This window comes from Xenopus laevis, chromosome 2S, assembly GCF_017654675.1.
Source record: "Xenopus laevis strain J_2021 chromosome 2S, Xenopus_laevis_v10.1, whole genome shotgun sequence".
Taxonomy (NCBI): Eukaryota; Metazoa; Chordata; class Amphibia; order Anura; family Pipidae; genus Xenopus; species Xenopus laevis.
The window spans coordinates 71,352,291-71,424,379 of NC_054374.1; the positions used below are offsets into that span (position 1 = coordinate 71,352,291).

The window sequence follows — 72,089 nt, forward strand, 5'->3', positions numbered from 1 at the left end:
ATTTGCAATTGACACTTGCCAATGTATGTATTCAAGTCAGTTATAGCATTCTGTGTAGGGCCTGGGTGCCCTCATTCAACTGTTAAACTTGAGAAGAAACATCTGTTTCATCAACCTGTAGGACACCGGATCTGACTGCAATTGAAACATCCCTATTTGTCTGTAGCTTATGCATAGAGATTGGCACTGCTCTGTTGCTGTGTGTAAACATCTATAATTCTGAAAAGTACAGTACCCCAGCTAACATTGAACTCCCAGAATCCCACAAAAATCCATGACCTTTCTTGGTTTCAAATAAAGCAAATTAAATTATATCAGCCCTTCTTAGCCCCAATCACTTCTATTCAAATGATTGTAAAGCACCACAAGTTGCTCTGCATCTGCTACTAATGTTCAAAAATGCCGGCTGAGAAGATTCATTTTGAACATTGAAATAAGTTGTGTATGCCGTTAACCCTTAGGATGTTTAAAACCATAATAGATGCTTGCCCTATGAAGTGCCTTCGCTTTAGAATTTGCTGCATCTGGCTTTAAGGGAGATGAAAGTGTCATGGGGGTTGGGTAGAACTTAAGAAAGGTGAATAATAGGGGAAGAAATTGAAGAATGGGTATGGCAGCTAGAAGACATGGGGGAAGGGACTAATTAGGAATGTGCATGTGGGAGGGATTTATCAGAAAGAGACAAGACTGAAGTATAGCGTGTAGGGATATTCTATTTCCCAAGAGAAAACTACCAAAGCAAGCCAAAGGTTGAGGGAATGGGTATCCCTTTACTTCTTGTGATATTGTGGGAGATGCTCGGCTGCCTGTGAAAGGGGGAGACCAATGTCACTCCTTCCTGTCTCTTTTCTGTGTTTTGTCTGCACACACAAGGAACATGGAAATGTGAAGAGCAATGACTAACTTGTCCACTAGCTCCATAGGGGGAAGTAAAAAAACAAGCAAAACTAATCACTCTTTCTCCGCATCTTTTAGCTTTCTTGGGGCGTGTGGGTTATTATACCTTAGTATGAATTCACTGCTTTGTCATTATTCTGAACAGATTTTGGCCATACACTTAGGGGGCTATTTATTAAAGTCCAAATGCCAAAAAAAACTCGAAAAATGTGTGTTTTTTTTTACTATGAAATCTAAATTTTTAAAGAAAAAAAAAGTCTGAATCAGAAAATCCGGCATCTCAGAACTGCCGCGGTTGCATGTAAGTCAATGAGAGAAGTTTCGAAGATGTGGATTTGGTTGGAGTCGTTTTCAGAAAATAATGAGATAAATTCGGACTTTGATAAATGGACCTCTCCGATTAGATCAGACAAAACAAAGTTTTATATGATTTTCTGTACATGTATTGTGGCTCACTAATCCAAGTGATACAATTTTCTTTATTATCTGTTAATTTACATAGTGGTGACACATCTGCACAGCACTACAGATATGATTTATATTATAGAATAAAAAGAAGCAGACTCTGCAGTCAAGGAGGGGGTCGGGAATCTGGGGTGTCCGGACTTGGGGTCTGCAGCACTAAAATTCTCCCTTCCTAACCACTCTCTAAAAGAATATTTAGAACATGCATGCCACACTTTTGCATATGATACTAAATTGTGCAGAACTATAGGTTCCATGCAGGATGCTGCCACTTTACAGACTGATTTGTCTAAGTTGGGAAACTGGGCAGCAAACTGGAAAATGAGGTTCAATGTTGATAAATGCAAGGTTATGTACTTTGGCAAAAATAATATAAATGCAAGTTATACACTAAATGGCAGTGTGTTGAGAGTTTCCTTAAATGAGAAAGATCTAGGGGTTTTTGTAGATAACAAGTTGTCTAATTCTGGGCAGTGTCATTCTGTGGCTACTAAAGCAGGTAAAACTTTGGCTCTAAATTCTGGAGCTGCTGTCACCTTTGTGTGCAACTATGTGTAGGTTCTAGGAGCGCCTTCCAACTCAAGGTCCTTTAATGAGTGTTTTTTTGTGTGCAATTGGCCAACTTGTGCAACTACACGTAGTGGTAGTAAATGAGCTCTTATACAGCATTCCCTCCCTGTTCCAATGGAGCTTACAGTCTATGGTCCCTGTAACATTTTTACACACTAGGTTCAATATTTTCAGGAGAGTGTTTGGAATTAAACTCAGGACCCCAATGCTGAAAGGCAGATGTGCAACCCATTAAGTCTCCATGCTGCTCATACTACTATGAATATTGGTTTGGGCAGGTTTAAAAAATATTATATCCCAATGCACCATGCCATGTTCAGCCCCTCATACACATTCTGTCTGTTCAGCCATAGAGCAGACATGATCAGCCTTTGTGTGTGGCTGACATTACTTGATACAAAATACAGAATCAAACATTAAGGGGCATATTTATCAAGGGTCGAATTTCGAATTTGAAAAACTTCGAAATTCAAAAAGACCAACCGAAATTAAGCCAAAGTTTATTTTTGGCCGAATAGGTCTGTATTCGGCCGAATTAGAATCGTATGAATCGAAGTAATAGCGCATTCAATTGAATTCGAATCAAAGTTTTCCCCAAAAAAACTTAGATTTTTCAAAGTACACCAATTGACTCCAAATAGGTTCTAGAAGGTCCCCCATGGGCTAGAACAGCAATTCGGCAGGTTTCGGATGGCGAATGGTCGAAATTTAATTTTTAAAGAGACAGAACATGATAAATTTCGATATTCAAATATTCAAATTTTTTTCAAATTAGAATCGAATTTGGACTATTCCCTAGTCGAAGTACACAAAAAATAGTTTGAAATTCTAATTTTTTGTAAGTTCGAAAATTCACCTTGACCTAATAAATCTGCCCCTAAATGTAAATGAATTGTAACAAATTCTCTGAAAATTCAGTTCCTTTAATACATTTAAAATCTGAATTGTTTAGCAGAATTGCACTTTTTTATGACAAAACACGCAATAAATTCTTGTGAATTCTTGCACAACAAAAGAAATCTCTCTATCCATCTATTCTGACAACTCCCCCACCCCTGTGGCTAATCTATAGATGTCGATGCTATAGGACCAAGGGGGGGCTTTTCACATGGAGAATTGCTGGGAGGACTTTCGTATATTATCCATCTGGACAAAAGCAGGGTTTCAGAATGACAGATCTACTATACAATAAACTCTGCATGTGGCAGTAGATGACCAATTTGTAGCAGTAGGAATTCTGAGCCCTGCCAAACCCTGCTCAGTTGGTTAGGGAAACCATCATTTGACTTGATTCAAATCCAGTTCAGATCCTGTTAATACATACATTTAGTTCACATCCTGGTATTACATCTCTTAATATCTGTGCATGATTCTTCTTTATTTCAGAAAGGCTTTTCTGTTTTTATCATTCACAGATTATTTTATTAGTATCATATGTTATCTGAAAAAACAAAAGTAAGGAATCAGTTGATTCCATAAATTGCATTTCTCCATTGGCAGTCCCTTAAGCAAAGGCTAAAAATTGAATCTATTCTATCTCTAGTTTCGGACAGCTCTCACTGCATTTATTGTAGTTTGGAGGACTTTTTGGCTCCTTTCAATCCCCAACTTAATCTAACCCCTCTAACCCCCTCGCAAGAAAATTTAGGAAAAACTAAGCACCGCATATGTTTTCCCACGAGTGATTTACATTATTGCCCACGGGGAAACATCTAAAGCAGATTAGCATTCGCCCTTGGTAGCAATGAATTCTCGTAACCAACTAATCTCATGGTGTGCCAGTAACCTTATTCTTGATAAAAGATCCTTTATTTTATGACTGGTAAGTGTCCCACCTGATTTCTCCTCCTGTGCAAAGGTGCAAAGTTTACAACCATTCTTATTGCCATACGGTAGCATTTACTGGCCAGCTGTTTAAAAGCAAACATCTTGCTATGGGTTACTACTGAACTGTACAAACTTTGTGCCTTTTATTACATATGGGACACAGTGCTCTAATGTAGCAGCAGAGTTGGTTTTTTAATTTACATTTTCTTCCACAGATACTTGGCTGATTTTGAGAGGCCTGGGTTTCATTTTGTGGTGACAACACTTGTGATCGTTTTTTGTGGCCTACAAATCAGGTGCCAAACTTAGCTTGTATGCTGTATAGAGAAGTGCATGTAAATTATCAGTATACAACACCCCATACAGCTAGTAGGACTATATAATAATAAACATAGTTATGTTGTTGGATTAATTTGGTATAGTAACTATTTTCCAACTACTTTCATTTGTTTGATAACTTTTTTGCGTCTGTAAACTAAGCAGAAAAAAATATTTTTATCCACAAGGTGGCATAGTAGCCCAAATTATTGTGTTTCTTGGCATTTTTAGAAAAATTGAACAATAGCATTCTAAGGGGCCTATTTATCATCCTGTGTAAAAATGAAGATCTTTGTTTTCTAACTTGTAGGTGGCTGTTGAAATCTAATTGCTGATTGGTTGCAATGGGCAAGGTCACTGGTCTCCAATTCTGATAAATAGGCCCCTCAGTGTAGTTTGATGCACCCTGGGGAGAAATTAGTAATGGGGTTAAAGGTAGGTGTACATCCACAGAGGACTTTTTTGTTTGCCAACTCATGACCCTAGCATAAGCTGATGGTAGCTCTTTAATAACATTTTAACTACCACACCATCCAACAACAAGGTGAATGAGAAGTGATAAAAAGGACTCTGGGTTTTTCTTACTTAAGCTATCATCTTGCTTTCAGTTTAATTTTGTTTCACTTTATTTAAAGTCACACCACCAAAACTCTTTTTTTTTTTTTTATAACTTGCAAGTTTATTGTGAAACAGCAAGAGTCAAAATGTACATACTTAGAAAGTATAAACAGGTCAGTGACGCAAATGACACAAGCTTCGAGTACCATCATAAGCAAATTAAACAATGAACAAGCAGAGTGAGAGGAAATAACAGAAAAGAGAAAACATAATAGAACAACAACAAAGAAAATAAAATGGATCGTACATGGTATACGGGGAGTTTCCCAGTGCATGAAGGAACAAAATGAGGACTACAAACAGTCACGATAGCAAATAGACATAAATGCATAATTCACAAACATCACTACTGGAGTTGTACAGAATGCCAATCATCCCAGATTTGTGCACATTTAGTTCTAGCTTCCGGTGACCCCGCTGCCAACCGCTCCATAGACTCTCTAGAATCTAGCTGTTGAAGCAGATGCTGAATGTTAGGAGTCTCTGATTGCTTCCAAGATTGTGCTATCAAGTTAGCTGCAGCATTGAATACATGAAACAGAAGCTTACGGTTCAATCCAGCAAGATGTGAAGGGTAAAGTTGAAGAAGGGCCACCTGGGGCTGATAAGGTAGCGTGTATCCCAGTCGAGTCGTCAGGAGACCAAAAACAGCAGTCCAAAAAGGTCTAATAACGGGGCAATGCCACCACATGTGCAAGAGCGTCCCAAGTTGCCCACATTTTCGCCAGCATTGTGGGGAATACTGTGGATTCATAGAGGCAATACGTTGTGGGGTAAGGTACCATCTGTGAGTAATTTTGGTGTGCGTTTCAACATGGTTGGTACAACTGGTAGCACCTCTGGTAGCAGCTAAAACCTTGCACCATTGTTGCGGAGAGATCTGAAGTTGGAGCTCATCCTCCCATTTCAGCATATATGAAAATTTAAAATCCTCAGGCAGCTGGAGTTGTTGCCGATAACAGTCCGAGATGATGCCCTTACCATTCCACTTTTTACCACACAGGTGTGTCATCCCAGTATTGTAGCTTGCAGCAGCAGCTTTCGAAGAATGGGATCTCAACAGATGAGATATTTGCAGGTATGTATAGTGCTGGGAGTGTGGCAGACCGAAACTTCCAACCAGATCCTCAAACCTCTTCATAGTAGAGGCAACGTACAACTGACCAACGTTATATATCCCACAAAGCTCCCAAGAACGGAGATTAACATTTGGAATAAGATATTTCAAAGCTGCAATAGGGGTCAAAGAAGACGGGAACGTTTTAATCCTGAGCTTGGTAGTCATAGTGTCCCAAACATGCAAGGAGAGCTGAGTAGTTGGCAGCAGGGTCAAAGTCGAAGGCCTATTGCGCCTAGGAAGCCAAAACAGCTGAACCAAATTTTTATCTACGGCAAAGCCGGCTTCCAAATCCACCCAATTTCGGAAACCAGGGGGGGAGTGTGCACGGACCACCGTTTCCAGTATGGTAGCTATATAGTACATTTTGATATTAGGAACGCCCAGTCCTCCAACATTTCTAGCATACTGGGAGCAACGAAAAGCTATACGCGGGGGCTTATTAGCCCAGATATATTTGTTAATGGTGCGTTGCAGAGCAGGGCTAAAATGTGGGGGAAGTGCTATGTGAAGGGTCCGGAACAGATAAAGTATTTTAGGGAGGATGTTCATCTTTATTGATACGATCCTACCTAGCCAAGACACAGATTCCCCCTTCCACCGAAGACATTCAGCTTCCACCAATCTAAGAAGCGGCTGATAATTCAATTTATAAATGTTAGCAGGGTCCCTGGGCAGTTTCAAGCCTAGATATTGCAAATAGGAATCCCTCCATTCAAAATCATACTCTTGTTGAAGCCGTTGCAGGGAAAGATGCGGGATGTTAAATGGAAGAGCCTGGGATTTAGACTGATTAATTTTAAACCAGGAAACCGATTGGAACTCCAGTATTTCCTTGAATACATTAGGAAGTGAAACCGGGATATTCCTAAGAGTGAGTAAAATATCGTCCGCGAATAGCCCAATTTTATGCTGTTCGGCAAGGGTGGATATTCCCATGATGTCTGGGTTGTCTCTAATTTTAGAAGCCAATGGTTCGACCATCAATGCAAATATGAGGGGGGACAAGGGACAACCCTGCCTCGTACCATTCGATATCTGGAAGGCGTTCGATAGGGCCCCTGCCGTGGAAACTCTAGCAGAGGGGTTGGTGTACAAAGGATGTACTGCTTTTAAGAACGTTGGACCTAATTGAAAATGTCTAAGAGTCTCGGCCATATAGTCCCAGTTGACCCTATCGAACGCCTTCTCCGCATCAAGCGATAAAACCAAGGCTGGGGTCTTCTGAGTTTTCAGTATGTGTATGATATTATGAAATCTACGGGTACTATCAGAGCCCTGTCTATTTAAGATAAAGCCAACCTGGTTAGGATTAATTAGCGACGGGAGAACCTGGTTTAGGCGAAGAGCTAAAATTTTGGCATAGAGCTTCAGATCTGTGTTCAGGAGAGCAATCGGGCGATAACTCTGACACAGGTCTTGAGGTTTCCCAGGTTTGGGGATCGTTACTATATTAGCTTGTAAGTATTCTGGAGCGATCGACCCAGTGTCCATAATGTTCTGGTAGACGTGGAGTAAAGATGGTGTGAGTATAGTCGAGAACAATTTATAATAAATGTTAGAAAAACCATCGGGGCCAGGGGATTTGTTGGTTTTAAGGTTCTTAATCGCCGCCGCAATCTCCTCCCCCGAAATCGGTGCGTTCAGGATGTCTATGTGCGATTGGGAGGGGGGAGGGAGTGTCAAATCCTTTAAATACGTTTTAATAACGTCCAGGGTGGGCTTCACCATGGCAGTATCTGTCCCTAAGTTATATAGGCCCGAATAATATTTAGCGAACTGATCAGCAATCGCTTTGGGGTCTGTTATATTGCCCTGGGCAGAAGCCAAGTGGCTAATTCTAGATTGGGCTTGCTGTTTTTTTAATTGTGCTGCAAGCAGTTTGTCCGCTTTATTGCCTTTAGTGTAGAATAACTTTTTAAGCAATTTCAGCCTATAGGAGGTTTTTGCAGACAGAATGTCGTTCAGTTTTTGTCTTGTTTCAGCTAATTCCGGCAGAGATGGGGAGATTTTACGTTGAAATACTAGTTTTTCAAGGTCTCTAAGCTTCGTTTCCAATTGCAATTGAGTCTCCTCCCTAGACTTTTTAAGAGTCTTCGCAAGAGAGATAAATTCCCCACGAAGGACTGCTTTATGAGCCAGCCAAACTGTTTGCGGGTTAACTTCCCCTCCGGAATTTTCGGCAAAATAATGGGTAATAGTCTGTTCTATATGCTTTTTGTGCTCTTCTCTAAGTAACAAGCCACCGTTCAAGCGCCACGGCAGTTTGTCCCCAAGAGAGGTGTAATTAGGGATCTCAAGACCTATGGGGGCGTGATCAGACCATGTCCGTAACCCTATCCAGGCTTTGGTAGTTTGAGTACAGGTTTGGGGATCTGCCAAAAACGCATCAATTCTCGTGTGGGTAAGGAAGCGGGGAGAAAAATATGTAAAATCTCTGGCTCCAGGATGTTTAGCCCTCCACACATCAATCAACCCTTGCGCGTGTAACAAACTAGTGAAGGCTTTAGAGTGACTGCTCTGCGACTTAGAGATAGGGCCCCTGTTACCCTTAAGACAATCTACAGTTGGGTCAGAGATCATGTTAAAATCTCCAACTACGACACATTTCCCAACTCTATACTGGAGAAGTTTGGACAAAACCTTATTCAGAAAAACAGTTTGACTGTCATTGGGGGCATAGATGTTAATCAGGGAAAATGTGGTGCCAGCAAGTTCACAAATTAACATCAAATATCTACCTGCAGGGTCAGCATGCATGCCCATGAAAACGAACGGTGTCCTGGACGAAATAAGAATCGAAACCCCTTTAGATTTATTGCTGGAATAGGCGTGGAAATTATGGGGGAATCTCTGATTATGGAATTTGGGAGGGGCCGACTTACAGAAATGCGTCTCCTGGCAAAACAGCACATCTGTGTTGGATTTGCAGGCATCGTGAAGGAGTTGGTTACGCTTGTTGGGGGAATTCAGCCCCCTGCAATTTAAAGAATAAAAACGTACCATTTGTATTCAGGGCATGCACACTCACCCAAAAGGGAAACAATACATATTAGCATATCAAGTTGACAATACCATGTACGTAAGAACAAAAATCGCAAAACAACTTCAACTAACAGTAAAGAAACAATAAGCAAATAATGCATAAGTAGAACAGAAAACCTATGAAATGTGGTTTTCAGTAGGTAACCACTGGACGACTCCTAAAGAGAAGTTCTGGAGCCTGTGGGGCAAGAGAACGATGATCAGACCTCGTCGTCAAAGGAATTAACACTTCCAGTAGAGCTAGACATCCATGAGAGAAAGCTCTAAAACTCAAGAAGAGCGTGACGCTTTGTGCCAATCCTGCTGCAATTTCCGCGGTGGCTGTGGGGATGACGGCTTCCGCGTAGGAGACCCAGGGTCGGCAGCCGGAGTAAGACCCCACCTCTCGAGAGCTTTCCTGGCGTCGCTCACTGTGGAGAGAGTGGTGGGCGTCCCATTTCGTTGTACGATCAACTTGACTGGGTATCCCCAGCGATACGGGATGTCATTGTGCCGCAGGAGTTTTGTAATATCCACGAAAGCCTTGCGCCGCACCAGGGTTGCAGGGGACAAGTCCATATAAATTTCAAGCTGTTGATATTGCGCAGGCCAATTTTCCTTCTTGCGTGCAAGAGAGAGCAATTTGTCCCTTGTTTGATAAAAGACAAACTTGGCGAGCACATCGCGGGGTACATTATCCGGCGCTGCCCTAGGTTTGGGGACTCTGTGTATACGGTCCATAGCCAATTCCAAAGTATGGAGGTCGGGCAGGGTCAATTTGAGCAAGTCAGTAACATGCTGCTCCAAGTCCCTGGGAAGAACGGACTCTGGTATGCCCCGAAAACGCAGGTTGTTCCTGCGGGACCTATCCTCCAAATCAATGACTTTATCCGAAAGGCGCTCTAGCTCAGCTTGGGCCTTGGTGTGTACGTCTGCCAGCTCATTGTGCGCTTCCGCAAACTCACCCATCCTGTCTTCCAGATGCGCCGTACGCTCACCTAGATCTCTGATATCTTTCTTGAGATCGTCGGTAAGTTGTTTAATGTCGCTCCGCAACGTCTGCTGCATGTCCTGGAGCATATCTTTGATCTGTGCAGCTGTAGCTGGAGAATGGTCCGCAGTGCCGTCTGCCATGCTCGCCGCTCGTGAAGCTTTGGAGGTGCGTGGCGGATCCAAGATGGCGCTGGAGTCCGCGTCCTCGCATGTGGCTTTGGGAGAGGCAGAAGTAAAAAAAGCAGTGACCGCTTTTTGGCTCTTCTTCTGAGCTTTCTTATTCCCCCTCATTTACTCGATGATTAGCTGTAGGTCTGAGGTCGCTGGGGGAAGCCGTTCTGTATTATTCCCTCATTCCGTTCTCCTCACAGACGGAACGCTCGCATCAAGCGTCCATCTTAGTTAGCAGGCAAACTCCGCCCCCCACCAAAACTCTTTTTTAACTGTTCTCCATATAAAATTTGGAACAACAACACCAAGGGGGCTATTTTTTAAAGGATTAGTAACATCAAAAAAAAAAAATTAAAATCGCAAAGTCTTTATTTAGAAATAACCTACCAAACCTCCGCTTGCGTTCCTCTTCAGAAAAGGCGACAGGGCGCCAATCCATCGCGCTGCGCTCAATTTCTCCTCTCTGGCTATCTCCTATAAGGAAGGCAGGGAGGAGAAATCGAGCGACGCACAGTGGATCACCCGATCGCCTTTTCTGAAGAGGAGCGCAAGCGGAGATTCGGGAAGTTATTTCTAAATAAAGACTTTGCGATTTTAAAGTTTAATATGTGTTTGTGTTTTTTTTTGTAGTATACAAACTCATTTTTTTTTTAAAAAAATTTTGATATTACTAGTCCTTTAAAGTCTGAATGCCAAAAACTCCAAAAATTTCTATATAACCTGAATTTTTATTTTAAAAAATGTATTATACCCCGAGGCTGCTAAAAGTCAGAATCTGAAAACACTCCATCTCCAAGCTGTCAGGTCCTGAAGAGGTCAGTGGCAAAGAGCCCATTGCAAATTTGAAGAAATCATTGTCTGCGCTGAGTTTCGGGCAAAAATCCAAAAACATTGTGGGTTTCGAGAGATGTCACAAAAAATTCTAGTGTTTCAGGCATAAATCCGAAAAAATTGGTTTTCTTTTGCAAAAGCCCGAATTTTTCAGAAAAATTTCTGAACCGATTTTATTGCGTTTTTTCTATGATAAATAAGGTCAACTCGTGGATTCTAGTTTTTTTTACTTAAAAATAATATAAACTCATTTTTCCCATCCTGGTAGGTCTGTGCCTAGGGCAGCAGGTTTGGGGGGGTAGTATATTGGAGATTAAATTCTTTCTCCAACCCCCAACTGTTTGCCTGCCACAGGTGACTTGGGTCAAAACTCAGCAGCTTCCCTACGGTTAGAAAAACACAATGAATACTTGTTTGTAACCAGCTACTAATGTCCCTGGCTGGCATAGTGACTCACACTCAAGAGAGTGTGACAAAGTATTGTGGCAAAATCTCCTGTTTTGTGAAACTTCTGTAAATTGAAGTTGTTTAAACATATGAGCTTGGTATTAGAACATATATCCGGATGTTTGTTCACCTAACGTCCAGCTGTTGAAATGTTGTGCGACTGGTGTGATATAAGCACTGGATATGCAAGAGGACATTTGTTGTGATTCATACCCTTGCATATTAGATCTCATCATTACCATCATTAAAATAATGCAGTTTATCCATCATTATTGCATAAGTAATCAGTTACTTAAAGTAGAAGGAAAGCTACTGAAGCACTTTATTGCCAATACATTAGCCACAATAGTGCCAGCTATAACACTATATTTAATCTTCAGAATGCTTTACCATACCCGAATAAACAGCTATTGAAACTCTCAGTTTGTTTAAGATAGCAGCTGACATATTAGCTTGGTGTGACATCACTTCCTGCCTGAGTCTCTCCCTGCTCAATCATAGCTCTGGACTCAGATTACAGCTTAGATAGAGGAACAAGGTAGATTCCGCACACCAGATCATCAATTAAAAATCACCATCTTTATTTAACCATGTTAAAACACACGCTGCTTAGATAGAGGAACAAACTGAGCATGCTCAGGCCCTAGCCCTGGAGGTTGAAGCTAAAAGAAGGAAGTCTGATGCAGAAGCCCATGGGGAAAATTCACTAAGATTCGTAGTTGCGCCAGGCGTAACTTCGCCGCACTTCGCCACACTTCGCCAGGTGTAGTTTCGCCAGCGCTCCGCAAATTCACAAAAATCCGAAGTCGCGCTCAGGGGTAGCGTAAGGTTGCGAAGTTGCGCTAGTGTTGATTCGCTAAGCGAAGTTACACTAGCGATGGTTAATTTGCATACGGCGCCAAATTCAAATTTCAATGGAGGAATACGTACAATCACTACAAATGCCTGGGAAACCTTCAAAACATCAAATAAAATTTTTATTTTGCCCTACACATGTGCCCACTGTAGAGTTAAGTTGCCATGAGTTAGGAAATGTAGGGGGGAAGGAGGAGAGCCCCAAAAATGTTTTCGATCTTTTTCAGCCTATCACCCATAATATAGAAAACTTTGGGACTTAGAAAAAATTTGAACTTTTTTTGAAGCAATCCCTATCTACTCTATTGCGCTTCGCCTGGTCTGAGGTGGCGAAGGAAGTCTAGCGTAAAAGGTATCGTTCAGTACAATACGCGCGTTAGTGAATTTGCGTAGTTACGTCCGTTGCGCAAATTCGCCAGGCGTAAGGGTCCGAAGTAACACTAGCGAATTTACGCCAGCGTTCGTTAGTGAATTTGCGAAGTAACGAAAATGACCAACGCTAGCGAATTGACGCTAGCATTAGGCGCTTCGGCGCTTAGTGAATTTGCCCCTAAGTGTACACAACAGAAAGAAAGAAATGCAGTGTTTCTTTTGACAGAGGACTCAGAGCAACATTACTTTGAGGGTTAACTGGTGTATTTATATAGACCTTTCTGATAAAGCTTACTTAGTTTTAACATTTCCTTCTCCTTTAACTGATTTTGCTGTTGGCTTTAATGTGTAGAATACTGTTCTTATTGCAAGGTGTCTACCCACAACTTACCTGATATGTCTTTTTAATTTAGTGATAAGTTTCCTGTTTTTTTTTCTTTTTATAAATCTAACCATATCCTGTTGGCACAGAAACGTAGTTGCCTCAGAGAAAAACCATACTGATTAGCTTCATTATGTGCTGTTGTAGAGGATAACAAATATATGTGTCACTAAGAGCAGCCCTGGGTTCTGTGCAAGATTTGTAATCAGCCAAGTAACGTATTCTAGTGTGATTCTGTAATTTAATACATTAAGTACTATGGGACATAGCCACAATTCAATAACACATCCATTTCTGGGCTGAGGTTTCTAAAGGAGTCAAGCAATTCTGTGGTAGTATGAGGGAAAGGTTTAACTGTGCAGCCATTGTATAGCTAATGGTACTTATTGCTCATGACTTCCTGTGCCACCCAATATAGACTGTACAGTCATATGAAAAAGGTTTGGAACCCCTCTCTGCCTGCATAATAATTTACTCCACTTTCAACAAAAAAGATAGTGGTATGTCTTTCATTTCCCAGGAACATTTGAGTACTGGGGTGTTTTCTGAACAAAGTGTTTTAGTGAAGCAGTATTCAGTTGAATGAAATTAAATCAAATGTGAAAAACTGGCTGTTCGAAAATGTGGGTACGCTTGTAATTTTGCTAATTTGAATGCATGTAACTGCTCAATACTGATTACTGGAAACACCAAATTGGTTGGATTAGCATGTTAAGCCTTGAACTTCATAGGCAGGTGTGTCCAACCATGAGAAAAGTATTTAAGGTGGCCAATTGCAAGTTGTGCTTCTGTTTGACTCTCCTCTGAAGAGTGACAGCATGGGATCCTCAAAGCAACTCTCAAAAGATCTGAAAACAAAGATTGTTCAGTATCATGGTTTAGGGGAAGGCTATCTCAGAGCTTTAAACTGTCAGTTTCAACTGTAAGGAATGTAATCAGGAAATGGAAGGCCATAGGCACGGTTGCTGTAAAACCCAGGTCTGGCAGGCCAAGAAAAATACAGGAGCGGCATATGCTGAGGATTGTGAGAATGGTTACAGACAACCTAAAGATCACCTCCAAAGACCTGCAAGAACATCTTGCTGCAGATGGTGTATCTGTACATTGTTCTACAATTCAGAGCAATTTGCACAAAGAACATCTGTATGACAGGGTGATGAGAAAGAAACCCTTTCTGCACTCACACCACAAACAGAGTCACTTGTTGTATGCAAAAGCTCATTTAGACAAGCCACAGTCATTTTGGAACAAAGTGCTTTGGACTAATGAGACAAAAAAAATAATTATTTGGTCATAACAAAAAGCACTTAGCATGGAGGAAGAAGAACACCTCATTCCAAGAAAAACACCTGCTACCTACTGTCAAATTTGGTGGAGGTTCCATTATGCTGTGGGGCTGTGTGGCTAGTTCAGAGACTGGGGTCCTTGTTAAAGTCGAGGGACCAACGAATTCAACCCAATATCAACAAATTCTTCAGTATAATGTTCAAGCATCAGTCACAAAGTTGAAGTTACGCAGGGGTTGGATATTTCAACAAGAGAATGACCCTAAACACACTTTGAAATCTACAAAGGCGTTTATCCAGAGGGAGAAGTACAATATTTTGGAATGGCTGTCACATTACCCCAACTTGAATATCATGGAAAATCTATGGAATGATTTGAAGCAGGCTGTCCATGCTCTGCAGCCATCACATTTAACTGAACTGAAGAGATTTTGTATGGACGAATGGTCAAAAATACCGCCATCCAGAATCCAGACACTCATCAAAGGCTATAGGAGGTGTCTAGAGGCTGTTAGATTTGCAAAATGAGGCAAGAAGCAAGTTGCTACTTTGAAAGCTCAGCCAATGACAACATTTGGCAAGTTTGAACACATTTCTGAGAGTTTGAGGGCCATGTATTATGTGTTATAACATTTTTGCTAAAGAAGTTAAAATCACCCTTTAAGCTGTGAATCACAGTTCTCCCAAGAGACCGCCTTATCTTAAATTGTTACAATTGTTTCTTTTCTTATCTTAAATTGTTACAAATGTGTTGAAGTGCAGCTGCTCAGTGTTCTGGGCTCTCTGCCAAAAAGCTTCTTATTTTAATTGCTTCAGAAACTTTGTATCTATTTCTGGCATCAGTGCAGGAGATCAAAGAGAACTCTGGGTATTTCAGTTAGAAACCTGGGACTGCGGGCTGAGCTGTCAAATTAGGACTGTCCCACAGAAAACGGGACAGTTGGGAGGTATGGTTTACACATTGACACATCAAGGACATGCTTACACAAAATACAGTAGAAAACCACTTGCATGGCTGACACATTTAGCTCTACTTATGTCTAAACCATAGCTCTATTGTCCATATATTAAGTAGGTACAATAAACATCTTTTATTTCTGAAATTAAACAAAATTTGCAAGACTGGTCATCAGAGTCACCCCAAATCATTGGCTTGACATGGGGGCTTCAAGCCAGTGAACTCCACAATTTGGCAGCCCCAGAATATATCCAAAGGGACTGGAAGGACCACAGAGAGCAATATAGGTTCACATATTAATATGCAATGGTCTTATACACAGTAAATGATCTGCAAAAGTAAGAATTCTTAAAATAGAATAATAGATGTACAGGATCGTATACTAGTGCAAGTACAATGTGCAAAGTGCAATTTTGGCCGCAAATTGTCATGTTTTTTCACCCACATAAATGCGAATGTAAGTTGATTATGCATCTGGTACAACTGTGGGCAATGTGGCAAAATGTTTCAGATGTCAGAATTTCTGGTGCTCATGGTCAAAAAACATGGGCACCCAATTCTCTAGACAAAGGTTAACTGTTTCAGCTGATATAGGCCATGCAACTATGTTCAACTATGTGCAACTATGTGAAAGGCTTTAGATGCAAGTACCTTTCAAGAATAGTGTCCACAACTGCTGAACCACAACTGCACTTGGGCTTTGTAAAGGAGGACTCTAAGGTTTGTCTTCATCTACTAACTAACCCATAACAACCAATCATGCTGACAGATAAATGCTGCTAACTGGTTGCAATGTATTACTAGATAACTAGAAAAGATGATATATTATATAACCACATTGTCTGCCTGTTTATCTATTGATTGATCGGTTGATCGATATCTATATATATAGATAAAATGTATGCTAATTTCCATAACTGGTGTGATAATGATGCAAAATGTTGTAATAAATAACCATGGTTTGGTACTCCTATCAGGGAATCAGTTAATTATAAAGTGTACAGAATCTAGATTTTAGGCAGTTACTTATACACAGTATAAGGCTTGGAGACAGATGACGTTGTGTAGTGTTAAAAGACCAAGGGGGGGGGGGCAGACAGTGGGAGGGTATATATACCAAATAGATAGTGAGAAACATTGGAGGTGAGAATATGAAACCAGCAGTTGGAATGATAAGGAGAAAGAAAAGAAATCTGGAGGAGGGGCTGACAAAGGCATTTTCTAACTACAATCAACAGCCAATGACAGGAACAGGCAGGCTTAGATGTAATATAGACTTTCTGTCTTTGACAAGAACACTGCACAATGAAAGAATGTAGTTCTGTGCAACTTTCCATATACATTCTTACACATTTTCTAGTGGTTTTAAAGTTATTTGTAAAACAAATATATTCTCTGATTCTAGGGTTGCCACCTTTTCTGGAAAAAAATACCGGCCTTCCTATATATTTACCTTTTTTCCCTATTAATAACATTGGGATCAACCATCATTTTTACCGGCCAGGCCGGTAAAATACCGGCCAGGTGGGAACCCTATCTGATTCTGACTCTTGAAACAATATAGCAGAAGTCAGTTCTTCTCCAAGTCTGTTAATTTGCTGGCTTCTACTCCATTGTTTGGGGAGTCATCACCAGTAATGTAGAGAAATGAAATAAAATAAAGGCTGCACTCCATTTGTGGGAAATAATACTATTTGGAAGAGAAAATTCTCCTAGCCGTGTTATGCAGCTCATACCAGGGGGAGCTCTTGGTGTGGACTGCCGTGATTGATCAGACACATGTGCATAATAAGCAAATCTGGGGATTCTATATTATATAATATTCACATGCTAGTCCCATAAAGAACCAAAATTACTTGCAAGTAGGATTTTTTTTCCAGCCCAAATACTATTGCTTCCTCCAACCACACTGCACTTTAGGTGGGGGAAGCAATGTTTCTATGATAGGTGCCTGTTAATCATCATCCACCTCGGTCCCTGCTGCAGTACATGTCACATTCACACACACACACTATGGTCAATTTTCTATCAAGAATCAATTAACCTGTCTGTATATTTTGGGAGGAAACCCATGCAAACATGTGGAGCACATGCTATTTGCATATGGTGTCCTGGCTGGATTGAAGTCTTGGACCCCAGACATGTTTGGACTGAACTTCAAAATAGGTCCTGGTATTTCCGTTGCACAGTGGCCCAAACAGCCATAAGAGTGCCTGACTATGGCATCTTACAGCAGTCCTCTGGCATTTGCCAGGATAAATGTGACCCCAAAGCTGCAAGGCAGCAGTACTAACCACTGCTTCACCATGTTACCATATTAGTGGATGTTTATATAAATCGGATACCCAATTGATGGGAAAAAAGGTCTGAACTTTCAGCTTATGGTCCAATAATAAGAAGGATGATCCTTGATAAAGGTCCCAAGCAGAAACGAACCATTATGGGTTACAGGTTAGGAGATTACAGGTAAATCTGAAAATATGTTTTGCATTGGCCACTGTGAAAATAGAGAAAATAGGCTATAAATATTAACTTCTGTTACATAGGCGTCTGCAGAAAATGTTCCAGGGGCGCCAAGGAAGAAAGCATATTACACTAATTACTTGTACCCATATTTTGGTTTTCACACAAACCTAACAACAGCATTTCTATAACTATATAAAGTAGTAACTGTTGCACATGTGTAGCATTGCCATTCTGTAAGTGACACAAACTACTTTACAAGGACAGAACTTAGTATTTTCTACTTTCTAAGCACAATTACTAGCCAGCGGTTTGTAGAAACGTCAAAGTCAACCTAAGGAAATCTAATGAATGAAATATTAATTGACCCCTTTCAACTAAGGATATAATTGAAAAGAATGACCCCTTTTCGCTGGTCACCTCACAGTATCAAATACTTAGGTGTTCATTTAACAGAACAGTAACACCAAAAAATGAAAGTGTTTTAAAGTGATTAAAATGTAATGTACTGGAAAAACTGGTGTGTTTGTTTCAGAAAGTCTACTTAAGTTTATATAACCAAGCTGCTGTGTAGCTGTGGGGCAGCCATTCAAAGTTGAAAAAGGGGAAAAGGTACAGGATACACAGCAGATAACAGATAAGCTCTGTAGAATACAATGAGATTCTTTATAGTTTACCATGTTCCATGTGCTTGAATAGCTGTCCCCATGGCTACACAACAGCTTATTTATATAAATTACTAACTGTTGCATTAGTTCAGAGGGGGTCAGTATAAGTCTGGGCACAGTGACATCTACAGGTCATTTGTATAAACACCACATATTCCCCCTATAGTACGAAAGCATTTGGGCAAATGTAATAAACAACAACAATGCATCTTAAAGCAATAATATACATTATTTACATCACATGGTCCTGGGTCCATGTAGGTAGTTTTTTGATTCTCTCAGTACGCCTTATAGGTTCACTTTCTTCAGGCCTATTGCAGTTGACATCAGGAGTAGGAAAATGTCCTTCATCAAATGGAGCTTCTCCAAAGTCATATCTAACAGGAGCAAGACGATTTGCATTCCATATGCGTCCATCAGACAGTTCATATGTGTATGGTCCTCGCTGGTGTCTCACTTCAAGTGGTGTAGTAAATTTGTGCTTGTTTCAGTATTCCTGGTTTCTTGATTCTGACTAAAGATCCAGGCTGAAAGTGTTCTTCTCTGGCACCACGTTTTCAGTATAAGCCTTGCATTTGGCTTGTTGACGTTTCACAAAGTCAGCAGTAGATGATTTTGTAGGCACAGTATTTTGTGGAAGTTTAATGTCTGCAACATGTAACTTAGTGCGCCTCTGTCTGCCATTTAATAATTCATCTGGAGATGAATGGGTTGTTGCATGGCGCGTTGCTCTGTAGTTATGTAGGAACTCTGTTGTAAATACTTTCCAAGATTTCCCAGTAAGATTTGCTGTCTGGACTTCTGTTGAATCGCTTGATTTCTCCATTTGATTGTGGATAATACACTGAAGATTTCCTATGCACAATATTCCTCTCTCTCAGAAAGAATTCAAACTCATATGAGACAAACTGTGGTCCGTTGTCTGATATTAACTCCTTTGGATTATCTTCTCTGCTGAAGACTGTAGACAGAAATGTTATTAATGTAGCTGATGATATATGAGAAACAAATGCAATTTCAGGCCATTTACTGTAATAGTCTATCAAGGTTATAGCAAATCTACAATCTATAGGAGCATCTGTAAAAGGACCGCCAATATCAATAGCAAGTTTTTCCCATGCTGAATCAGGGAATGGAAGTGGTTTTATATCTGGTGTCAACTTAGCTTTGTGTACAAAGTTCTTTGCACAACCCAGTGAAGTGTTGCTTTGTGGTGAAATTTTAGACACTGGCTGTGTGGCAGGCACTGGCACTGTAGTAATGAGACCATCAACTAATTGTAGGTTTAATGCAGCAAAGAGATCCCTTCCAAGTATAGCAGTTCCATTTTCACAATGTAAAAGTCACATTTTGCAGTATTTGATTCAAATTGTACAGTCACTGGCAACGAAGCACAGGGATTGGATCCTTTAAGTAACTGACCAGTTTCAGGGCAGGTGCAACAAGCGGATCTTTTGCAAAGTATTTCAAGAAAACATCCTTTGGTAGTATAGAAACAGCTGAACCTGTATCAAGCATCTGGTTAATGGAGTGTCCCTTGTCAGCAGAAGCAGTACTGACACTGACAGTGCATATAAACTTGTCTGGAATAAATGTACCAGCTTTATCCACATTTAACCCATGTATTTCAACAGAAAAGAAGGAACTCCGGCTCCGTACTCTGCTTTAATCACCTTTGTAAGTAAAGTACGTTGCAGGTTCCAATAACAGCTGTTTATTAATTACAGACCAAACCTCGCTCACCGTAAATGTCGGTTGGTCCGGGTGCAGCCGGCCCAGAGTCCGTCACTAGGGGGAATGCCAACAGCAAGAAAGTAGAATGGAGGCAGCGCACTCCTGGGTATCAGACAATAATCGCTTTTCTACAGATCAGTAAAAAAATATACTTTATTTCAACATAGTATTAATCCAATAAACATAATCGCTTTTCTCCAGATCAGTAAAAAAATATACTTTATTTTAACATAGTATTAATCCAATAAACATAGCTATAGCTATAGTAAGAAAGTTTTCCTCAGTATCTGTGCACACAGGCCAACTTACAGCAAGGTGTGGATGGGTGCGGATCTGCTTGGATAAGATTTTTCTCCATTTGTGTTTCTACCCAAGTGGAGAAACAGGCTTGTGTGCCATTAGCATAGAGTTGATGTTCACCTTCAATAATCCTGTATAATTTCTAAATACAATAATTTTTTTTAAGGAACAGTAACACCAAAAAATGAAGTACTGAAAATATAATGTACTGTTGGCTCCACTGTAAAACTGGCTGTTGGGTAGCCATGGGGGCTAAAAAAAGAGAAAAGGCACAGGTTACATAGCAGATAAACTGTGTAATCTACTGTGTATCCTGTGCTTGAATGGCTGTCACCCTAACTACACAGCCGCTTGTTTATATATAGTATAGTTGTGTTTACCACCAGTTTTACCAGTGCAAGGCAACAATACATTATATTGTCATTTCTTTGAAACACTTTCATTTTTTCATTGATTGATATTCTTACAATTTTTGCTGTTAAGGAATGCATTGATATTACTGGTTTCTTCCAGTTCTGGGTAATCATCAGCCCAATTGCCGTAAACATTTATGCTGACTTAATCTATGAGCTGGATTAGTGAATTTCTTTAGTTTTTCCCAGTATGAAAATGCAAGGATCTTTAGGAAATTTGTTGTGTAGAGTCCTTGAGTAATGGAACATGCAAAGGAAGAGGAACCTAGGTTAGGAGATGAAGAGAAACCTAGGTTAGGAGAATTCTTTTTCCATATCGTTGGCCATATCTGTATCCTATCTAGCCTGTTTGGTATTTTTAACGAAACAATCAGTGCACAAGTGCATAGATAAGGTAAGTGAAAACTTGCTCCCAATGGTAAATATAACAGAAATTGCATCTGTGTAATTACAGACTTTAGAACATTTTTACCCTATAATTGTGCATATCTTATTTTTCATGCAAAATGACAACACATGGCCTGGTATGGCATGTAACACTAGTGCTCCTGTGCCCTAGTAATGAGCAACTGAATTATTGATACTAGGTGCTACATTGACAAGGAGTTTTTTTGGTCTCTTGTTTTATAAAGACATGTACTCAATGAACTGGGATTTTGCTGAGCGTGGGTGGTTTGATAGTTCACGGTGCTCAGAATGAATGGCATGCTTTTTTTTAAAGGAAGGGAGAGGTTGTACAGTAAAAAAAACTTTTATATTAGTGCTGGTAAGTACAATATTCTGGAATGGCCGTTACAGTCCCCCGACTTGAATATCATCGAAAATCTATGGGATGATTTGAAGCAGGCTGTCCATGCTCGGCAGCCATTTAACTGAACTGGAGAGATTTTGTATGGACTAATGGTCAAAAATACCGCCAACCAGAATCAAAGGCTATAGTTGGCATCTAGAGGCTGTTACATTTGCAAAAGGAGGCTCAACTAAGTATTGATGTAATATCTCTGTTGAGGTTCCCAAATTTATGCACCTGTCTAATTTTGTTATGATGCATATATTCTGTTAATCCAATAAACTTTGTCACTGCTGAAATACTACTGTTTCCATAAGGCATGTTATATATTAAAAGGAAACAAAACTCCAAAGAATTAAGAGGGGTTCCCAAACTTTTTCATATGACTGTATATGAAACAAGAGTAGAGGAAGTGGGCATATTGTACTCTATGGTTGACTGTTAAGAGGAACAAGGTGCAGGAAGTCTGTGTCTCTGTGGTTTAGATGTTTTTGTGATTTTCTAAACCGGACCACATCTGAGTTGCAAACCCTTATATGGACATGTGGTATAACTCCTTTTTATGAAGGCAAGAAGTATGGCATAAATGTTATTCACTTATTATGAATCCTTATTTTGTCCAGACTATCAAGTAATAACCTGTAGTATGGTAGGCAAATGCTGTTTCTGCAATTATCAGGTTCCCTTTTATAAGACAGAGGCTGAAATCACCCAATAACTGAGGTACATGCTGTATTTATTGATGTGCTTTCCTGGAATGTAATGCACTGGAATACTCAAAAATGCTCTTAGTTCTTTTATGTGAAACATATTTGGTGGTAACTACTGAAGAACTGAAACTGTGGGGTGGGCAAGCAATTTGCCACATAACTCAAAGGCTATGTCAAGCTGTTGGTCTTTCTTTGTTTTTGTTCTTGTTGTTGACTTTGCTTTTGAAGATTCAAAAAGCTTTTGCAATTAGTTGCTGGATGACTCCCTTTTCAACGAGTGCCTCATTTGGATTACCAGCATGATTGTTTGCTCTGTGCATGCAGTTTAGGTGTGTAAAGGTATATGACCATGGCCTTTTTACACAATGCCCAAAATGTCACAGACTTCATTTACAACAAGCTCAAGCTTTGGGCCCAACCTTCTGCATAACATGTGACTAGAATTCTGGTCAGAGTTTTGTTGTGACTTGCAGCAGACACAATTGCTAGGTTAAAGGCTGCATTATGGCTAAACTACACAAAACATTTTGCCATAACACCCTGAAATGCTCACAATAATTACTCTTGGCACGAAAAAGTTATTTATAGCAGTAAGAGCAGTTTCATAAGTATCATCAGGTAATGGTAATGTATAGAATATACGCTGTCCCTCTGCTCCCAGGCATTGAATAAGTAAGGCACGCTTTCTAGCAGAAGAAATCTCCCCTTTGTCAGCAGCAATAATGTAATTTTCAGACATACGGATCCAAGCAGTAAAAGGTATGGTAGGCTCACCAGGGTTTGGGAGAAAAGTTGCAGGCTGCTGCAGAGCTAGAAGAGACTTCTTGTCGTCAATGTGTTATGTTTTGGTAGCTGAGGATGAGTAGAGTATAACAGTCCTTTATTAGCAGGTTCATGCAGCCATTACACTGCAACTGTAACTTCAACTTCAACTTCACTTTAAGCAGTATAGAAAGTACTATGTATACACAGTATAACTCATGTGCACAGTGACACCTACAGGCCCTTTGTATAAACACATTCTTGTATACCAGATTTCTCTAGAAAGAGTATTCACTATAACCCTATTACTGTTTTGTATCAGCTTCTGAATATGTGATTTCTACTCACCACACACCAGTGTCGGACTGACCCACCAGGATACCAGGAAAACTCCCAGGTGTCAGTGGGCCCACTTGCTTATAACCATTTAGCCTTTTTCATGATCCTTACGTATACCTTTATGAGGAAAAATACTTACTATAGTAAGTAGATATAAAAGACTAGAAGAATAAAGAGGGCAGCAAACTGGAAAATGAGGTTCAATGTTGATAAATGCAAGGTTATGCACTTTGGCAAAAATAATATAAATGCAAGTTATACACTAAATGGCAATGTGTTGGGAGTTTCTTTAAATGAAAAGGATCTAGGGGTCTTTGTAGATAACACGTTGTCTAATTCTGGGCAGTGTCATTCTGTGACTACTAAAGCAAATAAAGTTCTGTCTTGCATAAAAAAGGGCATTAACTCAAGGGATAAAAACATAATTATGCCTCTTTATAGGTCCCTGGTAAGGCCTCATCTGGAGTATGCAGTTCAGTTTTGGACTCCAGTCCTTAAGAGGGATATAAATGAGCTGGAGAGAGTGCAGAGACGTGCAACTAAATTGGTTAAAGGGACAGAAGACTTAAATTATGAGGGTAGACTGTCAAGGTTGGGGTTGTTTTCTCTGGAAAAAAGGCGCTTGCGAGGGGACATGATTACACTTTACAAGTACATTAGAGGACATTATAGACAAATGGCAGGGGACCTTTTTACCCATAAAGTGGATCACCGTACCAGAGGCCACCCCTTTAGACTAGAAGAAAAGAACTTTCATTTGAAGCAACGTAGGGGGTTCTTCACAGTCAGGACAGTGAGGTTGTGGAATGCACTGCCGGGTGATGTTGTGATGGCTGATTCAGTTAATGCCTTTAAGAATGGCTTGGATGATTTTTTGGACAGACATAATATCAAAGGCTATTGTGATACTAAACTCTATAGTTAGTATAGGTATGGGTATATAGAATTTTAATTAAAAGTAAGGAGGGGTGTGTGTATGGATGCTGGGTTTTCATTTGGAGGGGTTGAACTTGATGGACTTTGTCTTTTTTCAACCCAATTTAACTATGTAACTAACTATGTAACTATGAGAGAGGAGAAATAATAGTTTGGAAAGTGGGCCCACTGTCTAATGTTTTCTGGTGGGCCCACAGTTTAAGGTTTTCTAGTGGGCCCCTGGCATCCCAGTCCGACACTGCCACACACCAATAATAATTGCCATGGTAGTCAATTCTTGGTTACACTTGGCAAATGTCTTTGTAGTTTGATCCTTGGCCTTTTAACTAGACTTTCTGTCATGCTGGGAACTTTTGGTGTTTGAATTATGAGTAAAGCATAAGCAAGGTAATATCATTGGCTTACTTATTTGTTTAATGATAATGCAATTCCCAGTGGCAAACTATAAGCAGTACTTATGGGTGCAGCCCAGGACCCATCCCACTATGCTGGTGATATTTAGCATTAAGACCCAGCAACACTTATAATATAGCTTGGCTGGACTGAGCATCCATCTTGATACTAAAGAAAGAAGAAATTAAGGAGCTTGATTAGTCTACCATGTTGGCACTCTGCCTGGCAAATAGATTCATTATGAACAGAAAGAGACAGAAGGGGGCTACAGGAATTGCAAGAGTGAACAAAATAGTGCAGAGACTGGTGGCAATTCTGCAATTTTTTGCACTTTGCACAGTGCCTATACTGGGGTCCCCAACCGTTTTTTTTTACCTATGAGCAGCACTTACTGTAAATGTAAAAAGAGTTTTGGAGCAATGCAAGTATGAAAAATGTTCCTGGGTGGTGCAAAATAAGTGATGTGATGGCTAGCCCCTATGTGGCTGGCAGTACAAGGCAAAATAGTCTCATGTACTGTAAAAATGTTGGAATAAACAGCTTCAAAGCAGTATTTTCAAACTGCGTGTACTTTTTATATTGAACTTATACGCTGGGACCAGAAATTTGTTTTACTTGAAAATAGTCTCAGGGGAGCATCCCGGTAATACACTGTGTGCTGCACATGTATAGCTGCTCCGGATAGCATCAAATTGAATATTCATCTGTGTAGCATGGAGCACCACATAGAGTAGAATACATAAAATCCAATACGTTATTTATCCATTAAAAGTCAATATAAGAATTTGCCAATAGTGTACAGAACCTTACGCAGCTAATACCATGACAATAGGCTAATAATGATTCAGTCCTGGATTATTAAAGCCTAATTCCTCTTCACTCACAGGGCTATTTTTATTAAAAAGTGAAATAGATTTGCCTCAGTGTGCCAGTGGAAATGTCAACGCTCAGTTTACTTTTATAGGATGATAAGCAATGTGAGCAACAAAATCTTTTGTGTAGACATTTTAAACTTGAGTGCACATTTTTTAAAACACTGTGTGCGCTGGTCTCAAAATGTATTTGTGTGCGCACAAGCACACACCTAAAGGGAACGTTGTTTGCAGCTGCTTCTGAAGTCCCTACCTGGCCCTGGCCACAGCCGCAAAAAGAAAAAGGTACATGTGGGGGAGCTTGAGGGTGGTTATGGCTCTGGCGGGGGGGCAAGAGGCTGCTTTGCAGCAGTGGCAGCAGTGTTTGATTTGTAACAGGAGGCAGACAGCATTGTTGCACGAAAATATATGAAAGTTCAACCAGTGCATGTTGAAGCAAATACTTTTAATAAATGAGGTTTTACACATAACTGACTCCTGAGAAATTGGAGCTACCACAACTGCACCTCAATTCATAAATGACCACTATGGTCTCAAAGAAGATCATTTACACCCCAAAGAATAAATAGCATTTTATTGTACAGTAACGCAGACTATATGAAGATTGCCTTCCCAGCAAACTGTGATGAGGGTCAGGCTATAAAATGGTATCCTATTTCTCAGTAATAAAATATATTCCAAGTTCAAAGTCATTGCATTATTGTTTTAGAAATATGATATATTGACCAGTGACTAAATATCTGTCACTTTTAGGGCCATGACAGACAGGATGTTTTGTCACCCGTAGGAAATCTTGTCTCCCATGGGCCGCAAAGCGGACTGAAAATACCTGCCTGCCCACATTCATTGGAATTGTAGCATGTAAAACAATTTACATACAGAGATCCCAAGTAATCACGCAAAAATGAGAAAGAAGACATTTCTGTGTGTTTTCCTTGTCTGTGGGTAATAAGTGCAGGGCCCTTTTAATAGCTAGGCAAGCTGCAGTTAGGCAAGGAGTTGACCTGAACTTTATAGATTACCAAAGGTGATGAACGACATTCAGCATGTATGTAGTAAATAAGAATGTGGAGTGATGAGGGATGCTGTAGTTCTGCAACATCTGGTGAAAATGATTGCCTGTACTTTTTTAAATAACAATAGTTAAAATTTAGCCCCATGTAACCCAGTACAGTTGAACACAAGAGATCTCTCTAGTCCATTTAGATTTGGCCCTTCTATTGACTTAATTCAGTATCACAAACAGTGTCTTCGACCACAGTGTCAAGTCCAGAGTTCTTCTGGGCTCCGTCTACCTCTGGATCAATTCCTTTGAACCTTAGCAGTCGCTTAATATTTCTGAATCCTTTGATTAACTTACAGCGTAATTCACTGCTTCTCCACGCATAAATCATGGGATTCACCATGGAGTTGACCAAGCAAAGAGTACTGCAGAAGGCAAATGTGGTCTTAATAGATTTGTTTAGAGAGAATCGCAAGCTGTGCATCATAAGAATGAGAGCAGGTGACCAGCAAATAACAAGGACGAGTAAAACCAAAACTAATGTTTTTGCAAGCATGATGTCCAACCTTAGCCGAACCTGACCTCGTACAGGCTGCACGTTTTGTTGCTCCATATAAACAGCATGCTTGTGTGCTTTCCAAAGGATGTGTGCATAGGAAAAGATTATTAAAGTGAGAAGAACGACCACAAGAATAATCCAGCTTGCCAAATAAGTGTTGCTGATTAGGGGGAAAAGTTCAGAACAGGAAGTTCCAAGTTGACAACAATTCACACCCATAAGAGGTAAGTATGCAATGAACATTGTTATTAGCCACATACCAGCAAAGGCCAGCAATGCCCTTTTTCTGGTCACTTTTGCTTTATACATATATGGTTTGTGAATAGAAACATATCTGTCAAAAGCCATGAGGAGTAAACTTCCAAGGGAGGCTGTGAATGACGCAGTGACTCCACCAAGTTTGAACAAGAAGACGCCATGTGTACCTACTCCATGGAAGACGTGGAAATCCACAAAGCTGTATGAGAAGACCATACTCGCAAGGAGGTCAGCTACAGCCAAACTCATAAGGAAAATATAAGAGGGTTTTCTCCTGAGATGGGAAGACGTCAATATCATCCAGAGAATGACAGTGTTTTCCAGAATGCACAAAGCTCCCGCTCCTATACAGAGCACCGCAATGAAGATTTTTTGAGAGGTGCTGTTCAGAATCAGGTAGCACTGTACATCTATAACCTGGGTGCCACATGTAGCATTTTCACTGGAGCCCTGGCCACATTTATTCATTGTCGCTAAAAAGATTCAGTACACCTCCCAGCTCTTCCAATTACAGCTCTGTGGAAAAAGAAAGCAAAAAATGATTCCAAACTAAACTGTGTAGTTCATTATCATAGTTCCTTGCACAGTTGTAGTAGTATTGTTAAAAAAACACATTACTAAATAGTTTTTTTGTGTTTGCATGGGATCTATTATACAGAATGCTTAGGAGCTGAGGCATTGTGGATATGGGGCTTTTCCGTATTTGGATAACGATGTCTTATAATTATTTTTGCTACCAATATAGATTCATGCAGCTTAGTTACCATCAAGCACAAGGCAATTTATTATGTCAGAAAAAAAATTAATTACAAATAGAATTTTTTTTTACTTAAATTGAACTCTGTGGGCGACAGCCTTCCTGTAATTCTGAGTTTGATCTGATCTGGGTTTTTGGATAAAAGACACCTCCATAACTGTATTTCAGGAATGTCCTGCCTGTGTCCCACAGACTAATTTTAATTACAACTCCCAGCATCCTCTAACAATTGGCTCGGACTGGCAATCTGTGAGTTCTGGCAAATGCCAGAGAGGCTGCTATAAAATGCCATAGAAAGTCAATATTAAGTGGGCTGGTTGGGCCTCTGTGTGGGCTGATTGGACCTTTTTGTACCTGAAATGCCAGGACCTATTTTAATTCTCAGTCCGGACCTGAACAGAATATTTTGTCCGCAAGATACTAGTGAACTTCTGTTTATAGTGCAGTGTATTTAAACACTGCAGGCTGATTTAATCATAAAAGTGACCTAGCTAAAGCTGAACAAATTCCTAAATTCTGTGTCTATAAGGTTACCACCTTTTCAAAATAGCTTTAGCAGCAGGGTGGGGGGGGCATTGAGAGGTAATGATGTAAACCAGGTCTTAACTGGGGTTCAAAATATGCTGACATTTCAATAACACAGAGGACCAAGCAGCCCCCTACCAGCCAACTACATTTTGAAAATGTACACAACCTATCTATTTACACAGCTTTTATTTTTACACTGAACTGTTCCTTTGAGGGTGTTACAACTTAACCTGGCAACTACATTGCAGGTAAATTTCTAATATAAAAGAGCAAAAACTTCCAGTGCTCAAATTCAGCCTGTGTAAATCCTCTTTGATATTTTTTATAAGAATTGAGGTGGTAACATCACATTTTGGCCAAATTATGTGTAAGCTTACGTGCCATATCAAGGCCCCTCATTTAATGTCCTACACAGCCTATTGTGTACTAAATATGAAGGTGCATTTAAAACCCATTAAACCATTAGCAACAATGTACATTATGGGGCACATTTACTTAGCTCGAGTGAAGGATTAGAATAAAAAATACTTCGAATTTCAAAGTATTTTTTTGGCTACTTCGACCATCGAATTGGCTACTTCGACCATCGAATTGGCTACTTCGACTACGACTCCGACTACGAATCGAACGATTCGAACTAAAAATCATTAGACTATTTGACCATTCGATAGTCGAAGTACTGTCTCTTTAAAAAAAACTTCGACCACCTACTTCGCCACCTAAAACCTACCGAGCATCAATGTTAGCCTAAGGGGAAGGGACTGAAGGAAAATCGTTCAATCGATGGATTAAAATCCTTCGAATCGTTCGATTCAAAGGATTTAATCGTTCGATCACCGATTATTCCTTCAATTGTTCGATCGAACAAATTGCGCTAAATCCTTGGTCTTCGATATTCGAAGTCGAAGGATTTAACTTTGAGGGTCGAATATCGAGGGTTAATTAACCCTCGATATTCGACCAATAGTAAATGTGCCCCTACGTGTGATTATGTGCTAGTTATAGAACTGGTCCAACCTTGGCAAGTGTTTTATCAGCTTGGGGAGAGGAGGATAAATGCTTTCCAGGTGGCATCCCTATATAACTGTTCTAAGCGCAAACACATATTTATTACTTACTACTCAGGGAAACCCTTTTCCCACAAGTCTTTAGTATTTTATGGAGTCCCCCTTGCTCTACCCAATCGCTAAGTTCTTCCCCAAAATAAATATTTCTCCGGGGGTGTCCTCTACTAAGTCTATATAACACCACTCTGTTGCGGCCACCATTTCTCTTTCTCCTACATAATAACGATGACCACAGTAATTATTTCTCCACCTGAGTTGCTACTGCTTGCTTCTGCTCAATGAGTATAAAGCTTGCTCCCTGTCATCATTAATGTGCATGCACCTCCTCATACTGGCTACTACGCCAATTAAGGAGGTTAACAATTGAGGAAGTTCTAGAGAACTGCAGAACTTACTGGAGGGAGGTATGTCTGTCCAATGAGTTATTATATATATTAGCCTTTCCTTGTTCTTTACACTGACTAAACATCTACTAAGAATCATAGCAGAGCAAAAGTTATATTACACTTTACCAAATGGCCTTGGAATTGTTCTTTCATAGATTATGCAATATTGAAAAAGTCTGGAAAAGACCTAGGGGCAAATTCACTAAGCGCCGAAGCGCCTAACGCTAGCGTGAATTCGCTAGCGTTGGGCATTTTCGTTACTTCGCAAATACGGACGCTGGCGTAACTTCGCTAGTGTTACTTCGCACCCTTACGCCTGGCGAATTTGCGCAATGGACGTAACTACGCAAATTCTCTAATGTGCGCATTGTTCTGAACGCTACCTTTTACGCTAGACTTCCTTCGCCACCTCAGACCAGGCGAAGCGCAATAGAGTAGATAAGGATTGCTTCAAAAAAAGTTACAATTTTTTCTAAGTCCCAAAAAACGCTGGCGTTTTTTCTTTATTATGGGTGATAGGCTGAAAACGATCAAAATTTTTTTTGGGGCTCCACTCCTTCCCCCCTACATTTCCTAACTCATGGCAACTTAACTATACAGTGGGCACATCTGTAGGGCAAAATAAAAAATATTTGATGTTTTGAAGGTTTCCCAGGCTTATGTAGTGCTACTACATATTCCTCCATTGAAATTTGAATTTGGCGCCGTATGCAAATTAACCATCGCTATCATAACTTCACTTTGCTTGGCGAATCAACGCTAGCGCAACTTCCAACCTTACGCTACCCCTAAGCGCAGCTTTGGATTTTAGTGAATTTGCGGAGCTCTGGCGAAAATACGCCTGGCGAAGTGCGCCGAAGCGCGGCAAAGCGGACGCCAGCGCAACTACGATTCTTAGTGAATGTCCCACCTAGCCACTAACTTGTTCTGCACCTTAGCTCATTATTGTTACTGTTGATTTTCTCTGTACTTTATATGCATCCTGTATAAAGCTATTGATAAATAAAAAACAAATTGAGCTGAATATTTTGACGTTAGTTAATAAACAAAACCATCTTAGAGAAGTCCTTCTGCATATTTGATCACGTAAAAAGCAGGCCATCAAAAAAGCACTTATAAAGTACAATGTGTCCACTCAATCATTACTCAGCTGTCAACATATCTGAAAAAATGTTGGACTTCACCTACCATCCCATGAAAATTTGGCACAAGTCCCAGACATTTGTATGAACAACATACACTGTATAGTACATAAAATAAATTCCCTAAATACATAAGGACAATTACTGTACTTGTTGAGATGCTATTCAATAGCTGTAATAACCTTTGTCATGTGGAATGCTGGAATAGTGACACCACACCCTCCAAATCACAAATTGCAAATATGTATGCTAACTTTCTGTATTTGAATTAAGCCACGACGTTGGTGGAGAAGAAAAATTTCGTGCAACAGTTTTCGCAAGTTGCAATTTATTTATTGTCAACGCTATTTACACACACAAACAGAGTTCGCACTCACACAAACACCCATCTCATTTGCGAGCCATTTGAGAACAATTATTATTCACAGCACAAACTTTATAATTGACCCCCAGTACTACTCTCACCCCATGAAAAGTTGGCCTAGCATTCCATATCTTTGGAAGTAATATATAAAGCTGAATATTTAGTCTCAGACTGTCTCAGGTGGAGTAAAATCACATCCACGTCATCTTAGAATAAGAACAAGTGGAGGAGTAGATGAAGAAATGTTACCTTATTTATAATAATAATTGAAAAAATTTGGTGCGGAAAAAGACTCTATGAAGTTTCGATAACATTGTAAAACAGTTTTATGATTTTTTTTAAAATTTGCTGCCCTAAAACGCAGATTTTTTTTGTATGAAACCCAGCGCAGATCATGATATCTTCTAGTTGTAAAGGGGACATCTGCCATTGACTTCTACATGACCTTGACAGGTTGAGATGGAGTACTTTTTTATTCCGACTTAGCAGCCTCAGGATGTTTCTTTTTGTGAAAAAAAATAGTATTTTCCCCTTGACCAGAAAAAAACTGACTTTAGTACATAACCCCCTAGGTCTATAGCTTTTAGATGATAGAGAAGGAAAGATAAAGGAATCATTCCCCAACCCTTCCCAATGGTAGATGAAATGAATAGGCTATGGATTTTGTTTTTAGTTTACGTCATTAGCAAGTGTGTCTGACCAGTCATATTTCCCAGTCACGCTAATGTTTCTGTAGGAAAGCCACTAGAATTAAATTGAGAAATCACTGTTGATTGCAACCATGGCAAGCACTTTATGGACCATACATATTTTTTTCTATAAACCATATGCTAATAGCTTCCCATTGACAGCGTTCGAAAGATATCAGCAGTGCGTATTCCAATGGAAAAAGTACTATAGCTGAACTGCCCTGAGTGCCTTTGTATTTAGGGAACAATTCATTATGCTGTCGCTACTCCAAAAAAAAGGGAAATGTATTATTCCAGCAAAATAGTTGTTGTTCATGACAAGAGCATTTAGGGGGGAGATGAGCACACCCAGGGTCATGAATGACCACAAAATTGATGGAACAGTATTTTCAGTTAAGTACCACCAACTCCATGAAAATAAGGTGGAAATTATCTTCCCTGGTAACTGTTTATGAAATTATTAGTGGGGGACATGGGGCCCCAGACCACAGGATCTGCTGCACATAAGTCTCCTTTCTGTGGGCACTTTCAAATATTAAAATTTGTGAGCCTGCCCGACTCAGCACGCACCTGGTAGAGGATGGGGTTGGCGTGCACGGCCACTGCTGGTTACACCACTCATTTAAGGGTAACATTAGTTTAGAAAAGGAATGTCCTCCTCATTTTATAATGAAAGCAAAACAATCGAATGATCATCCTTAAAAGTAAAATATAGTGACCTAAAGTCTCGCCATTCATTTCTTAAATTGATTTTAGTTTATTATTTGATTTATCATTAAAGACCTCTTAGCCAAAGAAATAATGAGCTTTTGGTGTGTCCCATATTTTTTCTGTACATAAAAAAATAGCAGAACTGGCACATTGGAAATACTCGACCCCCCCATTACTGATCACTGGAGTCAACAAATAAGGAGAGGTTGGGTGTGTTGTGAATATTCCGAACCATATCTTTTTAGACCCAGATAGATCTCCTATATGCTACAGTTATGCATTTGAATCCTATGTGGGTTGCCCTGGAATTTTCCAGGATCCTAATGCTTTTAAGGGAGGACTTCAGTCCAATAGTGGATGATCTCTGTGACCCCCTACTGTGGTGCCACGGATTTTAACGCAACAAAATGAAACACATTCATTAGTTAGTAAGGTTGCCCTTACAGCCACCAGGCAGATATGGTAAAGCCCATTTAACTGCTCCTCTAGCTAAGGATGTCACACTATGCAATATTTCTCAAGTAATTCTCCTAGCCTCCTCAGACAGTGAAAAGATGACCCTTTTTGGACACATTTAATCCTGTCACTTCTAGAGTGAAAGGAAATGCATTGCAAACAGCTGCATCCAATTCACGTGACTACATAGTGGCCGAAAGTGTCATCTATACAAGTATTTACCTCTATAACTGCTTTTTCATATTCTATTAAAGGAAAAAAGGGTGCCCTGAATCACCAAAAAAGACTGGTAAAAATGTGATTACCCACTTATAGAAACCCTTCACTTACTGTTCTCATTTTATACATGGGACAGGAGTGGTGTGCTGACCAATCTAAAAGTAAACACAATTGTTATTTCTAATGACCAACACTGGTGATAATAAAGTAGAGAACAGGGAGTTTTTTTCATTCAAAACTTCATGAATTTGCCAATAGCTATTTTTCAGGTATGTTATTTTAAGAGCATGGATGAAGTAAGAGCAGTGTGAAATAACCACATTGGCATTCTCTTGCAGAAAGACATAGGGGCAAATTTACTAAAGTGCGACCTACTCTAGGGCTACTTGACACCCTTACGCCAGACGAAGTTGCGCTATGGCGAAGGGACGTAACTACGCTAATTCTCTAACTTGCGCATTTTGCTGAACGTTACCTCTTGCGCTAGACTTGCCTTCGCCAGCTCAGACCAGACGAAGTGCAATAGAGTAGAAAGGGCATGCTTCAAAAAAAGTTGAAAAATGCTGGCGTCTTTTACTTTTTTAAGGGTGATAGGCTGAAAAAGATCTAAAATTTTTTTGGGGGTACCCTCCTTCCCCCCTACATTTCCTAACATATGGCAACTCAACAATTCAGTGAGCACATGTGTAGGGCAATAGAACACCTCTATTTTATCTTTTAAAGGTTTCCTGGGCTTGTGTAGTGTAATGTAGTTGCTGCAGCATATACGGCCATTTAACTTTAACTGCACACCGTATGCAAATTAGGCATCGCTAGCGTAACTTACCATTCGCCTCCCTGAGCACAACTTCGCATTTTAGTGAATTTGCGTAGCGCTGGCAAAACTACGCCTGGCAAAGTGTGGCGAAGCTGTCGCTGGCGCAACTTAGGATCTTAGTGAATTTGCCTTATAAGCTCAAGGCATGAACGCTGTCTGTTAATATATGTACTTCTGTAGAAGGAAGATTGTCTCAAACTGCATCGTTAATTCTTCATGCTAGAACATTATTTGGTTTCCTGCAATTTACTTTTGGCAGATGGCAGTACCTATTTTTCCAGCATTCCAATAAACATCAATATAAACTTTCAAAATAACCCCTACCCCCTCCTTTAGAGATCAAACCATACCTTATTCTCCAGAACTGATGTCTCTGCTCATATTGCTAGATGTCATATAATCCACTAAGGATGGTTTTTTTGTTACATCTCTTCTCCTCCTTTTTGTATTTCTATGAATTGTGTACTGTTGGCAGACAGGGTCTGAATGGAAGGCGAGGAACTTGCTTGCTGCGTTCTAGTCTTACTCAAGAGGAAGTAGGCGGGTTTTACAGGTTGGCACTAGCAATAATTCAGATTGGACCATGATATGATAACCTCCATAGGTGGTATTATGTTATTAGCGCATGGCTGTGCATTACATCACTTTCTCTATGTGATGTCAAGGGCAGCAAAAATAGCCTACTGACCCCTCACCACAGCTCCACCGCCGGATTTACGTAGGCAGTCTCTGGTGGGCGGAGAGGATTTTTATAAATAAAAATTATCAATTATATAAGGACCACCCCCCTAAAGCTGCTGCCCGAGGCACAGGCTCTTGGGTGCCTTTATATAAATACAACTCTGTATATATAATAATATGTGTTATTAATAATGGAAGATGTAACGTACAGGGCTTCCTTGTACCTCTGTGCGTGGTTTATTCACATTAATAAGCGCAATGATCATGTTTGTGCTAGGTGAAAGCAAACAGGCACAACAACAACATTTTTATTATACTATACAGGTATAGGATGTGTTATCCAGAATGGAACCTGGGGTTTCCAAGATAAGGGATAGTTTGGATCTCAATACCTTAAGCATGGTAAAAAACATTTAAACATGAAAATAAACCCAAATGGATTGTTTTGCCACTAATATGGATTCATGAAACTTAGTTAGGATCAAGTACAAGGTACTGTTTTATTATTACGGGGGGAAAGGAAATTATTAAAAAAAAGACAATTTTACATTCTAATTAGAATCATTTGTTTTACATAGAGTTTATAGGAGATGGCCGTCTAGCAATTCAGAGTTTTCTGGATAATTGGCTTAAGGGAGCCTTTTCATCAATTGCATTAGTCCCTGCCCTAGCAGAGCTTACACTCTAGGGTCTGTATCATATTTGCACATTCTAGGGCCAATGTTATCAGGAACCAGTTAACCTGCCTGTGTATTTTTTGAGTATGGGACTAAACCAGAGTATTTGAAAGAAACCAATATAAGCATGGGCAGAAACGTTAAGAATGTGTTTTACTGCACCTGTTTAGATGTGGCCTTATATGTTTTCTGTTCTCCTCAAACATGACCCAGCATTTCCAAGAAAACAAATAAGTATGTGTACTGTGTAAGAATGTCATCATTTGCGTCTAAACATTGTTACAGTCAGGGCTTTCTTTCTCATCCAAAGCAACAGTTCTATTATCATACGTCCCAAAAAGATTTTATGTTGTGAATTGTAATGTTAATGTCCTACATTGCTTGGTTTATCTTTGGTACCTGGCCAGCTCTCTGCTATCTGCATATAAAGAAAACAAATCCAAGATGTCAGTGTGTTCCATTGTGGAATGCACAGCCATCTTTTACTCACATGTAGGACTTTATTCTTTTTCTGCATTGACTTTACTGGCATGCCAGGAATTAATGGAGAGCTCATTGCCATTTTGCACTGATTTTACTTGCTTGTCTGCAGGCCCAGACTGGCAATCTGTAGGTTCTGGCAGAAGGGCCATAGACAGTCACTATTTATTGAGATAATGGGGAGCTGTTTGGGCCTTTGTGTACCTAAAATGCCAGGGCCCATTTTGATTCTCAGTGCAGAACTACATGTCTGGGATTGTGAGTGTTCACTGGCCATTTCTAAAAAAGATCTTGCTGGCATGTCTGAGGTTAATATGCTGATTACCCATTTTCTGTAGTAATTATAAAGGTACATCTGGGGGTTAATTCCCATTTTATCTATTGATTATACTGGCACATTTATGGTTAATATGCTGAATGTCCATTTTATTTAGTGATTACTCTGGCATGTCTGGGTTTAATTAGTCCTTTATCCATTTTATACGGGTATGTCTAGGGTTTATATGTTTTATACATTTTTTTTGTTACTGTTTTAGCTAGACTCTGGTTAATATGCTGATCATCCATTTTATTTAGTGTTTATTCTGTCAAGACTGAGTTTGTTTATACTGTACAGTAAAGTCTATTTTTTACATTTGTAACAAAATTATTTAGCAGCATGACTAAGAGAACGAATTAGAAAGAAGCAACTCCAAAGAAGTTTTGATATATGAATAATTTTATAAATAACGCTAGTTTTATCAAGCAATTTTGTGATGGCACTATTCCTTTACAAAATCAAAATGTATAGACATAAAAAAGGAAGTTTCAGCGACCAGTATTATGTAACTGTGTGGTGTATATTATGCAAAATCATTGAGAAATGGCTAGCATTCTTGGCACATTATGCTTTGAAAGGAGATTAAGGGGCATATTTATTATGCTGTGTAAAATGAAATTCCCTAAAAAACTGTATAAAATAAATGGTGAGTTTATCAAGGCATGTTTCATTTTATGCCTTGTGAATGCCATATTTGACGTTGTTTTTTTACACTACTTACTGCGGAATTCACTTTAAGAAAAAACGTTTCATTTACCCCTTTTTTTTATACTTTGTACTTCATTTTCAGTTTTAGTAAAGTTGTCGCCCCAACTGTCAGTGCTCAGAAACAGATCATTTGCAAAATTGGGGACCTCTCAAGCCATTATTTTTGTACGTTCATTGAGATTTATTTTTAAACAAAAAAAAATATGAAAAATCTAAATTGAAAGCTATAGAAGTCAGTGGAATGTGTATATTTGGTGATCATACATTTATGCCATGTTTTTATTTTATATGAAACTGAATGGAAAGTTTGAACTGAGACTTTCAGTGTGACTTGGCGTTATTAAAATATTTACTTAAATTAAATTTAAATAAAAGAAGAATCAGGAAGAGGATCGATCTGTGGTCTTCGCTGGAAGGACCCTGGGCCGGTGCAATTTTCTCCTGATAGGAGCACTGGCCCGGGGTGTCAGGTAAGTAAAAGTAATCACTTGGGGGTGCCTAGCTTTTGCCACCCCAAGTGTAAAATGGTATTCCTTCTCCTTTAACTCCTGTCTTTGTAGCAGCAGAACACAGGATTCTGTGGAGTAAGCAATCGAGGCAAGCAATTTCTAGGTTGCGTTAGCAGATCATGTAAAGGATTAGGGGCACTTCTAAAAAATCCAGCTAGTAAAAATCCAGCTAGTATGGATGCATTTAGTATCATCAACACTCCTTTCAGTATATATGTGCTAGCAAGTGGGGCCTCTGTATGTCCAGTTACAAACACAGGAGTTCAAACTAAAGGAGGTTCAAACTAGGTCAAAAGTTTGTTCTAAACCCTAATTTATTCCTATTTTTGATCTGTAACTGGGTTAATGAATGTTAGCAAGATTGAAGGTTTAACCCAGAGCACAGTCCGCCATATATATGCAGATTTGGAACAAGAGTTCCAAACAGCTTACCTCTGCTGTGGTAGTGAGCAAATTGCCACTTTAGAGGCTCATGTGTAAGGCGTCTCTCCCAGACTGTTGGTGCGCAGACGCGCACTTCCGGGTTCCCGGTCCCTGTGATGCTGGTGTTTGACGGCTTTGATGCCGAGCGTCATGACATCACTAAGAAGCACTGTAAAATCTATTTTTTTTAGTTACTCTATTAGCACCACTTTGGTTAATATGCTAATTATCCATTTTGTTCTAATTATACTCTCAGACTGAGGTTGTTAAATGTTTAGACTATACAGGATCTTAGCTGAAGTCTATTTTTATCCTTGGGTCCTTATTGTGCTGCCGGGAGCTGATAGAGGGGCAGTTGTATTTAATGGGGGTTAGTCCTGTTAAAGTTTGTTGTAGAACAACAGAAACTATGTTGGTACTCTAGAAAGTGAAAGAGAGGGGGGATATATGGTACCAGTTTGCAGCAGGATTAATCAAAACGCCTATAATGATGATCAGCTATTGAAGCTGTAAGTATATAGATGACAGGGACTGTAGCATGATAGTGAAAGGTAGGAGCACAACTAAGGGTTAAATACCCCTATATAAATTCAATATGTGAGTCTATCTCTGAAAATGTACTGGGCATTATAAACCAATTATAAGGTTTGGCTTAGATATCCAGTTTCTTTTACTGGTGAATACTAGTTGCTACCTACTATTGGTCTCTATGGGCGACTGTTATACAATATTATAATTATACCATATATAATTATTTTTTTTCCTTTATTGCCTTATAATTGTGCTGCCTGTGTTATCTTGTGATACTATTTTTCAAGCACCTGGGAGATAGCAATTTTCCTTATGACTCATCAGCCCCTTGATAAAATGCTGCATGTACAGTGGCATAGAAAAACAAAGTATTATAACCAAGCATATTTCCTTCTAGATGTCTAGATCTAAAATATATTAAATATAATATGCCACCAATGGTGTTTATCACTATAGTCAGATGAAACCGAAACCGATTTTCATCAGCCAGATTTTATCACACCCTAGGCACAATAAAATCTATATGATAATTTCCTGTTTTGGTTAAACATATTTAGTTATGCAGTGATTGTTTTGCTTTGTTTTGTTTTTTTTAAAACAATATAGAGAGCAATTTACAATCTCATCACAGCTGGAAAATCCATTTTCTATGTATTGTGGTGCTTACAATGCCCCATATATACATCTGCTGCAACTGTTTCCTAGACTGTATAAACATAGTTAGTATAGTGCTATGGTAATATAATTTTCATGCAATTTACAGTTCTGATGGTAATTATACTTGGTTATCTTCAGACTATGATGTATCTGGTAATGTGTTAGCAAGTTTTGGGTTCTATAAACCGGTATAAAAACAAGTAATACAGCATCTTCCACCTAGACCAGTGTTGTACAATATATTACTTGCAGTGGGATGATTATTTCACATACAGCATATTCAAGATAGAGAAATAATTAAAATAATATTGTAGTACAGTGAAGTCTTTGGAGCCTTCGAGCCAAATCCTTTGGAGGACCATATTCAACCCGCAGGCCTCCAGCTGGACAGTCCTGACCTAGACCAACTATAATGGGGCCCCTAAATTTGAACAACAATTGAACAATTGAAAACAGCATGGAATGAGTTATTGCAAATTACATTCCCCATGCTATCCCAGCCCTGCCCCACTGCTGTGCTCCCTTTTGACATTTTAAAGGAGCGGGTAGGTTAGTTTTGGGGGTGCAAATTATTGACAGCAGGTGGCAGACTCCAGGGTACTGCAGATGCCTAGGTGAGGTAGATTATTTCAGGTTAACTCCAGAAAATATACGTGTGAGTTGACTCTGTTTCATTGTTTCACAATTCTGTCCCAGTGGGTATGCAGAATTGGATGTAAATAAGATCTAGATTCAGATGTTTTGGGAAGGGCAGTTCTGATAGTTACATAGTTACATAGTTAAATCGGGTTGAAAAAAGACAAAGTCCATCAAGTTGAACCCCTCCATATGAAAACCCAGCATCCATACACACACCCCTCCATACTTTCACATAAATTATATATACCCATATCTATACTAACTATAGAGTTTAGTATCACAATAGCCTTTGATATTATGTCTATCCAAAAAATCATCCAAGCCACTCTTAAAGGGGAAATGAAACCTAGGTGGCACAAAAACCCTACCCCCCACCCTCCCTCCCCCCCTGGCCTACCCGTCCCGCTGGGCAAATGCTCCTAACTTGTTACTTAACCTTCTGCGCAGGTCCAGTCCAGGGAGTTCACAGACGACATCTTCTTCCACGCGATCTTCCTGCTTTGAACGGCGTTTTGGCGCATGCGCAGTAGGAGCATTTCGCCGGTACGGATCTACTGCGCATGCGCCAAAAGTCACAAAGCAGGAAGAAGATCGCGTGGAAGAAGATGTCGCCTGTGAACTCCCTGGACTGGACCTGCGCAGAAGGGTAAGTAACAAGTTAGGGGCATTTGCCCAGTGGGATGGGTAGGCCAGGGGGGAGGAGGGAAATTGGGCAACACACGGGAGGGGAGGAGGGTTTTTGCGCCACCTAGGTTTCCTTCCCCTTTAAAGGCATTAACTGAATCAGCCATCACAACATCACCCGGCAGTGCATTCTACAACCTCACTGTCCTGACTGTGAAGAACCACCTACGTTGCTTCAAATGAAAGTTCTTTTCTTCTAGTCTAAAGGGGTGGCTTCTGGTGCAGTGATCCACTTTATGGGTAAAAAGGTCCCCTGCTATTTGTCTATAATGTCCTCTAATGTACTTATAAAGTGTAATCATGTCCCCTCGCAAGTGCCTTTTTTCCAGAGAAAACAACCCCAACCTTGACAGTCTACCCTCCAAAACTGCACTGCATACTCCAGGTGAGGCCTTACCAGGGACCTATAAAGAGGCATAATTATGTTTTCATCCCTTGAGTTAATGCCCTTTTTTATGCAAGACAGAATTTTATTTGCTTTAGTAGCCACAGAATGACACTGTCCAGAATTAGACAACGTGTTATCTACAAAAACCCCTAGATGCTTCTCATTTGAGGAAACTCCCAACACACTGCCATTTAGTGTATAACTTGCATTTATATTATTTTTGCCAAAGTGCATAACCTTGCATTTATCAACATTGAACCTTATTTTCCAGTTTGCTGCCCAGTTTCCCAACTTAGACAAATCACTCTGCAAAGTGGCAGCATCCTGCATGGAACCTATAGTTCTGCACAATTTTGTATCATCTGCAAAAATAGAAACGGTACTTTCAATGCCCACCTCCAGGTCATTAATAAACAAGTTGAAAAGCAAAGGACCTAGTACAGAGCCCTGTGGTACTCCACTAACAACACTGGTCCAATTAGAAAATGTTCCATTTACCACCACTCTTTGTAGTCTATCTTTTAGCCAGTTCTCTATCCAGGTACAAATACTATGTTCCAGGCCAACATTCCTTAATTTAACCAGTAACCTTTTGTGTGGCACTGTATCAAATGCTTTAGCAAAGTGTAAATCCTAGAATTGAAGTCCCTCCTTACCTTCTCATAAAAAGAAATTAAGTTAGTCTGGCACACACTCATAGTATTATGATTTGCTATGAAGTCCAGTATCTTATCCTTTATTAACCCTTTGAAAAGCTCTCCTACCACTGACGTCAAACTAACTGGCCTATAGTTTTTAGGATGAGAATGGGATCCTTTTTTGAATAGAGGCACCATATTAGCAATTCGCCAGTCTCGCTGCACTATGTCAGACCTCAATGAATTCTGAAAAATTAAGTAAAGAAGTTTGCCAATCACAGAGCTAAGATGATGATAGGCTTAGGGAACAAATGGACATATAGGCAGAGGAGACTTGTAAATTACATAATCTTAGTCACAGGCTTGGTCTTGGGTTCTTAAAGTAGTTAATGTAATGTAACTCATTTACATTATAATCTGTTATGCAGCCTTCACGGGCTAATTGATACACGTCCATGTTCATCTGACTTATTGTGTAACGTGTATTACTATCAAAGTTAGCTAAAATTATGTTGATATATTAAATAAATTAGCCTGCAGCCTTTTTCAGCCAATTTTGGTGCTGTGTGTAATTAGTGTAAGAGGGGAACTATTAGGTACTGTTAATGCAATCTCCCCAATTCATGAAGCTGATTACAGCCAATTGTTTTTGGGACTATTTTCCTATTTGCTTTGTAAGCCAATTAGTTACTTGTAGAAGTTCATCCATCATCAATCCAGACAAATGTTCACCCTTTGATGAGGAAGCTGTACTTTAGGGCAGTGCTGTCCAACTTCTATGGTACCGAGGGCCGGAATTTTTCTAATCTACATGGTGCATGGCCAATAACGGAAGCCAGTGTTAGCCACTCCCTGTTTTTAGACCACACCCACGTTAAACCACACCCATGTTACCGCAAAACCATGTCCATATTAATAGCACACCAAAAAAACCAAATGGTTGGTGCTCACTGCAGGGATCAGGGCCGGAACTAGGGGTAGGCAGAGTAGGCGGCTATCTAGGGCGCCATTATGGAGGGGCGCACTTTTAAGGGGATTTTTTTTTAAGTTTTTTCATTTTTTTTTTCAAGTGTTTATGTAATAATTTGTTTCAGTAATCATGGTCACCCTGTTGTGTGGAATCCATCTCCTTCTCCCTCTTGCCGGCAAGTAATAGCTCCTTCTGTGCGGTGCAGTGCGACGTGCGTAGACGCGTCAATGATGTCACTGATGTGTTGGGTGACAGAGAGAGGCAAAGAGCTGGCGGCCTGCTTGGTGTGGCTCTCGCTGCTCTCAGCCTTGCACAGTTGCACTGAACTGAAGACTTTCTTTCTATTACTGTAAAGTGTGAAGCTTCCTGCTGGCACAGCCAGGTACAGATTTGGGGCCCATATGTTTGCTGTTGCTGCTGGGCGCTGGCGCTGGCACAGGTACATAAATACTTGGGGACAATATGATGTGATCAGATTTATTTTTGGCTGCTGCTGGCACAGGTAAAGATTGGGGGCAATATGATGGCTGCAGGAGGGCTGTATGATGGATGGCTGTTGAGCTTGCTTGCATAGGTACGGGTGGGGTGTATTATGGATGGCTGCTGGGCTTACTGGTACAGGTATAGGGAGCAGTAATATAAATGAAAAAGTGTTGTACATTTTCTTGCTCTCTTTATTTAAAAACCATCATGGTAAGGAGGGAAATGGTAATGCAGGACAGGGGGGCACTGATTGAAGCTCTTGCCTAGGGTGCCAAACTACCTTGTGCCTGCCCTGGCAAGGATGTCACTCATATGGGAAAAAAAGCTAAGTCATATAAGACATACCTATAAATCCATATGCCTCCTCCTCCCCTGTGTATAATACAGTACCACAGCATATGATTAAACACCTTAGGGGCCACTAACAATAATTTTCAATTGCTAACAAACCCCCAGAACAAATACCTAAGTATTACACACACAGGGAGCATATGGAAGACAGAACAGAGCAGGAGACAGGAATCAGGACCAGTCTAATATGTACTACATACAGTGACACAGTGCTGGTGCCCCATTAGCATTTTGAATAAGGTGTGAACAGGTGAACAATGTGGCAGTTTCAGTCTGGGTCTCAGGTGTGAACAGTACAGGCCTTTAGGATGTGAACAATAGAGGTGTCACAAGTGTGAACAATGCAGAGGGATCACAAGTGTGAACAATACAGGGGATTAGTCTGAATTTGAGGTTTAAATAATGCAGGGGCCAGTGAATCTCTGTAGTGATACCTTTTAAATCTTACATATGGTAAGCAGACACTGCAGGCAGACTTTGATGTGGAGGGCCATATAAGGGGGGGGGGTCCAATTGGACAGCCCTGCTTTAGGGGATTGTGTATCAATAGACTGTTTAGCCTGCAGGTTAATTAATCAGATAACAGGCAAATTGGCTTGTGCATGGTTAGTTTTACAGTGTCAGACTGGGGGTCTGGGGCTCACTGGGGTTGGCCCAGAAAGGGCCCCTGCATCCCACAGCCCCCCACACCCTCCCTGCCCCTCCTGGCCCAGCAATAAGCCCCCTCCACCAGCCCCCCACCCCTCTACACGCATCATGACATACTAGCCAATACTTTGAGCTGCATTTGTATATTTATATTCTGTGCCCTGTGCCACCCTGAGGCAGGGTTTGTGATGTCATCCATGTTCACCATCCTGTGTTTACCTTTCCAGTACCAGAGGGGGGTACATCACTAGTGCACAGTGCAATTTCACATTCAGTACTAGAAAAATCTAACTGAAACATTATCTCTTTAAATTGCCAGAAGAAGCAAGGATCTTGTTATATTTAGTGCAACACGACTTTGACCATGCTCCTTTTAAAGGGCATGTAAAGTCTAAAATAGAATAAGGCTTGAAATGCTGTATTTTGTATACTAAATATAAACATGAACTTACTGCACCACAAGCCTAATCAAACAAATAATTTATTCTTTCAAAGTTGGCTACAGGGGGTCACTCACCATCTTGTAACTTTGTTAAACATCTTTGCAAGACTAAGACTGTGTACATGCTCAGTGTGGTCTGGGCTGCTTAGGGATCGTCATAAACAAAGCTGCTTGAGTTCTGCATGGGTGGTAAGTAAGGTGGGGGGTTGCCCCCTGCTGTTCATAAGTATGATTGTTTCCCTGCTCAGCAGTTAGGGACCGTCTGACTATTCCTATACACAGCAGTAAATGAAGGGAGAATTTCACTGCATACAGTCAGATTTCTATAAAACGGCACACATTTTTTAATTAAAGTATACTGGAGATAGGTTTCTTTTTCATTAAAGAAAGTAAAAATGGGATTTTATTATTTTGCCTTTACATGCCCTTTAAGTAAATGAGGCCTTTTGTATTTTACTTAATGGACGGTTAATAGGGTTGCTACTCCATAGCGGGTACTTTACTGACCTCTTGGGTAAAATGTGTGCTTGATGAACCTAACAATAAAAATCCACAGGCCAATATGTTGAGTCAGCAGTCTAATTATGAGGGTTTAAAATCTAGTTGGTCAGTCACTCTTTGTGAGAGAGGTGCATGAGACACACTAAGGGGCAAATTTACTAATGAGCGAAGCGGCTAACACTAGCGCAATTTCGCCAGTGTGACGTAATTTCATTACTTTGCTGATTTACTAATGGGTGCTGGAGTAAAATCGCTAGCAAAGTCCCAAAAAAACGCTAGCGTCTTTTACTTTTTTAAGGGTGATAGTATGAAAAATAGCATATTTTTTTGGGGGTACCCTCCTTCCCCCCTACATTTCCTAACATATGGCAACTCAACGATACAGTGGGCACATGTGTAGGGCACAAGAACACCTTTATTTTATTTTTTAAAGGTTTCCTGGGCTTGTGTAGTGTAATGTAGTTGCTGCAGCATATACGCCCATTATATTTTAACTTCGCGCCGTATGCAAATTAGGCATCACTAGCGTAACTTTGCTTTGCCTGACGAAGTAACGGTAGCGCAACTTCACTACCGTTCGCCTCCCTGAGCGTAGCTTCGCATTTTAGTGAATTTGCGTAGCGCTGGCGAAACTACGCCTGGCGAAGTGCAACTTCGGATCTTAGTGAATTTGCCCCTAAGAGCTTTGCGAGTGTATACTCTGCTTAAGGGTGATGACACAAAGGACATATTGTTTCCCAAGCCAAATCTCCTCCATAATATGGAAAACAAAAAATATAGGCCTGTAGTTGTTTTCTCAGAGAGGTGGCAACCCAAACTGCTATTCTCTGGTAAATATGTGATAAATAAGCTTTTTGAAAATGTCAGGTTCATGCTTTATTCTTACAACCACTGCTTTTCCTAATTCATTCCTATGGCTCTCACTTCTGATGCCATTACAATTTTCAACCTACATACTCTAATGCAGCTCACGGTTCACAGAACAGCCTACTACCTCTTCAGGCCTCTAACATGTATTGCGAAAAGAACCATTTGCAAACCAAAGTGCCCTCTGCTGTTCATTGTATAGTTGGTGCTTTGTATATCTGTCCCTACACATTGCATGTTTTCTATTAGTTTTCTATTTGTTCAAAAATCATAAAAAGTATATATTGTTTGCTCTGCACTAATAAAGCATTTTTGCGATATATATTAATTACCAAAGTTATTTTTATATTAATTACCAAAATATCGTATTTTTTTAAAAAAATACTGAATTGCCAAAAATATAGGGTTCAGGCGATACTCTTGGTTAACTCAATACTAGCTATTTGAGTATCTCCTGAACCTTATATTGTCAGTAATTAATATATATTGCAAATATGTGTCTTTAATGCAGAGAATGCTATATATAAATTTTATCACAAATCACTTTAAAAATGAAATGGCAAATAAAATTAATAAAAAGTAATATCATTTCTTTATACTCAGTTGGATGTCAATTTACATAATAGATATATTTCCACATAGTACAATAGGATACAGGGCCTAGAATCCCACCATGCTAAAAACATCACAGATCATTTACTAACTATATTCAATCATAGAGATTGCTGCCACCTGCTGACTGAACTGCCCATTACACCAATGTTAAAATAAAAAAAATATACTTTACCCTCTTGCAAGCAGATCTCAGTAAGCAATTCCACAACTGCAAAACATTGCAAAAACATTGTCTGGTTCAGCATAAAATTATATAGAATTATATTTGCAACATTTTTAAATTACTATTTACCTTAGAGGTCATATACGGTGAAGGAGAGGGTTTACTGATCCGGTTATAATAATAAGTTACTATATTAGCAAACTGTTTTCACAAGTCGGTAGGGTTGCCACCTGGCCGGTTTTTTAGTGGCCTGGCCGGTAAAAATGATGGTTGATCCCAATGTTATTAATAGGGAAAAAAAGATAAATATATACGAAGGCCGGTATTTTTTTCCAGAAAAGGTGGCAACCCTGCAAGTCGGTGCCATTTCTAACCTTATTCTGTGATTGCATGTAACTTGGTGTACTATGGAAATGATATCTTATGTAGTAATGGCTGAATTAACCCTTTGGGGCACACACCACTGTTACAGAGAATGGGAGATTTGTAGTTAGACACTAAAGGGCCCATGTAAAAAAGGCACTAAGTTTGCCCAGGAGCAGTAACCCATAGCAACCAATAAGATGCTTGCTTTTAAACAGGTTGCTATAGGATTCCTCCCTCCTCTCTCCTCTCTTCCCCTCTAGCACTTCCCCCTCCCTCTGTCACTCCCTCCTGTGCCTCCCTCCTGTGCCCTTCCCCTTCATAACATGCCTTGTTATGCGGCGTGTGTGTTCTTGCGCACAGTTGCGCGCACGCGCTTCAGAGCACTTGCCTGCGCAAACAGTTCTGAGCGCACGCACATGAGCGGGGGTATCTTGCCAGGTGCTTAGGGTGCTCTGTCAGCATGGCCCGGCCCTGACATAAGCCCCCAAGGGGCCGATTTCCTAAAGAGAGAATTGTGGGATTTTAATTAATTTATAATAAAAAGTGTCCACTTCCAGCAATTTAACCAAATCACTCATTAATACATACATGTGAACTTTATATACCCACTGAATTTAAACAACTTAAGCGTAAGCAAGTTAACAACGTTTCTTCACTCCAACTAATTATTGCTGATGAAAGTACGGCAGCGTTCTTTTGCTGAGCCTAAATTACGTATTTTGATGAATACGCGCATTCGTCACGACATAGCGTCTGATGTTGAGAGAAATTTGGTGAAGATTACCAAAGCAAAAATTCAGATGTGAGTAATTTCTGTGATCTGCCCCTAAGGGGGCTTATTTATTAAATCTCAATTTTTCCATTTTATTAAAAATATGAATTCGGCCGAACTCCAACCACGATATGGCTACATTTACTAAAAATTTTGATTAAAAAAATGTGTGCGGGAAAAGTCTTGACAAATTTGTGCAACTTTTTTGAATTGTCACTTGAAAAACTTGACTTTAAAGAATTGTCGCAGAGAAACTAGAATTTTTCGGATTTCAGAACGAAAACCAGTGTCAAATAGCGTTATTCACACTAACTAGCACAGCTTTTCCAGTTCTCAGTAATTGACACTATACAGAACAAATGTTATCACTAATAAAATAGAACTAGGACTCCTTCTTCTGCTGCCTTCCTTCCTAATACCCTTCCTTTCGGATCCAGTGACTATAAATGCCACCAGGTTTCTGGCACAATAAGACATTGTGTTTAGGGCAAAAATAGTGGCAAAATAGTACTAGCTGCATATACACTGGATCCCGAACTGGCAAGGTACTTACAAGGTGTTCCCCCTTTCTTTCTGCTCAAGGGAGCCTCAGCTGCTAAACTAGCTGGCCTGCCTCTATCTCCAGGGCCAGGAACTAGTGGTAGGCAGAAGAGACAGCTGCCTAGGGCACAATGCTAGGGGGGCACTGGGCAGCTACCTCTAAAATTGTCTTCTGCCTACCCCTAGTCTGCACCCCTCAGTCTTACTCCCCTTCCTTCCCTCTGTCACCCACTCTTCCGTTGCTCTCACCGCCCTCCTATCACCCTCTCCTCTGTCACTGTCCCCTCCCTCGTCTCCCCTCCGTCGCTCTCCCCTCCATCGCACTCCTTTTCATTGCTCTCCCCTCCGTTGATCTCAACTCTCTCCCTTCCCTCCACCGGTGTCAACCCCCTCCTCCTCTCCATCACTCACCCCCTCCGTCACCTCTCTCTCCATCACGCTGGTATGGCGTGTGTGGGGGGAGGGGCGGCGGTCAGTCTGGGTTTCCTGGCCTGGTCCTGTCTATCTCTCACCACCTACAGTGAGCCCCATAGATCTGGCATACATACTGGCATAGAGATGGCAATTCGCTAAAGAAAAAGATCAGTGCAAAAGAAGTTTCACGCCTTTTCTCCAGGTGAATTTTCACCCTGGTGAATAATCGTTAATCCGCTAATTTATCAAAGCATGAAGTAAAGTCTAAAATAGAATAAGGCTAGAAATGCTGTATTTTGTATACTAAACATAAACATGAACTTACTGCACCACAAGCCTAATCAAACAAATGATTTATGCTTAAGTTGGTCACAGGGGGTCACCATCTTGTAACTTTGTGAAACATGTTTGCAAGACAAGACTATGCACATGCTCAGTGTGGTCTGGGTTGCTTAGGGATCATCATAAATTATCAAAACAGCACAAGTCAAATAATATCTGCCAGAAGCCGATACAGCAAGACTGATTTATAATCAGAATATGCAGATTGCACTGGGTCCTGTGTTGTCATGTAATCTAATGTGAATTTTATAGTTTTTGTATTGTTTAATACAAACGTTATCCAACTCTGCAACAAAGTGGCTGTAGCAAAATAATCCTCCAAATAGAATCCCAGTTTATCTGTTTAAATCTGGCTCCATGATCTTTGTCCCTGCAGCTGGAGTTGGAAACAGTAAAGGGGATGTAAAGGCAAAAATAAAATCCAATACAAATCTCTACACAGTCGCCGACTGCTCTACAGGGTAAGAAACAAAGCTGCTTGAGTTCTGCATGGCTGGTAAGTAAGGTGGGGGGTTGCCCCCTGGTGTTCATAAGTATGATTGTTTCCCTGCTCAGCAGTTAGGGACTGTCTGACAATTCCTATCCACAGTAGTAAATGAAGGGAGAATTTCACTGCATACAGTCACGTTTCTTATAAAAACAGTACACATTTTTTCATTAAAGTATATTGGAGATAGGTTCCTTTTTCATTAAAGAAAGTAAAAATGGGATTTTATTTTTTTGCCTTTACATGCCCTTTAAGTTATCCTTTTAGCCAAAGTCTATTTCACCGAGTACTGGCTGGTGAATTGATAAGATGAAGCTACATTCTCAACATTATAATGGCAGTGACATCACATCCTGTATTCAAAAAAAGTCATACATTTTTTTTAAAATGAGGGCGTTTTTTCATATAGTAATGTGGAATTGTGTTACAAGTTGTAAATGTTAAATATATGATATTTATACTTTTTTTAACCATTTGAAGCTCATGCCATGTGTTTTAGGGTGGGCTCATGTCTAGGACAATAGAGGATCTCTTTTGTCTTTATTTTGCTTCCTTGGACATTTTTAATAATAAGTGGCCACTTCCAGCAATTTCACCATCTCTAATAAAGACATACATATGACCTTTATGTAGCCACCATATTTAAATTGACATAAGTGTAAGTATGTTAACAAAGTTTTGCTAGGAAGATAGTAATGCTAGAGAAAATTTGCTAAGGATCTTGACGCTGACAAATTTTCACTGTCAAAAGTACGGTGGTGTTCATTTGCCGAGTTGAAGTTTCCCATTTTGATGAATACGTGTAGTCATTACAAAATAATGCGAATTTTACAGAACGTTACCTCTTTCGCCAAAGTTTCCTTCACCACCTTAGACCAGGCAAATTGATAAGATGAAGCTACATCCTCCTCAATATTATGTCAGTGACATCATATCCTGTATGCCGAAAAGTCATAAAAATCCAACAAAAAAAGTGAGATTGCTTTCAAAAGTATTATAGATTTTTGTTTTAACAATCTTTTAACCAATTTGAGGGGCATGCCACATTTGTTTTAGGATGGACTCATGTCCAGGGCATTAGAGGATCTTTTTTATCTTTATTTTGCTTCCTTGGACATGTGTAATAATAAGTGGCCACTTCAAGTATTTGAACCAACATCTCTAATAAAGACGTCTATATGACCTATATGTACCCGCCTTATTCAAATTGACCTAAGCGTAACAGTACTAATGAAGTTTCGCTAGGCAGAAATGAACATTAGCGAAAGTTCACAATGAAATGATCGCACTGATAAATTAACACTAGCGAAACTTCGCCAGTGTTCAGCTACAGAGAAGCAACTTCACATTTTAGTTAATTATCGTAGTGGTAACGTATTTATGCCTGGAGAAGTGGCGCTAAGTGTGGCGGAGCCTTCGCTGGCGAAAATTCTCCCTTTAGTGAATTTGCCCCAGTGTGTTTATGGTGGTAGATGAGGTGACCTGTATAGCCAAAAGACTTGGGTATCAGTCGTCTCATCGATCGTCCTAGACTGAAGATTTATTTGTTTGAAAGTGCCTGAACATTGGCTAGGGTTAATGAAATCGAATGCTCTTTTCTTCGGGAATGGTCGCAGGAAAGATCATTATTACAGCCTCTTTTACATCAAAAACAAGTATATCAGTTCCCCATAAGAAGCGAGTTTCGCTTCATTGAGCGAACTCGCCCTGACAGTCAAGTCCCTGGCCAGGAAAGAACGTTCCTCTAAAGCTATAAATAAATAATAATAGTAAGCATGATTAGCTGGGTCTGTGTGATACAAAAATGAAACCTCCTCCCACATATTTAGTTATGAAAAAAGGGCCTACCTGCAGTTATGGAACCATATATTCTCAGCCTGGTTTTGATACCCATAATGTAAATTAAAGAATTCTAAACATTGGCCAAGATAACTAGGAAGAGAAAGCAGAACTTTTGAGAATAAAGGAGGGAACCCCTGATTTACATACTCAATGGTATACAATGCTCAGAAAGAACTGATTGTGTTTGTTATTATACACCTAAGCTAAGGCTGAATATCAAATAGTGTAAGGTATGGGACATCACCCAAGGCACAACTGCCATTCATAAAACTGAAATTTATGAATGGCATTACTGTGTAATACTCCCATGCCTGGGGGGAAAGTGCATCACCTATTCATTTTAATGTATTGTCATATCAAAAGTGTGATAATGAAGGTACTGCCCAGCACACAGTGTGAGTCCTTTCTAGATTACAGCCAAATCAGATGGCTGCCTGGGGGTTATTCAAGACCCCTTCCTTCCCTGACCATAATAATACCACTGTGATAATGTGTTGTTTTTCTATGGCAGTGTTGACACAATCCCTTTCCCTTCTAGCAACTACTAAAATGATCAGAACATGGATAATGGCTACAAGACGAGCTGTAGCTATCCTTTTTTTAAGGTTAAAGGGGTACTTCATCTTTAAATTAACTTTTAGTATAATGTAGACATTGATATTCTGAGATAGTTTGCAAATGGTCTTCATTTCTTATTTGGTATGGTTTTTCAGTTACAATAGAACCACAATTTTTACATTTCCCAAAGGATATCAGAACAGTGTAAATACCAGGAAGACATAAAATCAGGGGGGAAAAGACATCACTTGTCTGTATGGTACAGTTAAAAAACAGCTTCAATTCCGGGAAAACATAAAAAGTGGGTATGTAAAGTCAGGGTTCTACTGTATTTACTGTACTTTTTTGTTTGACAGCTCTCCAGTTTGGTATTTTAGCAGTCACTAGTATTTTTTTTACCCTAGCAAACAGGCAGTGGTTTGAATGTGAGACTGAAATGTAAATAGGAAAGGGCCTGCATAGAAAGTATTAAAAAGTAACAATAACAATAACATTATAGACTAATAGCATAATCGTTTTTGGGTGCTGGGGTCAGTGACTGGAAAGAGTCGGAAGAAAAAGGCAAATAATTTAAGAACATTCTATACCACTATACCATATTACCTCCCTCTCTGTGCGCCATTGACTTTGCAAGCAGCACATGCATCTTTTATACTGGTCGTGACATCGTTGCACTGGTGCGAAATTCAAATATTTATAGGTGTCTCATCCAGTTTCCCATTGCCCAACGTAGGTCTATTCTTGATCATTCCTGGGTGCTCTTCTTGTCTGGTTTACTGTTCCTTGACCCTTGCCTGCCCTTGACCACTGCTGTATTGCTGCCTGAACTGACCTTTGCCTGTTTTATAACTATGCTTCTGGATCCTGATTCTGTACCGTGCTGACTGATTGGTTATTGACCCGGCCTGTTTCCATGACTACTCTTCTGGTTCTTGATTCTATACTGTGCTAACTGATTGGTTATTGACCCCAACATGTTCCACTTTCGCTTACACTTTCCCTGTTCCTCCTTGTTCACAGTTTCCTGACCAGAACATCACCATGGCTCTTTGTAACCTTTCCCATATCTTTTGTTTGCTTCTGATCCATCTCTTCTGCTTTGAGGATTGTAAGTTTGTGTGGTTTTTGTTTGTTGCACATAGGAATACATAGTCATAGTGTAACTACCCCCTAGTGTTGTTTTTTTCTTGCACCAGTGCAGGCATGTCAAAGTGAAATGTCATGGCAGAACAAACCTCTTTACTTCTCTGTAGTACGGTATTGATTGATTTTTGTAATTGTTTAAAGGGATACTGTCATGGGAAAAAAAAAAAAATCAAAATGAATCAGTTAATAGTGCTTCTCCAGCAGAATTCTGCACTGAAATCCATTTCTCAAAAGAGCAAACAGATTTTTTTATATTCAATTTTGAAATCTGACATGGGGCTAGACATTTTGTCAATTTCCCAGCTGCCCCAAGTCATGTGACTTGTGCTCTGATAAACTTAAATCACTCTTTACTGCTGTACTGCAAGTTGGAGTGATATCTACCCTCTCCCTTTTCCCCCCAGCAGCCAAACAAAAGAACAATAGGAAGGTAACCAGATAACAGCTCCCTAACACAAGATAACAGCTGCCTGGTAGATCAAAGAACAACACTCAATAGTAAAAACCCATGTCCCACTGAGACACAACACTCAGTTACATTGAGAAGGAAAAACAGCAGCCTGCCAGAAAGCATTTCTCTCCTGAAGTGCAGGCACACGTCACATGACCTGGGGCAGCTGGTAAATTTACAAAATGTCTAGCCCCATGTCAGATTTTAAAATTAAATATAAAAAAATCTGGTTGCTCTTTTGAGAAATGGATTTCAGCGCAGAATTCTGCTGGAACAGCACTATTAACTGATTCATTTTGAAAAAAATTTTTTTCCCATGACAGTATCCCTTTAAGGTTTTTAACAACCACAAAAAAGGCCTCACCGGAAAGTGAAAAGTTGGGATCAAATTTAAATGAAAGTAAAAGGAGCGTTTGACAGCCTTAAAGTAGAAGAGAGTGGGCTGCACCCCTAAAACACAAGTATTGTATATCTGCATTAGAGGGTTGGAATCTGTGTATATTTATATTTCAGCACGTTTAATTTGCCTCAGTTCAGCTTTCCATAGGTGGCCTGCGCACTGTGCCAGATCAGTTTGATTCAATCATGGGAACTTGCTCTGAAATGGACACAGTCAGCAACCTGTCTATGGCCAGTTTAACTTCTTAACCCACACTGGTAAATTATTCACAGATATCAAGCAACACTGTTAATGATCTTTTCAGTTATACATTATTTGATACTTCTGGGACACTGGCTCTGATTCTGGGAGTGTAGATAGATAGACAGACAGACAGAGACAAGAAAGACAAAAAGATAATAGATAGATAGATGAAAGAAAGAAAGAAAGAAAGAAAGAAAGAAAGAAAGAAAGAAAGAAAGAAAGAAAGAAAGAAAGAAAGAAAGAAAGAGGTTGCTAGATAGATAATAGATAGCTAGACGGACAGATAGAAAAATAGACATAGATAGATAGATAGATAGATAGATAGATAGATAGATAGATAGATAGATAGATATTCATAGATACATAGCTAAATGATAGATAGACAGACAGAGACAGAAAGATAATAGATAGATGATAGATAGACAGATCGATAGATAGATAGATAGATAGATAGATAGATAGATAGAGACAGAAAGATAGACTGTTTCTATCTGTCTATAGATAGAAGATAGATAGATTATAGATAGATAGATAGATAGACAGACAGACAGACAGACAGACAGACAGACAGACAGACAGACAGACAGATAGATAGATAGATACGTAGATACGTAGATAGATAGATAGATAGATAGATAGATAGATAGATAGATAGATAGATAGATAGATGATATATATATATATATATAGATAAATATATGAATGATAGATAGATGATAGATAAATAGATGCCAGACAGACAGATAGATAAATAGACAGAAAGATAGTAGATGGGCAGACACACAGATAGATGATAGCTAGGCTGATGATAGATAGATAGATAGATAGATAGATAGATAGATAGATAGATAGATAGATAGATAGATAGATGATAGATAGATAGATAGATAGATAGATAGATAGATAGATAGATAAATTGATAGATAATATATAGATTGATAGATTGATAGATTGATAGATTGATAGATAGATAGATAGATAGATAGATAGATAGATAGATAGATAATAGATAATAGATAGATGATAGATAGATAGATAGATAGATAATAGATAATAGATAGATAATAGATAGATAGATAGATAGATAGATAGATAGATAGATAGATAGATAGATAGATAGATAGATAGATAGATATCCCTGTCATAAAGCACAACAGCTCTTCTGTTATTTTTCATTAATCAACTACATTATTTACTGTTTTCAGGCAAAAACATTACATTTTGATAACAGTACTATTTTATAACTCAGTCTACAGAAACAGCTCTCCTGTTGGGCTGTTACACATTGTGATGCTGAATAAAGAAATGACTACAATTAGTTGTTATTCTAAATAAAGTCCTTTTAAATATGCAGCAACAAAATGTTCTGGACACACAAACACACACAGCAAGCTGTGCCCTCATACTTTGCTGCCTATTTAAGGGAAAGTTAATGGTAGATAAATTGTACAGTGTATTTATAAATAGGTTATGTTTTTCTCTTTAAGCAGAATGTTGGCATGCGGCCAGAAATATTCACAGTAGCCAACAGCAGATTCATTCCACAAGTGCTTCTTAAAATTAGCACGAACCCTCTGGGGCACAACAAACCCCCTTTTAATACAAAGACGAGCACAAGGACCTATGAATGTGTTTATTTCATCAGACCCTTACACAGATTTCGAAATTATCATGTAATTCACATAATCCTCTTGTTGGAATAATATTTAATGTCCAGTAATTTGTTAAATTTAATATTTAATTGCATGTTAAAAACATAAAATCAAAGTCTGATTTTTTTCAGGATTACCAGGAATAACACATTTTATTTAATATGCAGCAATAAAATTAGGTTTATGTGTATGATATTTATATATATATATATATCTATATATATCTATATATATATATATATATATATATATATATATATATATATATATATATATATATATAATGACTGAGCAATTCATTTGGATAGATAGGAGGGCTGTTTACTTTCGAAAGTGTATTCTGATAAAGTGAAAATGATTTTATTTAGAAATCAGAACAAAGAGAGAGCTGTTATCATAAAGGAGGGGGAGAAATTTGGCACCTAGGGAGGTGGGACCAGGACACGTCACGGGAAATTCCTCTGCTCAGCTGTGTGGTTTCATTCTTATTCAGCGTCACAGTCAGAAGACTTACAGGCAGATATTACAGAGGCTGAAAATCAGGTCAACGTTAGGTGGCGAGAGGGAGAAAGCTTTTCATTTTCAGAAACTGAATAGAAAAATACATACATGTGACAGGAAGGTCTGAATTAGAAAAGAAAAGGGGACTTTACTTTTCGGAAACAGACATTTACTGTAGTTCCTCTTTCATACATATCCCATTAACAGATTAAAACTCTTTAGGGTAAGGCCAGACGAGGAGATTCTGGGAGATTTTAGCCTATGGGGAAAAAACGCTGAGGCAGTTCGGGGAGATAGTCGTGCAAAAGACGTGGCGATAAGTCGAGAGGCGACAAAATCTCCCCGAATCTCCTCGTCTGGCCTTACCCTTAGTATGATTAGATGTATTTGATGTATTTCAGAAATGTTTTATTTATTTTTCAGTAAAAGAAAGGTGCCAAGTCATTTCCAGGTTGGGTTGGAATAGAGGGAGACTTGCCTATTAACGCAAGTGGACTGGGAGAAAGTAGGGTTGAAAATTGTTAAAATTGAATAACACTGCAATACAATTTCACAAGGGTGAAAAATGTTATTGTCCCATTATTGTGGTTTATGCTACAGCTTTCATCGTGCTTCATGCTTTGATAATATAGTTGAGAATGCTGGACATTGTTGATCAAAAAATAATTGCTATGATTTAAAAATTGTGTGCCCCTAGGCCACCTGGCTGCTTACATCCCTACTCGCCCTCCAACCGCTGCTGCTGCTGCCACCCGCACTTACTCAACATTCACTGGGGACTCTACAGGTGAGAGATTTCAATTTCTGTCGCAATCTTCTGCCCAATCCCCAGCACAGCTGTAACCAGCGGGTCGACATGCCACCACTATACTTCTGCCTCCCTAGGCCCAGGCCTTTGTGTTCTGCCCACAAATCCAGGCCTGATGACAAATGTTTAGTAGTGCATTAAATGCTTGACAGAGCTGTCCAGAAGGCATCCCACCATTCCATACAAGAAAGTACCATAGATAAATAACACAATATGTAATTAAATATGTAATGTAATTAAATGTGGTACACTAATTGCAACTTGCTTCCTTTAAAGATGATCCCAAGCTGCCAAACACTAGTGGAGGAGAACATTAACTAATCCTGAATTCTTATACTTGTACTTCTCTAAGCGCATTCTGTCCTTTCAACCCCAGTGCTCGTTTGCATCATTTAACTCCCTTCTGTGCCCCTAGGCACCTATTCCACCCACAACAGTCATTTCTTTAAAGCATTAGGCCTCTGGTACACGGTCACTCAGCTCCAGCATGTCCTCCAGCATGTCCATGCAAGGAAGTGTTTTTATGCTGAAGAGCATCTGTTATTACTTCCTGTGTGTGTCAGGGGCTTTTTGTTGTATAAGGAGAAGTGACAGAAGAGAAGGAGGTTTTAATAATCTGTAGCAAAGTCACCCAGAGTCCCTCAAAAGGCAACTTCGTAGACTCTGGAAACAAAGAAACAAAGTGGCGCATAGGTTTTACCACCAGCGATTTTTAATTATTGCCAGTTGAGAAGCATTTTGGGAGATTTGTCTCCCACAGTAGCGCTCATTTATTGCATTCAACAAATCTCCCCATTGGCCATCACCCTTAATGATGCAACTTATCTCACCTTCCATATCAGCTGCTTCCCTGTGCAAATCCCAATGGTTCCAAATTGCCTTAAATTCAAACTCTTTGTACTGATATTCAAGGCTCATAACAATGAAACTCCTTCCTAAATCTGACATTGATCCCAGATTACAATCCTTCACACACCTACCTCTGACCTTTGCTCCCTTTACTTCTCATTACTTGATCCCATTCCTGACTGCAAGATCTGCTGATTGCCTTTGGAACTCCCTAATAACCTGCATGTGTAAAGAAGCCAATTTGACGCACCCTGGATTATCAGAAGTCAATATGCCATAAAGGATAATCACTAGCTCTGTCAAACACCCTTATGCGTGAATTTTTTCAAATCCCATTACCTTACAGTCTTGCAAGCAGGGCATTTTCACCTCCTGTTTCATTATGTAACCAATGTTTCTTTATTAACTGTAAACCTCCTGTTTGCTACAATAATATTTTAAAGTGGTGCGTAATTATTTGGGGCTGAATAAATAATAATTATGGTGGTGCTTTGGGAAGACAGAGTTTTTATTAAAACACAACGGGAGGGTCAAGAATATAAAAAAGGGCAAAAAGAAGGCACTTGCTGGTAAAGGCTCACACTATATTGTAAATAGCTTAAAGGGATACTGTCATTTTCAAAATGAATCAGTTATAGTGCTGCTCCAGCAGAATTCTGCACTGAAATCCATTTCTGAAAAGAGCAAACAGATTTTTTTATATTCAATTTTGAATCTGACATGGGGCTAGACATATTGTCAATTTCCCAGCTGCCCCAAGTCATGTGACTTGTGCTCTGATAAACTTCAATCACTCTTTAATGCTGTACTGCAAGTTGGAGTGATATCACCCCCTCCCTTTCCCCCCCCCAGCAGCCAAACAAAAGAACAATGGGAAGGTAACCAGATAACAGCTCCCTAACACAAGATAACAGCTGCCTGGTAGATCTAACAACAGCACTCAATAGTAAAAACCCATGTCCCACTGAGACACATTCAGTTACATTGAGAAGGAAAAACAGCAGCCTGCCAGAAAGCATTTCTCTCCTAAAGTGCAGGCACAAGTCACATGACCAGGGGCAGCTGGGAAATTGACAAAATGTCTAGCCCCATGTCAGATTTCAAAATTGAATATAAAAAAAATCTGTTTGCTCTTTTCAGAAATGGATTTCAGTGCAGAATTCTGCTGGAGCAGCACTATTAACTGATTCATTTTGAAAAAATTTTTTTTCCCATGACAGTATCCCTTTAATCAGTAACAGGATTGGATAATATGCCAGAGATATGAACTTGAAGATGACAATAAACGTTATTACATTATTTATTTAGAAAAATACACCCATCGTGAATATTAGTTTCCAGTTGGGTATAGGGTCTATTATCCAGAATAATCTGGGTTTTTCTGTATAATGTGAATTTTTTTGTAATCTGGATCATTATATATTTCCATATAGGTATTTAAACACTAAGAAAAAAATAACAATTCCCTTATGTTGGAGTTTCCTGAATAATGGAATGCTGAATAATAGATCCCATACTTTTATACTAAGTGCCATAGACACTATTGTCTGTCTTTTCCCAATATTCTTATTTAAAAGTTGTATTACTATACGAACATAAAAGAAATGCAATAGCCTCCAAAATACTGTACAGACCTACCCCCTTTTGTAGCCTGTGATATTACAATGACATAGTTATATTTACGGGCCAGCAGTAGCAAAATTGACTCTATGCTTCTGTGTCAAAACACATCAAAATATAATGCCATTGCCTAACATGGGCATATTTATATGTGTGAGTCTGACACTAGTCCTGATAAGATATCCTCTTTATTATTTTGCAGTGATTCACAGCATGACAAGTGACAGGTAAAGCTGGGCAAGACATATACGGAAGTGTCAAGTGCAACACTGCTTTGTGTAACTAGCTGCCAGGAAATCCCCAGTGAGACATCCAAGCACCAGGAGCTTACACTTACTAGTGTGTGTGGTTACAGACACCTTTGCTCTCACGGCTGGTTTTACGGTAGGATGGAGAGAACATTTGGCCTGAGGCCCTAAACTAAAGGGCAGAATTAAAAAGTACACAGGAAGTATTCTACTGTTTAACAGTTGTATAGTATATTCAGTAGCCTGTATGCAGTCCTCTAGCTGTTGTTAAACTGCAAATTCTGACCATGATTTATGCAAAACCCCACTTCGACTGTAGCTGAACAATTCCCAAATTGCCGGGGGTGCCTTCTCATCTAAGCCTGGCCGTATTTGGTCTTGGGTGGATAATATATTTCAGAGATTTAACACTCACTGTAGTCTATGTCCCATCAGCCACGTGTTCTGCATGTGCCTTGGACATCCGCAAAGAAAAACTCTAATAGCATAATAGCATTATTACTGCCTGCCCCTATCTTCTTCTGGAAAATGCACTTATTCCTGTGGGTGACACAGTCACCCACAGTATAGGGCAAAATACAAAATCAACCACAATAAAAAGGCACTTTGATTTCTCATCATCATTACTAATGTTAAGAATACAGGGAGTAGCAATGGGTTCAGTCCTAAAAGCAGTAGTTCCCTCCTCCTCCCCAGGCCCCCCTGCCTCCAGCCACAAAGCCCCCTTCACCTCCCGGGGCCACAGCCATAACCCCCCTCCGCAGCCAGGGGGGATATCAGGAGGCAGTGTAGAGGGTTTCAGCCGAATCCGCTGTGAAAGATTCGGCTGAATACCGAACCAAATCCTAATTTGCATATGCAAATTAAGGGTGGGGAAGGGGAAAGACATTTTTTACTTCCTGGTTTTGTGACAAAAAGTCACGCAATTTCCCTCACACCCCTAATTTGCATATGCAAATTAGAATTCGGTTCGGCTGAGCAGAAGGATTCGGCCGAATCCGAATCCTGCTGAAAAAAGGCCGAATTTAAAGTGAATGTACCCCTTAAAAGAACTTTGTGAATCTGCAATGGATATGAACAGCAGACATATAAAAATAAGATTGCTGGCTTCACTTGGGCATACGCAGATCAGTGAGAGACCCAGTTATATAAAACATTAGACTTCTGGATTGAATGACACGGTTTCTCAGTCAGCCCGCCCCCCCTGTGACCTTAGGAAAGTCATATGATCTTCATGTTTGTCAGGCACCAAACTTAGATGTAAACCACAGGGTGGATGAAGACTCCAAAACAAATCCAGCAAAGCTTTAAAAAAGTAGCAAAGCTCTTCAAAAAAAAAAATATTTTTGTTTAATATAAATGCAGATTCTAGTACAAGATATACATGGCCTTGGTAGCAGGATGTTATACCAGGCTAAAAATATGTTTTGGAACACAACAGAGCATAGCCCATATGTACTGTATTTCTAATTCTACCCTTTGACATAGTATCTGCTGAAAGAGCTATGCATTTGATATATTCTTTATTTAAAAAAATAAATAAATAGGGCATTTCTTTTGCTGACCCACATAACAGCTGCCTTCTTTGTGTTGACGCTGGAATCCTTCTTGTCTGGGTGCTAAATTACAAACAAACCAGCCATTCAGAGGACGGCAGAAGGAGAGAACAGATGGGGAAAGCTTTTCCTGATAGATGCAGCTGTCGGAAGAAATAAAATAGCTTAAGACAACTGTGAATGAGTCCTGCGCTCAGTATCTGTGGGACTACAATGAAGCGTTTGACACGTCAGTTTTGCACAGGAACAAAAGCTCATTACCACTAAGGTGGTAGAAAGGTCCTTTGAACCTCAAATACAATACCCACCTTTCTCCTGCAATGGGCCTTTGCTCAACCATCATTTAGAATTTTCAGACACAGAGACAAGTAAATCTGTTTAAAATAAAACTGAAAAAATATATGATTTGATGTGACTATTTTATGTGCACATCCATATAAACCTGAAATACCGGTGGGGAAAATAAACACTGAAGCTGCAACAGAATTATTTATAATGCAAGTTTAATTCTGTACTGGGGTTCTATTACCAAGCTCTATGAAAATATAATTGGGGGTTAGACAAAGAATTAGAAAAAGTCAGGGGTGGAGATAAATTAACTACATTTTATTCACATAAAGCAACTTATTTAAAGTGAGAAGGAGAGAAAGAGTGTTATGTTACACAGTTCTGCCAGACCATTAAAGTGAAAATGTAAGCCACAGCAACCGAGCCTGGCGCCAAATCAAAGCAGCTGCCAAGAAACATTACCTCTAGGAGGAGGCCTGCAATAATTGAATCTGTCCGACAGTTTCCACCCTCCCTACTTGTTTACTTTAGCTGCTTCCAGCTGTACTGCTGTAACTTGCTCCTACCTCCTGCTTTGCCCTCCAGCTGCCTTTTGCTTTTACACTGGGTGGCTTTCACCTCTGTTAAATAACCTAGAAGAAATAAGAGTTGGTTGTGGGAAAGTAATAAAAGTCAAGTAACACACAGCAACCGATAAACTCGTAGCATTAACTGAATATCTGTTTGATTGTAAACATCTAATTGGTTGCAGTGAGTTACTAGACCTGCCGTACTATACCTTCCACTGATTTAAATGGTTAAAGCTAATTCTCCAACTCTTTTTCTTTAACAAACAAAATTACTTGTTTGGCATGTTGGTAAGGGTGCTCACTTGAAGTAAGAGTCATTATTCTTGCTTTGAATGCTTCAAAACCTGCACAGGTATGAGAACTGTTATCCAGAATGCTTGACATTCTCTGGATAAGGGGTCTTTCCGTAATTTCAATCTACAGACCTTCAGTCTGCTAAAATAATCATTTAAAAATTAATTGAACCCAACAGGATTGTTTTGGTAAGGATTAATGATATCAGTCAAGATGAAGTACAACATATTCCAAAACTGTGATTATATTTAATAAAATGGACGCAGCATTCCTGTAATTCATTGCTTTCTGGATAACAAATCCCATATCCATGGCTCCATCCCAACACTCGCATCACTGTTTCAGAACCTGCTGGTTCTGTTTTTTTTCTTCTTCTTTCTTATAAATTGTTAGGGGATCTATTATCTGGAATGCTTTCGGCAAAGGGTTTTTCACATAAGGAGTCTTTCTATAATGTGGATTACTGTACTGTATGCCTAGTAACAAAATAGGATTTTGCTTTGCTACTTATATGGATTTATATCATCACATATAGATTTATAGAGCTTAGTTACCATCATGAACAAGGCAATATTTTATTATTATGGATAATGAGTTTCTTCATCCTTGATTGGTTTACACTAGACATCAACTAACAAGTCACTCATGCTTACTTTAAACTGACTACTAGGGATGTAGCGAACGTCGGAAAAAAAGTTCGCGAACATATTCGCGAACTTGCGCAAAAACGCGAGCGGTTCGCGAACGGTTCGCGAACCCCATAGACTTCAATGGGAAGGCGAACTTTAACATCTAGAAAAGACATTTCTGGCCAGAAAAATGATTTTAAAGTTGTTTAAAGGGTGCAACGACCTGGACAGTGGCATGCCAGAGGGGGATCAAGGGGAAAAATGTATCTGAAAAATCTGCCTGTGTGTGCTTGGAAGAGATAGTGTAGGGGGAGAGCTGTTAGTGATTTCAGGGACAGATGATAGTAAGTTTGCTGGCTAGTAATCTGCTTGATACTGCTCTGTATTGGAGGGACAGAAGTCTGCAGGGATTTGAGGGACATTTTAGCTTAGGTAGCTTTGCTGGCTAGTAATCTACTGTTCTCTTTAAACAACTGCCATACGTTGACCTTGTAGGCATTGTTTGCCCAGTTTTTTTGGACGCAGCCACTGAAGCACAGTTGCCAGAAAAAATATGCCATATAAATGCTGAAAATAGTCATTTTTCGCCATACGTTGACCTTGTAGACATTGTTTGCCCAGTTTTTTTGGACGCAGCCACTGAAGCACAGTTGCCAGAAAAATTATGCCATATAAATGCTGAAAATATAAATTTTTTTGGTTGCAGCCACTGAAGCACAGAGGCCAGAAAAATTACGCCATATAAATGCAGAAAATATGCATTTTTTTGGTCGCAGCCACTGAAGCACAGTTGACAGAAAAATTATGCCATATAAATGCTGAAAATATAAACTTTTTTGGTTGCAGCCACTGAAGCACAGAGGCCAGAAAAATTATGCCATATAAATGCAGAAAACATGCATTTTTTTGGTCGCAGCCACTGAAGCACAGTTGACAGAAAAATTATGCCATATAAATGCTGAAAATATAAATTTTTTTGGTTGCAGCCACTGAAGCACAGAGGCCAGAAAAATTATGCCATATAAATGCAGAAAATATGCATTTTTTTGGTCGCAGCCACTGAAGCACAGTTGCCAGAAAAAATATGCCATATAAATGCTGAAAATAGTCATTTTTTGCCATATACGTTGAGTCAACGTATGGCAAAAAATGACTATTTTCAGCATTTATATGGCATATTTTTTCTGGCCTCTGTGCTTCAGTGGCTGCGGCCAAAAAAACTGGGCAAACAATGCCTACAAGGTCAACGTCGTTGACCTTGTAGGCATTGTTTGCCCAGTTTTTTTGGCCGCAGCCACTGAAGCACAGAGGCCAGAAAAAATATGCCATATAAATGCTAAAAATAGTCATTTTTTTGGTCGCAGCCACTGAAGCACAGTTGCCAGAAAAATTATGCCATATAAATGCTGAAAATATAAATTTTTTTGGTTGCAGCCACTGAAGCACAGAGGCCAGAAAAATTATGCCATATAAATGCAGAAAATATGCATTTTTTTGGTTGCAGCCACTGAAGCACAGAGGCCAGAAAAATTATGCCATATAAATGCAGAAAATATGCATTTTTTTGGATGCAGCCACTGAAGCACAGTTGCCAGAAAAAATATGCCATATAAATGCTGAAAATAGTCATTTTTTGCCATACGTTGACCTTGTAGACATTGTTTGCCCAGTTTTTTTGGTTGCAGCCACTGAAGCACAGAGGCCAGAAAAAATTAAACCAGTAGGGTTTGCACCCTAGTTTGTAACGGTGGCGGAGGGAGGAGGAGGACGCTAAAGGACAGCTGTGTGTGGAGTCATGAGGCTTGAAGAGAAGGACAGCTGCATAGAAGTCAGAACAAGTCTTCCGGCGTGCAGTAACCCTCCGAGATCCACCCCTCATTCATTTTAATAAAGGTCAGGTAATCGACACTTTTGTGACCTAGGCGAGTTCTCTTCTCAGTTACAATCCCTCCTGCTGCACTGAAGGTCCTTTCTGAGAGCACACTTGAGGCTGGGCAAGACAAGAGGTTCATGGCAAATTGTGACAGCTCTGGCCACAGATCAAGCCTGCGCACCCAGTAGTCCAGGGGTTCATCGCTCCTCAGAGTGTCGATATCTGCAGTTAATGCCAGGTAGTCCGCTACCTGCCGGTCGAGGCGTTCTTTGAGGGTGGATCCAGAAGGGTTGTGGCGCTGCCTTGGACAGAAAAACATTTGCATGTCTGACGTTACAGACTGGCCAAAGGGCTTTGTCCTTGCAGGTGTGCTCGTGGCAGGATTACTGGCACCTCTGCCCCTGGAATGTTGATGAGTTCCTGAAGTGACATCACCCTTAAAAGCATTGTACAACATGTTTTGCAGGCTGGTTTGTAAATGCCGCATCTTTTCGGACTTGTGGTATGTTGGTAACATTTCTGACACTTTATGCTTGTACCGAGGGTCTAGTAGCGTTGCGACCCAGTACAGGTCCTTCTCCTTAAGCCTCTTGATACGGGGGTCCTTCAACAGGCATGACAGCATGAAAGACCCCATTCTCACAAGGTTGGATGCAGAGCTATCCATCTCCGCTTCCTCATTATCAAGGACTGCATCATCCACGGTCTCCTCCCCCCAGCCACGTACAAGACCAGGGGTCCCCAAAAGGTCACCACTAGCCCCCTGGGAAGCCTGCTCCTGTTGGTCCTCCTCCTCCTCCTCCACAAAGCCACCTTCCTCCTCTGACTCCACTTCTGGCACCTCTCCCTGCGTTGCAGCAGGTGCCTGGGTTCGTTCTGGTGATTCCGACCAGAAATCGTGCGCTTCCAGCTCCTCGTCACGCTGGTCTACAGCCTCATCTGTCACTCGTCGCACGGCACGCTCCAGGAAGAAAGCGAAGGGTATTAGGTCGCTGATGGTGCCTTCGGTGCGACTGACCATATTTGTCACCTCTTCAAAAGGTCGCATGAGCCTGCAGGCATCGCGCATAAGCACCCAGTAACGGGGGAAAAAAATCCCCAGCTGTGCAGATCCAGTCCTACCACCCAGTTCAAAAAGGTACTCGTTGACGGCCCTTTGTTGTTGCAGCAGACGTTCCAACATAAGGAGCGTTGAATTCCAGCGAGTCTGGCTGTCAGAAATCAAACGCCTGACTGGCATGTTGTAGCGCTGCTGAATGTCAGCAAGGCGTGCCATGGCTGTGTAGGAACGTCTGAAATGGGCCGACACCTTTCTGGACTGGGTGAGAACGTCCTGGAATCCTGGGTACTTGGAGACAAAACGTTGGACTATTAAATTTAACACATGTGCCATGCAGGGCACATGTGTTAAATTGCCTAGTCTCAACGCTGCCAACAGATTGCTTCCATTGTCACACACCACTTTTCCGATCTGCAGTTGGTGTGGGGTCAGCCACCGATCGGCCTGTGACTGCAGAGATGACAGGAGTACAGATCCGGTATGGTTTTTGCTTTCCAGGCACGTCATCCCCAAGACAGCGTGACAACGGCGTACCTGGCACGTCGAATAGCCTAGGGGGAGCTGGGGGTGCACAGGTGTGGAGGAGGAGAAGGAGGACCCAGCAGCAGAGTAAGAAGAAGAAGAAGACGAGGTAGAGAGCGATGGAGGAGTAGAGGTGGTGGCAGAACCGCGTGCAATCCGTGGCGGTGACACCAACTCCACTGTTGTTGTTGAGCTACCCATTCCCTGCTTCCCAGCCATTACCAAGTTCACCCAGTGGGCAGTGTAGGTGACATACCTGCCCTGACCATGCTTGGAGGACCATGCGTCAGTAGTCATATGGACCTTTGGCCCAACACTAAGTGACAGAGATGCGGTAACTTGGCTCTGCACATGTTGGTACAGGTGTGGTATTCCCTTTTTAGAAAAAAAATTGCGGCTGGGTACCTTCCACTGCGGTGTCCCAATTGCTACAAATTTGCGGAAGGCCTCAGAGTCCACCAGCTGGTATGGTAAAAGCTGGCGGGCTAAGAGTGCAGACAAGCCAGCTGTCAGACGCCGGGCAAGGGGGTGACAGTCAGACATTGGCTTCTTACGCTCAAACATGGCCTTCACAGAAACTTGGCTGGTGGCAGATGACTGGGAATGGGAACAGGTGGTCAAGGTGGAAGGCGGAGTGGAGGGTGGTTCAGACGGGTCAAGGAGAGCAGAGGTAGAGCAGTAAGATGCTGGACCAGAAGGAGTGTGGCTTTTAGTTTGCCTGTTGCCTTTGAGGTGTTGCTCCCAAAGTGCTTTGTGCTTGCCGCTCATGTGCCTTCGCATAGAAGTTGTACCTATGTGGCTGTTGGGCTTACCAAGGCTCAGTTTCTGACTGCACTCATTGCAAATTACAATGCTTTTGTCAGAGGCACACACATTAAAAAAATCCCACACTGCTGACTTTTTGGAAGTGTGCGATCTGGCGGTAACAGTAGAAGTTGGCGGAGTTGGCGGTATTGGCGGCAATGGCGGGTGCGTTGGCCGGCTGAACACAGGTGCCGATACATGTTGTTGCCCTACTGATCCCTGCGGGCTGTCCTCCCTGCTTCTTCTAAGTCTTATTCTCCTACTGCCTCTCTGACTCTCCGTCTCTCCATCTGAACTACCCTCCTCTTGCTCTCTTCTACTAGGCACCCACAAAACATCAATCTCCTCATCATCATTCTCCTCAGATGCATCAATTTCTTCTGACACATCACAGAAGGAAGCAGCAGCGGGGACCTCCTCCTCATCACTCATTATGTCCATCTCTATCGTGTTCTCTGCCAGAATTAAATCTGGTGTAAGGTCCTCATCTCCTTCATCTTCTTCTGGCAATAATGGTTGCGCATTACTCAGTTCAAGAAACTCATGGGAAAATAACTCCTCTGACCCCAGTGAAGAAGGGGCACCGGTGGTGGAGGAAGTGTTACGTGGGGTGGCCATAGCAGTGGAGGATGAGGAGGATGTTGTGGTAAAGTTAGAAACGGTAGAGGATGGGGTGTGCTGTGTAAGCCAGTCAACTACCTCTTCAGCATTTTGGGAGTTCAGGGTCATTGGCTTTTTAAAACTGGGCAATTTGCTAGGGCCACAGGATTGCATAGCAGCACGGCCCCTAGCACGGCCTCTGCGTGGCGGCCTGCCTTTGCCTGGCATTATTTTTAAAAAAACAACAACAACAACAAAAACTCAGTTGGTTTTTCTGGAAACGATAATACACACAGCTAGATGGCGGGTTGAAGAAAACACTGTGCAAATAATGCCTACAAAGTCAACGTATACACTACTACAGCGGTGGATACGGATTACGTAAAATATATGAATGCTGCTTGAAAAAAAGTAACTCAAGTGGTTTTTCTAGAGACGATAATATTATCAATATTTAGACAGAATGTGAACAAGGTCACACAGCTCGATGGCGGGTTGAAGAAAACAGTGTGCAAATAATGCCTACAAGGCCAACGTATACACTACTACAGCGGTGGATACGGATTACGTAAAATATATGAATGCTGCTTGAAAAAGTGACTCCGGTGTTTTTTCTGGAGACGGTAATATTATGGATATTTAGACAGAATGTGAACAAGGTCACACAGCTCGATGGCGGGTTGAAGAAAACAGTGTGCAAATAATGCCTACAAGGCCAACGTATACACTACTACAGCGGTGGATACGGATTACGTAAAATATATGAATGCTGCTTGAAAAAAGTGACTCCGGTGTTTTTTCTGGAGACGGTAATATTATGGATATTTAGACAGAATGTGAACAAGGTCACACAGCTCGATGGCGGGTTGAAGAAAACAGTGTGCAAATAATGCCTACAAGGCCAACGTATACACTACTACAGCGGTGGATACGGATTACGTAAAATATATGAATGCTGCTTGAAAAAAGTGACTCCGGTGTTTTTTCTGGAGACGGTAATATTATGGATATTTAGACAGAATGTGAACAAGGTCACACAGCTCGATGGCGGGTTGAAGAAAACAGTGTGCAAATAATGCCTACAAGGCCAACGTATTCACTACTACAGCGGTGGATACGGATTACGTAAAATATATGAATGCTGCTTGAAAAAAGTGACTCCGGTGTTTTTTCTGGAGACGGTAATATTATGGATATTTAGACAGAATGTGAACAAGGTCACACAGCTCGATGGCGGGTTGAAGAAAACAGTGTGCAAATAATGCCTACAAGGCCAACGTATACACTACTACAGCGGTGGATACGGATTACGTAAAATATATGAATGCTGCTTGAAAAAAGTGACTCCGGTGTTTTTTCTGGAGACGGTAATATTATGGATATTTAGACAGAATGGGAACAAGGTCACACAGCTCGATGGCGGGTTGAAGAAAACAGTGTGCAAATAATGCCTACAAGGCCAACGTATTCACTACTACAGCGGTGGATACGGATTACGTAAAATATATGAATGCTGCTTGAAAAAAGTGACTCCGGTGTTTTTTCTGGAGACGGTAATATTATGGATATTTAGACAGAATGGGAACAAGGTCACACAGCTCGATGGCGGGTTGAAGAAAACAGTGTGCAAATAATGCCTACAAGGCCAACGTATACACTACTACAGCGGTGGATACGGATTACGTAAAATATATGAATGCTGCTTGAAAAAAGTGACTCCGGTGTTTTTTCTGGAGACGGTAATATTATGGATATTTAGACAGAATGTGAACAAGGTCACACAGCTCGATGGCGGGTTGAAGAAAACAGTGTGCAAATAATGCCTACAAGGCCAACGTATACACTACTACAGCGGTGGATACGGATTACGTAAAATATATGAATGCTGCTTGAAAAAAGTGACTCCGGTGTTTTTTCTGGAGACGGTAATATTATGGATATTTAGACAGAATGGGAACAAGGTCACACAGCTCGATGGCGGGTTGAAGAAAACAGTGTGCAAATAATGCCTACAAGGCCAACGTATACACTACTACAGCGGTGGATACGGATTACGTAAAATATATTATGGCTGCTTGAAAAAAGTGACTCCGGTGTTTTTTCTGGAGACGGTAATATTATGGATATTTAGACAGAATGTGAACAAGGTCACACAGCTCGATGGCGGGTTGAAGAAAACAGTGTGCAAATAATGCCTACAGGGCAAATAATGCCTAAAAGGTCAACTTATACACTACTACAGCGGTAGTAAAATAAAAAAAGTAAAATAAAAAAAAATGAATATTAAAAAAAAAAATTAAAGTTGGTGCTGCTGAACTACTAGGAGCAGCAGATTAGCACACCAGTCCCACTCCCCAACACTGCTAGACTAATAGCACTGGGCTCTTATAGTAGTAGTAGTAGTAGTAGTAGTAGTAGTAGTAGTAGTAAAACAACAAAAAATAAATAAAAGCAGTCCTTACAAGGACTACTGTTATTGCAGCAGTCAGCAGATGAGATCAGAAGCAGGACAGCTGCCCACTGCAGCTACATACAGAGCACTGCAGTAGAAGGTAGATTACTAGCCAGCAAAGCTACCTAAGCTTAAATGTCCCTCAAACCCCTGCAGACTTCTGTCCCTCCAATAACAGAGCAGTATCAAAACGATTACTAGCCAGCAAACTTTCAACTGTCCCTGAAATCACTAACAGGCAGCAGCTCTCTCCCTACACTATCTCTTCAGCACACACAGGCAGAGTGAAAAAACGCTGCAGGGCTTCGGTTTTTATAGGGAAGGGGAGTGGTCCAGGGGAGAGCTTCCTGATTGGCTGCCATGTACCTGCTGGTCTGGGGTGAGAGGGCAAAAAAAAGCGCCAACAATGGCGAACCCAAAATGGCGAACGTCGCGCGACGTTCACGAACTTCCGGCGAGCGCGAACACCCGATGTTCGCGCGAACAAGTTCGCCGGCGAACAGTTCGCGACATCTCTACTGACTACAGCAAATAAGGTTTCGGTTGCATCATAAATGTGATTTCCAAACATTATAGTAATGTTCAGACATTGCTATACAGTATATCCGACAGAGCTGAGGCCGGAAGCTGATGTTTTGCAGAAGACAGTCCTAGGGCAATCGCTTAAGCCTGTTGTTTAGTGTCAGAGTCTGTTAGGATAAATGAAGAGAGGATGTTGCAATAATGGTAATTACCCACGTAACACACATAGACATGCCATGAAATTCCCCTCTGTGACTCTCATACACATTGATTATGCAACCAAGGAAACAGCAGTTGAAGAAAATAACAACTACAGTAGCAGCACCTCATTTACATTATTTTAATTGAAATATATTTAATAAATAAACAGGATCAGTAACAGCAAAAACCAAAACGGTTTTCTTGTGTGTTTAGGGGGCCGATTCACAACGGGTCGAATATCAAGGGTTAATTAACCCTCGATATTCGACTGGGAATTAAAATCCTTCGACCTCGACTATCGAAGTCGAAGGATTTTAGCACAAATAGTGCGATCGAACGATCGAACGATCGAAAAAACTTAGGAAAGCCTATGGGGACCTTCCCCATAGGCTAACATTGAGTTCGGTAGCTTTTAGATGGCGAACTAGGGGGTCGAAGTTTTTTCTTAAAGAGACAGTACTTCGACAATCGAATGGTCGAATGGTCGATTTTTAGTTCGAATAGTTCGATTCGAAGTCGTAGTCGAAGGTCGTAGTAGCCCATTCGATGGTCGAAGTAGCCCAAAAAACACTTCGAAATTCGAAGTTTTTTTACTTCGAATCCTTCACTCGAAGTTAGTGAATCGGCCCCCAAATGTAT

At 40.3% G+C, this 72,089-nt stretch overlaps 1 protein-coding gene across 5 annotated transcripts; it reads right to left on the reverse strand.

Annotated features, from left to right (window-relative positions):
- Nucleotides 1–26,068: 26,068 nt before the first annotated feature.
- On the reverse strand, nt 26,069–53,406 carry cnr2.S (cannabinoid receptor 2 S homeolog). Of its 5 annotated transcripts, none has more exons than XM_018241316.2 (4): nt 52,766–53,388; nt 50,605–50,698; nt 46,851–46,886; nt 26,069–27,847 (listed from the first exon to the last, which is right to left on the reverse strand). In XM_018241316.2, the coding sequence occupies exon 4, from the start codon at nt 27,797–27,799 to the stop codon at nt 26,729–26,731; it is 1,071 nt and encodes a 356-aa protein (XP_018096805.1). In that variant the 5' UTR covers nt 27,800–27,847; nt 46,851–46,886; nt 50,605–50,698; nt 52,766–53,388; the 3' UTR covers nt 26,069–26,728. The 5 variants fall into 5 exon arrangements, 4 of the variants coding, with proteins under 4 accessions (XP_018096805.1, XP_041439878.1, XP_041439877.1 ...); XR_005965839.1 differs by lacking the exon at nt 26,069–27,847 and adding an exon at nt 37,503–39,873 and having other exon boundaries at nt 52,766–53,406; XM_041583944.1 differs by lacking the exon at nt 50,605–50,698.
- Nucleotides 53,407–72,089: the final 18,683 nt, after the last annotated feature.

Coding starts and splice junctions, on each gene's coding strand:
- cnr2.S (XM_041583944.1), bottom strand. CDS start 27,799: ATGAATAAATGTGGCCAGGGCTCCAGTGAAAATGCTACATGTGGCACC.